This window comes from Papio anubis, chromosome 7 (assembly GCF_008728515.1).
Source record: "Papio anubis isolate 15944 chromosome 7, Panubis1.0, whole genome shotgun sequence".
Classification (NCBI taxonomy): domain Eukaryota; kingdom Metazoa; phylum Chordata; class Mammalia; order Primates; family Cercopithecidae; genus Papio; species Papio anubis.
In genome coordinates, this window is record NC_044982.1 from 5,058,306 (window position 1) to 5,129,945 (window position 71,640).

General features: G+C 46.6%; 1 protein-coding gene and 1 long non-coding RNA gene across 3 annotated transcripts; both read left to right on the top strand.

Annotated features, from left to right (window-relative positions):
- The first annotated feature begins 13,858 nt into the window (after positions 1-13,858).
- Positions 13,859-23,319, top strand: LOC108586993. 2 transcript variants are annotated; one of them, XR_002523552.2, is made up of 3 exons: positions 13,859-16,027; positions 16,374-21,900; positions 22,182-23,319. XR_002523552.2 is itself a non-coding variant. In XM_031667839.1 (2 exons), the coding sequence occupies exon 2, from the start codon at positions 19,203-19,205 to the stop codon at positions 20,322-20,324; it is 1,122 nt and encodes a 373-aa protein (XP_031523699.1). In that variant the 5' UTR covers positions 13,859-16,027; positions 16,374-19,202; the 3' UTR covers positions 20,325-23,319. The 2 variants fall into 2 exon arrangements, 1 of the variants encoding a protein (XP_031523699.1); XM_031667839.1 differs by having other exon boundaries at positions 16,374-23,319.
- Positions 23,320-26,882: 3,563 nt separating this feature from the next.
- LOC103886507 lies at positions 26,883-34,900 on the top strand. The gene is made up of 3 exons (XR_002523551.2): positions 26,883-29,044; positions 30,178-30,304; positions 33,530-34,900. It is a non-coding gene; the product is annotated as an uncharacterized LOC103886507 (long non-coding RNA).
- Positions 34,901-71,640: the final 36,740 nt, after the last annotated feature.

Consider the following 71,640-nt stretch of genomic DNA (forward strand, 5'->3'; position numbering starts at 1 on the left):
CATAATTACTTTAAAAACCAAACTGGTGGAAAATATTTATCTTTGCTGCTTTACAAACAGTGGCCTCTGGCCAGATGAAGTGGGGCCAGGTACACAGTGACTTTGGCCCATGGAGCTCAGAGGGTAAAAGAGAAAGGCGGTTCCTTCTGCAAAACCACTTTGGAGGGTCATGGACCAGGACCTGTCTTTTGGTTTGTTTTTGTTGTTGTCGGTTTGTTTGCCTTTTACCTTTTTCTTTAACACACACACACACAATTGTGGTAAAATATACATAACAGTTACTATTTTAATCTTTTTTATTTTTGAGACAGGGATTCACTGTGTTAACCAGGCTGGAGTGCAGTGGTGTGATCACGGCTCACTGCAGCCTCAGCCTCCTGAGCTCAATTGATCCTTTGACCTCAGCTTCCCAAATAGCTGAGACTACAGGTGTGTACCACCATGCCCAGCTAAATTTTTAAATTTTTTGTAGAGATGGGGTTTCACCGTGTTGCCCAGGACAGTCTTAAACTGGGCTCAAGCAACTCTCCTGCCTTGGCCTCTCAAAGTGCTAGAATTACAAGCATGAGTCGCTGCGCCCAGCCCCATTGTAACATTTTAAGTGTGGCATTGAGTACCCTCACATTGTTGTACAATCATCATCACCACCACCTGATTCCAGAACTTTTTTTCTTTTTTTTTTTTTAGAGACAGAGTCTCCCTCTGTTGACCAGGCTGGAGTGCAGTGGCGCGATCTCAGCTCACTGCAAGCTCCGCCTCCCGGGTTCACGCCATTCTCCTGCCTCAGCCTCCCAAGTAGCTGGGACTATAGGCTCCCGCCACCATGCCCGGCTAATTTTTGTGTTTTTTTAGTAGAGACAGGTTTTCACCATGTTCGCCAGGATGGTCTCGATCTCCTGACCTCGTGATACACCTGCCTCGGCCTCTCAAAGTGCTGGGATTACAGGCGTGAGCCACCGCGCCCGACCTGACTCCAGAACTTTTTATCTTACCAAACGGAAGCTCCACCCATCAAACAACAATTCCCATTTCCTGTTCCCCACCTGGCTCCATGAATTTGACCCCTCCAGGTACCTCGTGTAAGTGGGATCTACAGGATTTGTCTATTTGTGTCTGGCTTATTTCACTCAGCACAAAGTCCTCAGGGTTCATCCATGTTGTAGCAAGTGTCAGAATTCCCTTGTTTTTAAAGGTTGAGTAGTATTCCGGGAGGCCTACGGTTTTATTCTGTGGGGTGATTGCAGTGGGGAATTCAGAGAGCAAGGGGTTGGCTCTGACCCAGCGCCCCTCCCCGCAGCCTGCCCTGCTGGGAGCGTGATGGAGTGACTGCGATCAGCTCTGTGGGAGGAGTGAGGAGCACGTCTAATTTCAGCAGCTGGAAACAGAATTCCTCAGGGCCAGAACGAGGGTGAAGAGGGTGAGGCACTTGCCTTGGGTCCAAAACTAAACCCAGTGATCTAGAAAAATCATAGGTTACTGCAATATCTAAGAACTGAAATCCAGAATGACCAAAATATCACAATTTTAAATAAAGACAGAATCAGCCTCAGTGGTTTCGCCCCTTGGTCTCAGGCTCCAATATGGCTTGGCGTGGCACTGATCTTGTCTTTATCTAAAATTTCAATTTTTTTCATCATGGGTGTTTTGCATTACTTTTGTATTAAAGTGGTAAGACGTACACAACCTAAAATTCAGTTTTGACGATTTTTAGGTGTGCATTAAGAATGCTTGCAATGTGTGCAATCATCCCCACTATCCATTTCCAGAACTTTTTCCATCTTCCCAAACTGAAACTCGACCAACTGCCCACTACCACCTCCCCTACCAGCCCCTGGTAACCTCTGCTTTACTTTCTATCTCTATGAATTTCACTATTCTAGGTGCCTCATGTAAATGGAATTGTACAGCATTTGTCGTTTTTGGAGTGGCTTATTTCATGGAACATAATTTCCTCAAGTTTTATCCGTGTGGCAGTGCATGTCATTATTCCATTTCCTTTTAGGGCTGAATAATGCTCCACTGTGTGAAGAAACCACATTTTGTTGATTGGGTTTGTTTCCACGTTTTGAGTCTTATGAATAACGCTGCTGTGATGAACATGAGTGTGCAAGTATTCCTTTGAGTCACTGATGTTTTCTTTTGGGTATTGGGATTTGCTGTATTACAAGGTAATTCTAGGTTTGCTTTTTTTTTGGAGTCTCGTTCGGTTGCCCAGGCTGGAGTGCAGTGGTGCGATCTTGGCTCATTGCAACCTCTACCTCCAAGGTTCAAGTAATTTTCCTGCCTCAGCCTCCCAAGTAGCTGGGATTACAGGCATGTGCCACCATGCCTGGCTAATTTTTGTATTTTTAGTAGAGACAGCGTTTCACCATGCAACTTTTTGATGAACCACCACACTGATATCCACAGTGCTTGCACCATTTTGCTTTCTTATCTGTAATGGACAAGGGGTCCCGTGTCTCCACATCCTGGCCAGCCCTCATTCTCTGTGTGGATTCACTAATTTATGACAGCCATCAGGAATGAGTATGAGGTGGTATCTCGGTTTGGTTTTGATTTGCATTTCCCTAAAGACTAATGATATTGAAGATCTTTTCATGGGCTTATTGGCCATGTGTATAACATTTTTGGAGAAGTGTCTGTTCAGGTCCTTCACCCATTTTTGAATCAAGTTGCTAATTTTTTGTTGTTGAGTTACATTTGTGTCACTGAAATAAAATGTTTAAATTTGTGTTTGTTTTAGAGCAGTTTTAGGTTCATAGCGAAATTGAGAGGAAGGGACAGATTTCCCACAGACGCCCACCCCCACACCTGAACAGTCTCCCCCATACCAACACCCCAGCAGGAGTGATGCGTTTGTTGCGCTCAGTGAGCCAGCACTGACACAGCGTGATCACCTGGAGCCTAGAGTTCACCGCAGGGCCCACTCTTGCTGTTGTACCTTCCATGGGTTTGGACAAATGTGTCCTGGCAGGTATCCACCATTTTCATATGACTTTTGATTTTTAAAAATATTGGTTAAAATGTGACATCTTCATCACTGAGACTTTTTTTTCAGCACCATCTTAAATGTTGTGTTTCCCCGCCCTGCTCTTCCTGGGGAGGAACATGTTGGGGTAACCGCTCCAGACGGGAAGGTGAACCCCTCAGCATGGGGTCCTGGAGGGGCAGGGTGGGGGCTGGGAAGGTCAGGGCTGCGGGGTCCTCAGGGCTGCGATGCGGAGCCCTTCCTGCAGTCTTCAGCGCGGACTATGCTGCAGCGTGGGCCTTCTGAGGGGCTTCTCAAGGAAAGGAAGGAAAGGGTTTGAGTTCCACATTGGGGCCAAAGCCTGGGAGATGCAGAGGAACCACTGCAAATGGGGCACTGAGGCTGCTGAGGATGCACAGGGGACCTTGGGAGCTTCTCAGGGAGGCTGGGGTGTGGGCCGAGATCCTCCCAGGAGGGAGGGGCGGCAGCGAGGGGGCCCCGCCCCTGCCTTCCAGCCCTGGGTGGCTGCAGCATCCTGGGCCAGTGGGTCTTCGTGAGAGTCCTTAGCCTCAAGCTCCGACGGCTCCTCCTTCCCTTCCTGTTCAGGGCAGCAGGTGGCTCACCCACCGTGTGGCAATGTCTGGAGGAGGTGGGTGCTGTCCTACTCTCCATGGAGCTGGGAATCACAGGCCCCTGCAGGAATCCAGTGCCATTAACACAGAGCTCTCACCAGCCGCTGGCGAGGCCCAGTTTGCTCAGGCCCTCAGCATTTTAAGAGGTGGGGTTGTTGGGTCATTCATAATACATCAGTTGCCCTTATGCTCAAAGAAAGAAGTGCCTTTTCCCAGTGGCCCAGCTGCGACGCACACGGCTTCCTAAGGCACACGAGGGCATGTGTTAACTGTTAAGCCCGTTTATTAGAGCTGCGGAAACAGGCATTTACATTGGTTGCCAGCTGTCCGTCCAACATCTGTGATGATGGTGCATCTCCAGGGAGAAAAGCAAGGCGAGATCGCACACGGTGTGCCTAAGTTGGGAGATTTCCCTCACTCCTCATCCTGTGACTAGATTGTGTCTGTGTCACCTAATGGGAGTAAGCCTGCTGTAAGGCTTTTTCTCTCTCCTGGAAGGACCTCAGCTCCACCTCCACTGGAAGGCCCTAATCATTGCATGATTGGATTAAAGTGTTGATTGGCACATTCTCCCCGAGCCGGTGGCAAAGCTCGCTCTCAAGTGTCTGTGTAGATCTGTCAGGGTGCTCAGCTGCAGGGGATAGGAGACTCCACACAACTTCGGGCAAGCAACACTAACATTAGAGAACAATGTGTTGAGCCAGGCATGGTGGCTCATGCCTGTAATCCCAGCACTTTGGGAGGCTGAGGTGGGAGGATCGCTTGAACTCAGGGGTGCGGGACCAGCCTGGGCAACATAGCGAGACTTCCACCTCTACAAAAAAAAAAAAAAAAGAAGAAGAAGAAAAAAAAAGAAAGGAAAAAAAGAGCAATATGTTGACCACAAACACTGACCAACTGACCATCACATTTCAGACCTGATAGATCCACAACTCCCTGTCCCCTTCTGTAAGATTCTCACTCCTTTTTGCTGCTCAGATCTTCCTTCTGGAGTCACTTTCTTTCTTCCTGAAATGCATCCATTTCAAAAGTCCTTTTGTGAGAGTTGTTGGTGGGACAGTCTCTCCTTTTGTGTTTATCTAAAAATATCTTTATGTTTCTCCTTGAAATATAGTTTCACCAGGTATATGTCTAGATTGACTATTGTTTTCTTAGGCACCTTGAGGATGTCCTCCCACAGTTGTCCGGTTGAACTCAGTGTAGTCTGTTCACTTTTCTCCCTGCAAATCCCCGCCCCCAAACCAGTCTCCTTTCTTCTCCAAACCCCACTCTCCCCAGTCTTCATGCTTAGCAGTAACCTTGCTTCTGGCTTCCCTGACAGAATAGAATTATTCAGAAGGGATCTTCTGCAGATGCCACCTCCCTGAATCCTGCACCAGGTGCTGCAAGTGACAAACCCCTTTCCTAAGGCAGGCCCTCACCTTGTGGGCTGGATCCAGGCCCCTCCCACCTGCCCGGTGGCGTTCTGCAGCCCATCTTCCTCTGGTTCCCACACTTTCCCTCAATTTCCCACATTCCCGTCAGCCTTCAGACCTGCTGTTGGGTTAAGTTTGGGTTCCCCAGAAACAGATTCTGAGACAGGATTCCAATGGAAGTGGTCTATTTGGGGGTGCAGGGAAGGGAAGTATCTTGGGTGGGGTTCAACTTGGAGTTGTGTGTACTTGCTGGGGAGAGACAGCAGCAGGACTGAGCAGCGGGAGGAGTTCAACAGCGGTGCAGCTGCAACCAGAACCTTAGTGGAGCCCACAGAGATCCCTGGACCTGGGGTGGCCGTGCCAAGGTGTCCTGAACTGAGGCCAGGGGGCAGGCGTTTGCATCCACCTGGATCAGTCATTGGATATTCCCACTTTCCATGCTAGATACCGTCCCAATTTTTCTCCTCTTTGTAGAGAACAACTTCATTAAGGAGTTGTCTGTAGTTTCTGTCTCCCATTCCTTTTCCCCCTTTTTCTTCACCCCGAAGTCAGGTTCTTGGGACCACCATACTGTCAGACCCAGCGGTTGTCTACCATGCCCTGTTCTTCTTGACCTACAATGCTGCTGCACTGTATCCTCCTTTCTCACACGCACTGTTCACTCTGCTTCAGGACTCAAAGCCCTCCTGGTCCTCGGCCCTTGACTGCTCCTTTTGTCTCCTTTGAGGAGCCCTCTTCCATGCCCCAGCCTCTCAGTGTTAGATTTGGTTCTTTCTCTTTATCCTACACTCACCCCAAATTTGTGTCTCCAACCTACACTCACCCCAAATTTGAGTCTCCGACCCTAAACTCTGCACAAACTCAGGACTCGTATATTTAAAGTCCCAGCTTGACATTTCCACGTGTGTGTGCCTCGTAGACATTTAAGCTCATGTCTCCAAACAATTTCCCAATAACCCCAGATGTGTTCCATCCACAGACTGCGGCATCTCAACGGCTGGCAATAAGATTCTTCTAGTTGCTCAGACCCAAACTTTGTATCATATTGACTTTTTTCTTATTTTCTTTTCTTTTCTGTTTTTTTCTTTTTCTTTTTCTTTTTTTTTTTTTTGAGATGGAGTCTTGCTCTGTTGCCCAGGCTGGAGTGCAGTGGTGCGATCTCAGCTCAATGCAAGCTCTGCCTCCCGGGTTCACGTCATTCTCTTGCTTCAGCCTCCTGAGTAGCTGGGACTACAGGTGCCCACCACCACGCCTGGCTAATTTTTTGTGTTTTTACTAGAGACGGGGTTTCACCATGTTAGCCAGGATGGTCTCAATCTCCTGACCTCGTGATTCACCTGCCTCAGCTTCCCAAAGTGTCCTGTTTCCTTACATCCAGTCTATCAGGGATTTCTGTAAGCTCTACATTCAAAATTTATCCAGGATTCAACCATTCATTTTCTGGATGGCTGCGATGCGATAAGCCCTTAGGAAGTCTCCGTGCTTCCGCCCTTGTACTCCCACTGTCTGTTCTCAGTTCAGAAGCCAGAGTGTTGCTTTTCAATTGTCAGTCAGATCATGTCACTCCACTGCTCAAAACCCTGTGTCGGGACAGACGTCTGCTCCCAACCATGATGAATGAGCAACAGGGGCTGCATGACCTTCCTCTTTACATTGGGCAAGAGAGACAAGCAACTGCATTCCCAGGAGATGAGTGGGAAATAGGAGGCAGCTCTGTCTTTGCCTGGCTTTCTGTTTGGAGGTTTCCACACTGCTGTGTGGGGGTCAGGGTGGGGGTGGGAAGCTAAGCAGAGCACTGAGGCTTCTCCAGGGGGTCACCAAAAACCAGGGGTCATACTTACAAAAAGGAAAGATCTATGCAAAAAAGAGCTGCAGAGTAGGAGCGAAGGGGTCCTCTTGAATCTTTGCTGATACCATAATGATAATAATAATAACAAATAAATACATAAAAAATAAAGCCTGAGTCAGGTGAAACTCACCAGGTCACACAAAGAGTAATTCACTGGAGCTGGATTGAACTGTTCGTTCATAAAGTCCACCTGAAGACAGGATCGTTCAAGTTCTCAGTTGCAGTTGCAGTTCAGAATTCCTTCTTGCTCATCACCGGGCGTTCGGTAGACACCTTAGAAGAGCCACACTTTAGTAGTGGGCCTAAGCTATCTCTAGAGCACAGGATACTCTAGACCTGTCCTATAAAGCTAAAAACACGCCTAGAAAGTGTGTAAGTGAACTGGAAGTAACTAAACTACCAAGCAGGACAAACCCCAAAGCTCCTTAAAAGAGGATGGCAAAATCCAGACATTCAACAATGAAACATTCATGACATTCAGCATCTGATCAAATCTACATGCCACAAAGCCAGAAAATGTGAACTGTAGCCAGGGCATAAGACTGTCAATAGAAACAGACCAAAGGATGATAGAAATAATGGAAATGCCAGGCAACAATGTTAAACAATTATTATAACTATGTTCAAATACTTAAATGAAGAGATAACCATAGTGAGAAAAGAAATGGAAGGTATAAAAAGAAACTACATGGAAGTGGTAGAGCTACGTCTGAAATGCAAATTTCACTGGATTAGCTTGACAGGTGATTCAAAGACTAGTGAACTTGAAGACATAATTCTAGAAGTGATCTAAGACAAAGCACACGGAGAAAAAAGGCTGGAAAACAATAAACAGATTCTCAGTGACTGTGGGGCAATAGTAAGTCATCTAAGGGATGGAAAATTGAAGTCTTCCAAAGTGAGGAGAGGACACAAAATGTTTTAAGATATAATGGATGAAAATTTTCCAAATTTGAAGAAAACCATAAATCTATAAATCCAAGAAGTGCAATGAAGACCAAGCAGGATAAATACAAAGAAAACCACAGCAAGCCACATCATAATCAGTTTTCTGAAACCAGTGTTAAGGAGAAAATCCTAGAAGCAGCCAGAGAAAAATGAGACATGTAACATACACAGGAACATGGGGAAAATGATAGCAGTGTTTTTTTTGGAAACAATGTAAGCCAGAAGTCAATGGGGTAACATTTCAAAAGAAGCACAAGAAAGAAGCTATTAATCTAGAATTCTGTATCCTACAAAAATATCTTCTAAAAATGAAGGCAAAATAAACATTTTAAGGCATCATCAGACTTGTACTACAAGAAATGTTAAAGAAAGCTCTTCAAGCATAAAGAAAACAATACCAGGTAGAAACCTGGCTCTATGAAAAGGAATGAAGACTGTGAGAATGGCAATTATGTAGATAAACGTAAAAAAGTTTTTTAAACAAGTAAAGGCCCACTTAAAGAATGGTTATTTGTAGGCAGTGTGGTGGCTCACACCTGTTATCCTAATGCTTTGGGAGGCTGAGCTGGGCAGATTGCTTGAGCCCGGGAGTTCCAGACCAGCCTGGGCAACAAGGCAAAACCCCATCTCTACAAAAATACAAAAAATAAAATAAAATAAAATAAAAAATACCAGAGCATGGTGGCGTTCGTGCCTGTAGTTTCAGCCACTTAGGAGGTTGAGGTGGGAGTATTATCTGAGCCTGGGAAGGTCAAGGCTGCAACGAGCCGTGATCATGCCACTGCACTCCAGCCTGGGCGACAGAGTGAGATCCTGTCTCCAAAAACAAAACAAAACAAAACAAAACAAAACAAAAACAAAAAAGAAAAAAAAGATTGGTTATTGGTATTAATAATGATATTTGTGGTAGTGGCATTCTGGTGGTTCATAAACATTCTAAAAACTTGATTAAATATTTTAAAATTACAGATGTGATGCATGTTCATTTTATTCTAAACCCTTCCAATCTATTACCTGAAGGAAACGATGTTTTACATATATATATACATATATATGGAATATAAAATATATGGAATATAAATTGGTGTTTTACATTAACTATTTACATTATTCTGCTACATGCATTTAAAAACATCTATTAAAAGACTTTTTTCTCACTTTTTAATGTCTTTAAAAGACAATTGACTGTTTTAAACAAAATGTCAACTATGTACTTTGTTTTGGGCTTACAACATATTAAAAAGTAATATCTATGACAACAATAACATGAAGGATGGAAGGGGTAAGGTTGAAGTATACTGTAGCAGGAATCTGACATCATACATGAAGTGATAATATAATATCAATTGAAGGTAGATTGTGATAAATTAAATATGTATATTTTAAATAATGGGGCAAACACTAAATATTAGAACAAAGAGATAGTTTTCTATATACTAGTGAGGAAATAAAATCCTAAAATCATACTCAACCCTAAAGAAGCAAGGAAAAAAGAGAAAAAGGAACAGAGAGCAGATAGGATAAACAAAAAACAAATAGCTAGATGATAAACTTAAATCCAATGATACTGATTAATTGTATTAAGTGTAAAAGTCAAAACTCTCCAATAAAAGGCAGAGATTGTGACACTGGATAAAAAAACAAGGTTCACTTTTGTGTTGTCTATAAGAAACTCATTTTAAATACGCATAAATAAATTGTATGTCTATATGCTAGCAAAGAACAGTTGGTGATTGAAATAAAAAATAACACCATATGATAAACAAACCATATACTCAAAAACCAAAGAGATCATGGGTACTGAAAGGACACAGGAACCAATTTGAAAGAGCTCCCAGTGGGCAAAGCCACAACTTGAGCAACAAAATAAATAATAATAATATTGGATTATAACCAAAATAATAAAATATTTTCCTCAGGTTATTTTACATACACACACACATATATACATAATAAATACATACTTTTAATATTTTACATTATATAAAATAATGTGCAATATATAATATTAAATTATAAATATCAACATTAAATAAATAGTATGTTACTTATAGCAGCTCACACCGATCTGAATAAATAATAGAAGAAGTAAATAAATGGGAGAAAAGGAACAAAACCTCGTTAAAGAAGAATTCTTACTAACAAATGTAGAAGAAATGAGGTAAATAGAAAAATCATCATTGAAATTCCACAGCAATAATTGCTGGAGGCAAGTTACACCAATGGATGCTAAAATTAGTGGGCAAAAGTTTAAGAAACAGGACATTTGCACAGTCTCAAAGTATCTTCCCCAAGAGTTACTAATTACAAAAAGAATAGTAGTAACTGCACAGTGAAGGAATAGGACAGATACTATCTTTACCAAGTTACCAAGGCTCACATCACTAGTAATAAACAAAGTAACTGTCTAATCTGATGCACTTAGAAGGGCACAAAACTCCAGTAGTATTCTTGATAATGCGACCAGGAATAGTTGTGAGAAACGCGGTGGCTCAAGCCTGTAATCCCAGCACTTTGGGAGGCTGAGACAGGCGGATCACGAGGTCAGGAGATCGAGACCATCCTGGCTAACCCAGTGAAACCCCGTCTCTACTAAAAAATACAAAAAAAAAAAAACTAGCCGGGCGAGGTGGTGGGCGCCTGTAGTCCCAGCTACTCGGGAGGCTGAGGCAGGAGAATGGCGTGAACCCGGGAGGCGGAGCTTGCAGTGAGCTGAGATCCAGCCACTGCACTCCAGCCTGGGCGACAGAGCGAGACTCTGTCTCAAAAAAAAAAAAAAGAAAATATCAAATCAAACCCAATTGAGAAACGCTCTACAAAATATCTGACAGAGCATCAAGCCATGAAAACATCTTCAAGTCATGAAAGAGAGGAATACTGAAGAACTGTCACAGATGTAGAAGACGACGGAGACACGCCAACTAAATAAAATGTAGGATCCTGGATGGGATCCTGGAAGTGAAAAATAACATGAGTGGAAAACTGGTAGAATCCAGATAAAGTCTGTAGTTGAGTTAATAGTATTGTACCAATGTTAATTTCTTAGTTTTTGTGATTAGATTGTGATTATGTAGAATGTTAGCATGAAGGCAAGCTGGGTGAAGAATACACAGGGAGTCTCTGTACTATTGATGTGAGTCTTCCGATATTTTAACATTACCTCCAAATAGAAAGATCTTTAAAAACGATACTCCTTACAATAGCATAAAAGGTATGAAATGTCTAGAGATAAATCTCACAAATATGTGCAAGACATGTACACTAAAAACTACAAAATATTGCTGAGGGAAACGAAAGAAGGTATAAATAAGTGAAGAGATACACCAAGTTCATGAATCTGAAGTCTCAATATTGTTAAATGTCTAGTCAGCCCTCAGTGATCTATAGATTCAACTTAATCTCAACTAAAGTTACATCTGTCTTTTTTGTAGAAATGGACAAGTTGATCGTAAAATTTATATAGAAATATAGTGAGCATAGAACAGTCAAAGCAATTAAAAAAAAGTGAGGGGGACTTACAGTATTCAATTTCAAAACCCATTATAAAACTATAATAATTAAGGTAGTATGGTAGTGTAAGAACAGCTCAATGGAACAGAATAAAGAGTCTGGAAAAATACATATAGTATAATAAGTCTTTATATGATGTATGTATTTTCAATTGACTTTTGAAAGAAGGGCCAAGCTAAATTATTGGGAAAAGGGAAGACTTTAAAACAAATGGTGCTGGAATAATTAGCTATTCATCCATAGAGATATAAACTTCAACCCTACCTTAGACAATACAGAAAAATTAACTTAAGATGGACCACAGGCCTAAACAAAGTCAAAACCGTAAAACTTCTAGACACTTTGTTACCTTGAGGAAGACAAAGGTTTCTTAACAGAGAACAACAATCCCACCAGCATAAAAGTTAAAACAGGCAAAAATGGACATGATCAAAATAAACAATGTCTGCATTTGAAAAGACCTGTTAAGAAAATGAAAAGACAAGTCACAGACAGGGAGAAAATATTTGCAATACATACATCTGATAAAGAGTGATATCCAGAATATATTTAAAATTCTTACAACCCAATAATATAATGCATGCAACAATTAAAGAGTTGGACAAAAGGTTTGGACAGACACTTCGTAAATGAAGGTACACAAATGGCCGGGATGCCCTGGCTGCTTCTCTTCCTGAGAGACACTCTCCCATGTCTTGGTCTCATCAACTCCTTCCTCTCCTTCAATTCCCCTCGCAAATTTTACCTTCTCAATGAAGCCTCTCTTGAAATTGCTTTCAGGTGTAATATTAAAAGTTGATATGTAGTAGCTGTGCATACTTTGGGAGTACCTGTGATATTTGGATACCTGTATACAATGTGTAATGATCAAATCAGAGTAATTGGAACATCCTTCACCTCAAATATTGATCTTTTCTTTGTGTTGGGAACATTCCAGTTCTTCTTTTCTAGCTATCTTGAAATGTACAATAACTTGTTAGCTATAGTCTCCACACTAGACTATTGAATACTAGAACTTACCCCATCCATCTAACTGTATTTTGTAGCCATTGGCCAACTTCTCTCCCTCCCTCCTGCCCTTCCCAGCTCTAGTAACCACCATTCCACTCTCCGTGAAATCCACTTTTTTTAGCTCTCACATGTGAGTGAGCACATGTGATGTCATATAGCCTAAGTTCTGTTGAGTAACGAAGGCGCCCTCTTACTGGCTAAACCCAACGGAGGCTTTATTTCTTGCTTTTACGGCTCCTGCAAAGTTTGCTGGGGACCTGAGTAACTCTCCAGGGAAATGCCTCCACTGGAGCAGCGTGGGTCCAGGTTACCGTTTTCAGGCTCGGCCTCCACACGTGCCACAGGAGAGAGATGGCACTGCCGAGTCTGGTGGTGTCAATGGCTGTAGTCTAGGAGCGAGTCACATCTCTTCCTCTCAGAGCCCTTTGGCCAGAGCTGGTCCCAAGCCCAGCCTAATTGCTGGGGTCAGAGACTGTGTTCCTCTGTCGCCTGGAGGAAGAAGAGCATTTAATATGGGTAAGCAGTAAAAGTCTCCACTTGCAGCAGGTGGATTTTCTCAAGTTGCCCCTTCCCTGGCGTTAGAACCTCTGAGGTTCTGGTTTGGTGCAAGGATGGCAATTCTGCCGTCCCACCTTCTTTCTGCCCCTGGATGGCCACTGAACGCTACTGGGACTGCTTGACGCCTGAGGTGGCTTCATGCCAGCAATGACTTAACACTCTCACTCTTGGCTTTCCCCTGCCTTTGGCCTCTGGGGAACTCCTTTCCTTTCTTGTAAGCTCGGTTGCATGTGGCAAGTGATGTTTAGTGTGTTTTATACAGCACCCTGGGCACTTAGTTTTGGGAGGTATTTGTATTCACACTTTATAGAGGAGGAAAGAAAGCAGAAAGTTTCAGTGCCTTGCCCGAACCACACATCAGGGATGTCCTGGAGCCGTGCTTCTCAGCAAAGCTCTCCTCTTGGGAGCCATGGTAGTCTCCTTCCTACAGAGAGGGGAAGGATGGGGTCTGGCATGGAACTTTGGGGCAGGCTTCCCAGAGGAGGTAGCCTTTGACCTGGGCCAGAAGGACAGACAGTGGGTCAATGGGAGGACATGGCGGAGGATGGAGCCTGGGCAAGGGCCTGGGGGTGTGAAAAGGCGGAGACACATGTTAGATGCTCAATCAATGTTTGCTGAATAAACGAATAAATACATAGCCAGGGAGAGGAACGGGAGGATGAATAACGCTGTTGGTAAAGCATGAGTCAGTTTCTTGCAATGGCTTGTGTTTGACCTGCCGTTTTTCTACCTGCTCTTGCCTAATTTCCTAAGCTAAACAAACTGGGAAGAATTTGTGGGAATGCCAGAGAATGAGTCTCTCTTCCAGTCTTAGCAATTGCAGTTACCTAAAATTACAAGCCTGTCTGATCTCATTAGCAAAATAAGACTCAGCAAGGACCCAAGGTGGAAGTTCAGTCCTGACAAGGAGACGCTGAGGTCTTTTCAGGGCTCCAGCTCCCCGTTCCCCACTCCCGGAGCCCCCCGCCCCAGCGCCCTGACTAACATCTCAAATCTCTGGCAGCTGGAGGCCTGTCGAGTTAGCTCCCGCAGGTCTGGTCCATCAGCACGCCTGGGGAGGAAGAGAAAGCAAACAGGGAAATTCCGAGTTCAGCCTGGACTTCAGTCAAACCCCCTTTCCTTCATAAACACCCTCCCCTGTGCTTATTACAATGAGGGAACTGGAGCCAGTGGCCCGGAGCAGGGATTAGATGATCCAGAAAGGGCCACCGAGGCATCTGTCGATGGGAAAGCCAGCGGAGTATGTCTCAGCCAGTAAGTGATGGCTCTACACAGCACTTAGAGGAACGTTTAGGGGCCTCAGACACTATTTAAGGACTTAGAGTTTCAGGTAATGAGAGAACCACAGACATTTAAGCTCGCAGAATAAAATCAAGAGGTCGTATTTGTAGAGTAAAGCGGAGGCTCTCTTGGGATCGTTTTAGAAGACAGAAACATGTTGCCTGCTCTGATGGCTAGGGTATTTCGCAAGAGTAGTGCTGCTTTATTGATCGCCTCCTGGGGGCCAGGCTGGAATTAATGCTTTTACACCCATTAGCTTAAGCAATCCTCATAAAAGCCCTGCAGAGCAGGTGTCATTATCCCTGTTTTGCAGATGAGGGATTGAAGATGAGGTGGTTAAGTAACTTGCCGCAGGTCACTTAACTGGTAAGTGTGGCCTGGACCAGCCTGTCCATTAAGCTCTGGGGGCCCAGGGCAAGGATGTCTGTCTCGACCTGATATCTTTAGGGGTCCAAGAACATCTCTCTAACTTTGCTTAAACCAGAAAAAAAATGTGGAAGCATTTGAAGGTTTATTAAATTGTTTTTATTTTTAAATTTTATTTATTTTTTTTCATACTTAGGGACATTCACTACCATCTCTCCCCCAGCTTTTATTTTAGGTTCAAAGGTACATGTGCAGGTTTGTTACATGGGTAAATTGCATGTTGCTGGGGTTTGGTGTACAGACAATTTTGTCACCCAGGTCATCCGAATAATACCTGAGAGGTAGTTTTTCCATCCTCAGCTTCTCCCCTCCTCCACCCTCAAGTAGGTCCCAGGGTCCCCTGTTCCCTCCTTTGTGTCCATGTGTGCTCAATGTTTAGGTCACACTTATAAGTGAGAACATGCAGTATTTGATTTTCTGTTCCTGCATTAATTCGCATAGGATAACGGCCTCCACCTCCATCCGTGTTGCTGCCAAGGACGTGATGTCGTTCTGTTTCATGGCTGCGTCGTATTGCATGGTGTATAGGTACCACATTTTCTTTATCCAGTCCACCACTGATGCGCATCAATGTTGATTCCATGTCTTTGCTATTGTTGCATAGTGCTGCAAGGACATGTGCCTGTCTTTATGGTAGAAGGATTTGTATTCCTTAAATATGTTTTTAAATACAGGTATTTTTATGGTGGGAGAGGCCCATGAAAATCGCAGTGCCCTCTGGGGAAATCTCATAGAGCCACTGGTTACTTCCCAAGCTCAGGCGCTCGGAAGGCCCAGGAAAGCTCCTCAAAGGCATGGCGACGACGAAGTAAATAACCACAGGGGTGCGGGTGCTTCTGGCTCCTCTGACGTCCTGCACAGTCATCGCAAGCACCATCAGATGAGGTGCCCTGGACAGCGTTTCCTCTTCACAGCCCTGGGGGATGGAAGTCATGCCTGTGTCTGTACCCAGACCTGGGGGATGGAAGTTACGCCTGTGCTGTACTCAGCCCGCCCCACGTCAGCACTGCTGCCCAGTACAAGCCCCCGTCAGGGTTTGCAGACCAGGTTCAGTGTGTTCCTTCATTCCAGCCTGTCTGAGGGAGGCTGTGGCCTGTGGCCAGGACAGGAGGGACCGAGGTGTCCCTGTGAAGAGCAGGTTGTCCAGAGGTCCAGTTAGTGGCCTTGGAGAACACTGACAGCAGCACAGCCCCAGCCTCACTCCCTGGTATGCAACGTGGTGGCTTCTCTAAGGAGGACGGGGGAGTTTTCTTAGGCCAAACATCCAGGGTGCCGTCCTGCAGGTGCCCACTTTGACACCTCACCTTCACTTTGTGGCTCAAGACAAATGGCCTGGGGAAAGATGGTGTTGAAGTGGAGGCAGCAACCACAGGCAGCTGGTCCATGGGACTCGTCTGTACAGGGAACCGAGACGGGGCTGCAACTGGAGGTGAGCAGTGGGGTGTGGGGCCAGGCGGGTTTCTGAAGACCGGGAATACTCATTCCAGCAATGGGGACACTCTGCCTTCTCTTTTGCCCACTCAGTCCCATTTGTTGTTTTGTTTTGTTTTTACAAACTTTTTATTTTGGAACAATTTTAGATTTATAGAAAAGTTACAAAGATAGTACAGAGAGTTCCCGTTCGCCCCCCACCCGGTCTTCCCTTTGTGAACTGCGCACATTACTGTGGTACATTTGCCAGCACTCAGAAGCTGACATTGGGCCATTGTTAACTCAACTCTAGACTTTATTTGGATTTCGCTAGTTTTCCCATTAATGTCCTCTCTCTGTTCCAGGACCCATGCCAGGGGACCTCATTGCATTTAGTTGTCACGTCTGCCCTGGCTCCTCTGGTCTGTGTCACGTTGTTTTTGATACCTGCTTGGGGCCAATACTAGGACCAGAGAGGTGAGTGAAGAGAGCTCTGGTGGCTCCGGGCCAGGGGTTGGGCAGACACGGCGCCCTTCCGTGGTGCTGGAGAGCTGGCAGGACAAATGGCCTGGGTTCGCAGGGATGGCCGGCAAAGGCAGGCGCAGGGGGCTTTGGAATTGCTTTAAAAGGGGGAAGCGGTTCTGATTGAAAAGCCAGCATGAATAATAACATCCAGCACTGTATTTTGATGGGATAATTGTTTTATATTTATAAAGATTCTTAATTATCTCCAGCAAATGCATTTAGCTCACTTGGTAATTGAATTAAGGAAAATGTCTTTTCAAGCATTGTAAGTCATTGCTGTAATAAAAAAAGAAGGAAGAATGACTTTAAAGTACCTCCCTACATGACCTAGACAAACTTGTTATTACTGAAAGCTGAGTAATCCCATTAAGGCCTCAGTTCGTTCTAACAGAACAGGCGCTCTGGAGACGCCACACGAAAATTGCAAGAGATGGGGGAAGCTTCCTTTCTTTGGGAAGCCTCTGCCAACCCCACTTCGAGCGGATCCTGCCCTCCTGGTGCCCTGGACATACTTTTATTTTTGTGCTTATCACACTGACCTGTGAGAGCCTCCTGGTCAGCTTCAACTCCCCTTTATCCCCCACATGTCCTGAGAGCTCAGATGGACGGCATTTGCCCACTTCAGTATCTCCCAGCACAGCCAATAAAGGAGCACGTGAGATGCTTCCCAACCTGTGTGATTACCCCTCCTGCCACAGCAGGGAACAGTCCTTCATAAATCCTGTGTCTTTGGAGGAACGTTTTCTGGTACACTGCAGCAGCTGTGGCTTGCAATGTCTAAGTTACCAGGATGTCGGTGAGGAGGGCCCTGACCAGGGCGGAGTAGGGGGGACCTGCGGCATTCAGGAGCATGAAGCCTTGGTGCTGGAGTCTCCAGGCTCGCCAGGCAGCTCTGGGGCTGGGGGTGGGGCTGGGAGGAGCCCAGACAGATAGGCCCTGAGCTTTGAAGAAAAATCAATATTCACCAGGGAGTTGATGGTATCATAAAAGTCTCGAGTTGCACTGCCATTTCCTGGCCCCTGAGTGGCCCAAGGTGAGCTCTGCTGAGGAGGGAGCTGCCCTGCCTGCCCCTCCCCTGCACTGCCTGTCTGAGGTCCCAGAAGGAGCAGGAGAAACCCAGCAGGCATCTTAGGTGGTAGAGCCACTCGAGTGAGCCACAGCAGCGAGGCGAGGACGGTGGCTCCCTCTTTCTTTCGGAGGTGCATACATTCAAAAAAATAACTACTCAATGCCTGCTATACCCAGGCCTGGGGCCACGCTCTGGTGACGCGGCCAGGAGCCCAGCAGACAGCATGCTGCCTCCATGGAGTCTACGGTCCTGCGTGGAGATCAGTGTTGAACGGGGAAATCAGACAGGAAACTGGCTAAGTAGAGGCTGATAAGTGTCATCCAGCAAAGCAATGAACAGGCAGGTGGAGGCTCAGGAGGGCTGGTAGGGCTGCTGTTGGGTGGGGCTGTGGGCACTCAGCGGAGCAGGAGCCTGGGCAGTAGGGGGGGCCGGCTCCTGACACAGCCACTCCCCGACCACTCTTGGCTTCTCTGCTTCCTTCCTTCTCTCTCTGCCTCCTTCCCACACCCATGCCCAGGTGCTCCTGTAGCTCTGGCATGCATAGGGACACTGAGGTGCCCTATTGCCAAGTGGCCCATCGCCTTCATTTCATAGTCCAGATGCTCTGACAGTGATCCCAGGTGACCACCCATGCATCGCCTGTCCTGGTGGGGGCCGCCCTGTGCCATGCAGCATGCACGACACGGCACAGCATGGCTCATGGCTGCCCAGCACCAGGGGCCGAGGGGGTGATGAGCATAGCAGTGAGCATTCCATGTGGCCATCATGCCTGGGATTGAGTCCTGCTCGCCTCTATCAGGGGATGTCTTTAGGCAAGTCTCTTAACATGCGTGTGCCTCAGTTTTGTCACCTGTAGCCCAATGCCTCAGGGTGCCAAGGGGATCACACGCATGAAGCCCCTGGCAGGGTGTGCCAGGCACGTGTGCACATGCCCCCTGGAGGGGATGCATCAGCGCGGGCGGAACTCTGCCGTTCCAGCCTCCTGAGGGTGTTGTGGGTCCTGAGGGTCCTGACGCCTCACCAGGCTGGGAGGCAAAGGGGTTTGTAACTTACATAACCGCAGAGAGAGGCAAGGTTGCTGCCCACAATGGTGCTTTCACAGGGCAGCTCTGGGACAGCATCCTCACCCGACTATATGGAATTCCACATCCTTTCCGAATCTTGGTGTTACACAATAGTCACTGAGATATCATGTACCCCATTAATGTTGAGACTTTTATGTATTTACAATTCAGCTTAAATTTTTACCCAGAGAAGTTTTCAAAATGTAACATGTGTTAGTCACTGCGTGAATTGCGAAACCAAGGAAATATCTCCAAAGTGCTGGCCTTGACAATGTAATCTGGCAAGGCTTGGGGAGGAATAAAAATAACACTTCTCAGCATCGCCGTCTCCGAGGGCAGGAGTGATCTGGAGCCCTCCCCAAGCCCACAGGTGGTTGGGCAGCACGTGTGGGGCTGGGTGGCCGCCCTGGGGTCTTCTCCCCACTTCTCTGGCCCCTCCCTGAGGCCAGGACAAGTCCTGCCTGCCCTCAAGCGGGGCGGTTGAGCCCAGGTTGGGGTGGTGGTGAGACAGGGAGACTGCGGAACTGGGCACCCTGATGGGGGTTCTGGGTCTGACGCTTACCAGCCTGGAGGTCTGGGGCATTTCCCTAACCTCAATGTTCACGGAAAGGTTCAGGGGCCATGCCCCGGGTGGCCACAGCAACGGGAAGCTTCCTGGCTGCCTCAAAGGGCTGTTCTGTGGGGGAACCTGGTCCAGGATGATGGAGGGGAGGCAGCAACTGGACTTTTCCCCTTGCAGCTGTAAGGATAGCTTGATTTTTCTAAACACAACAACCCTGTGTCTCCCCACTGAGTTACAAGCCTGCAGGTGGCTTGATGAACATGTGGTTTCTGGATGTGACATGAAAGTTAGCATTTGCACGCTCTTTGTCTGGTTTCCCTGGGTTTGTTTTTCTTGCTCTTACAGTCCTGAACTATTCCCAATCGTGTTTATGTTGAGGCAGAAGACATGGCTGTGGAGTGTCAGTGCACCAGGGTCTGCCGGGCCCCCGCCTCCCCATCCTTCCAAGAGGCACCAGCTGCAAGGCACGTGCACGTGCCCTCCCGACACCCCAGTCCCCGAAGAGCCTGCTCCTATCACTCCAGGAAGGCACTTTTGCTGGGATTCCAAGGCAGCTGAGCATAGAGCCCACTGTAGAGGCATCGGCCCCTCCCAGGCCTCTAGGAAACCTGCTCTTCTCCTCCCTCCACAGGCATGTGCTCACAGCGCCAGCGGTGCCTCGTGCTCCACCTGGAGCGCTACTGTCTGTCGGGGACATGGGCTCCCAGGAGGCTGCATGTCAATGATTTCCGACCTTCAGAACAACCAGGAAGTAGGGACTGGGATTGTTCCCATTCTGCAGATGAGAAGACTGAGGCTTGGGATAACATGCTTGCCCAAGGTCACATGGGCAGTACAAGACAAAGCTAGGGTTGCAAATGGTCACACTTCCTACGCTTCCTATTTTAATGTTCCTTTTCTGCCAGCTCCTCCTCTGAGTGCTGGCTTTGCCTGCTTACCAAGCCCCCAGCTCCTCACTGCGGTGCCAGAGCACCCAAAAGCCTCCTCTGGCAGTGCCCATGGCCCACAGCACACTCCCTTCAGCTCTATCAGGCCTCCCTTTTGGCGTAAGTGCCACCCACTCACTCCTCTCCTGCTTTCTGGCATCGTTATTTAATTGTCCAACCCTGGTCTGCCCAGTTAGATTGTAAACTCCGAGAGGACGAGGAGTCCGCGCCGGCTGCCCCCGGGCCTGGCCTGGGGCTGCCACGTGGCTGAATCTCAGCCACACTTGCTGTAGAATGATTTGTTGTTATTCTCTGAGGCTGGGTTTCCACGTGTCTGGGCACAGGAGGACAGAGTCCCCCTCCCCGTCCAGGTCCTTGGCTGGCCAGCATTTCAAATGATATTGTTTCATATTAAATTATTTTAAATTCCACGGACCCTGGTTTCACAATCAAATAATTCGATCTTGTTTACAAATGGAATTTTTACTTTTTGACGGTTTCTTGCTTTGCTGGGCTGGATGGTCAGTGAATGCGTGTCCTCCCATGCCCTCCAGTCCATCTCTGTTGCCTTCCCTGGGATGCCGTGGAGGCCGGGAACCATCCCCAGCAGTGGGGACGTGGTCAGGCAGGCAGCTCACTGTGCTCAGGGCCTGGAGACCGGGGCGTTCTCTGCTTCCTCTCTTCCAGCTCCGGCCGTGAGAAAACCCACAAATAACAGAATTGGAAGGGACCTTTGACACCCGTGATTCCAACATCCCTTTTTACAGGTTAGGAAACTGAGGCACAAGGTCCTGGTTCCTGGGGTCGGGCCTTGGACCCAGCACTGGGTCTTTGCACAGCCTCCTCAGGGCTGATCCACACTTTGTTCTCTTCTCCCCCAACCCCACCACATCCAGTCAGGTGCCACTCACTGCTTTCACTTACTGAGACAGAGAGAGGGAAAAGTGTGACCTCTGACCTCTAGGAGCTAGGAACTCGGGTTGGGAGGGGCTGCGGATGAGGAGACAGAGGAGGCACAATGAGGTGAACCCTACGGGATTGGGAGGAGCTTGGAAGGCAGCTTAGAAAGACCACGCAGGAGACGGGGCGGGGCGGCGGGATGGCAGGCCAGGTGCATCCAGCAGCATTTGCAAAGCTGCAGACGTGGCCAAGTTCAGTAGCTGTGGCCGGACCCCATTTGTGGCGGTTGATGAGAATCTTGTGACTATTTTAACCAATGTGTTAAACTTCACTCTCTCCCTGTGCGTCTCCTTGTCACCTTGGAGAGTGTTATTAGTCAAGGTTCTCCAGAGAAACAGAACCACAGAATGTACACACACACACATGCGCGCGCGTGCACACACACATATGCACACACATCACACACACACAAAGAGGGATTTATTGTAAAGAACTGGCTTGTGGAATAACTGAATTGATAAGTCCCAAGATTTTCAGTCAGCAAGCTGGAGACCCGGAAGAGGCTGCTGGGGACTAGATATGTCCCCCCAAAATTCATATGGTAAACCCTAACTTCCAATGTGCTGGTCTTAGGAGGTGGGGTGTTTTGAAGGTAATTAGGTCAGGAGGGTGGAGCTCTGATTAATGAAATTAGTGCCCTTATAAGAAGAGACAGGACAGCTCTCTTTCTCTGATCTCTGTCACCTTAGGATATAGAGACAGGAAGGCCAGCAGGAAGTAGGCCCTCACCAAAACCAAACTGGCAGCACCGTGATGCTGGACTTCCAGCCTCCTGAACGATGGGCAGTAAGTATTTGATGCTTAAGCCACACCAATAAATATTTGATAGCAGCCCGAGCTTAGACAGAGCTGACGTTTCAGTTCAAATCCAAAGGCAGGAAAAAGCTAGATATTCAGCTCAAAGGCTGGCAGGCAAGAGGAATTCTGTCTTACTCAGGGTACAGGATCCCCTTGGTCCTATACAGGCTGTCCACTGATTGGATGAGGTCCACCCATATTAGGGAGGGGAAACTGCTTTACCTGGTCCACTGATTCCAATGTGAGTCTCGTCCCCAAACCCCTCACAGAAACACCCGGAGTGATGTCTGGTCAAATATCTGGATGCTGTGGCCCCACCAAGTTGATGCTGAAATTAACCCTCGCAGAGGCTGCCTCTTTATCATGGGACATATGCTTGGAGCCACTCTTCTGGAACTTTCTCTAAGCGAGTGATGGTATGGGGCAGATGAGTGTCATTGCTCTGTGGTCACTTGATGGGTGACCTGGGTTGGTCCCATCAACCTCCTCACTGGGCTTGGCTCAGAATGGCATCAGGCTGTTTTCACAAGTCGACCAGCTCTCCAGGGTCAGGACCAAACCTGCTGAGGAGATCACAGATGGCCCTGACTCCACGCGCCGCCCCAAAGGACCCTAGGGCAGGCGTCTGAGCCAGTCCCAGGCTGCAGAGGTTGACTCAGGAAAGCACCAGGAAAAGTTGGTTGTTAACATCCCAGTCCAATTTTTTTGATTGGGCCTAAAGGCAGGGACTTCCTTCTATAAAATCTGGGAGCTGAGTGCAGGGCAGGCCTGACAAGGTTTGAGGAGCTGGCTGTGGACTTCAGCTCTCCCTGGGTGTCCAGGAGCTGCCCTGGGCCCTAGTGGCTCCTCCTCATCCCCACCTCTCTGCTGCACCACTATGGCCTCAAGGCCTGCACTGCCTCACAAAGCTGTCCCCAGGCCAGGCTCCTACGAGCACGCCGGGCATCAGAACTCTGGCTGGTGGACCCACAGAGGCCCGGGGTAATAGCAATGAGAAGAACAGGCCACCACCACCCAGCCTGCGGGATGGCCAGGGACACTCATCCAGGGCCATGGGAGTGTGAATCAGTCGAGTACAATATGCATAAGCAGTGTGGCCAGAACCAGAGCTTCGAGGTATCTGACTCCCGGTGTCCTGCTACCATCCCAGCACTGTTGGTTAATGGCGAAAGATGGGGCACTGGGGGTGGGAGGTCTGTGTCTATGCTTGGTGGCACCTAAGAAAGAGCAGCGTTTGTCTGTAAGGATTGAGATGGACAGGTCTCTAAAATAAACACAGGAAAGAACGCAAGAGGCTGAACCCAAAGTATGATTCATTTGGGGGTTAAAAAAATAGATGGTATAGGCTGCGTGGTAGCTCACGCCTGTAATCTCAGCACTTTGGGAGGCTGAGGTTTGTCAGATCACCTGAGGTTGGGAGTTCCAGACCAGCCTGACCAATATGATGAAACCCTGTCTTTACTAAAAATACAAAAATTAGCCGGGCATGGTGGCGCGTGCCTGTAATCCCAGCGACTCAGGAGGCCGAGGCGGAAGAATCGCTTGAACCCAGGAGGCGGAGGTTCATGCCATGATCTGCAGTGAGCCGAGATCATGCCACTGCACTCCAGCCTGGGTGACAGAGGGAGACCCTGTCTAAAAAAAAAATAATAATAATAGATGGTGTAGATGCTTTTGGAAGAATATGCAGTCACTGCTCACCACAGCATGGAACACGTAGACGGGGGTTACCGCCTGGTAAGTCTCTTCCAGGTCCCTGAATGCAGCTAACTAAGCGAGTCCTGAGTTCCCCAGGAGGCAGGCATTCCCATCCTACTCGCTTGGCAGATGAAGACACTGAGGTACTGGGAGAACCTGCCCAGGCGATACAGGTGGTATGTGGTGGTTGGGGGATGTGAACTTGAGCTGCTGACCAACTCTGCTGCATGTGCTGATGACTCGGGCTCCTCTGGGAGAGGGGCAGGGGCCGCGGTGGGGTGATTTAGGTTTTGTTTTTGGCCTTTCTGAGTCCTCTGTGCTTTCTTCACAGGTGCATGGATGACTTACTTTCAGAAAATGTCGACAGGGTGCTCTGCAGAGAGGCATGGGCTTTTGTGCCTTTATCATGCTTTTCTGAATTAAAAGAAAAACACAGTCATGTGATTTTAGAAACTGAACCCATGGAAGAGAAAATACTGGGTCTGTGGAAAGTCAGCTGAGGAAACAGCCAGAATGCTGGCAAAGAGGGAAAGATGCCCGGGCTTGGTGGTGGCACCTTGGAGCCTGCTTACGGAGCCAGCTCTAGCTCCCGTGATGCTGAAAGCGGAATGCTGGGCATGGAAGAACCGTGAGCCGTGTCCAGTCCACTTCCTCGTTACACAGGTGGGGAGACTGAGGCTGGGGGAGGGGCTCTCCCCTGCACAGGTGTCACCCAGGGTCCCGCCAGTACCCGAGCCATACCTCTGTGCCCTCCACCCAGGCCCCACTCAGCCGCCCCGAACTGTAATCTGGAAAAGATGAGAGTGGACCAATTATTTCTGTACCATGGTTGCATGATTATCAGATCAAAAACGCCCGAGGAACTATATTTAGTACAGGACAGAATTCAAAGACTACCTGGTAACAGGAACGTCTGCCTGCAAGGCCAGGCACCCACACGACCCCTCGCTTTGTCTCTTTCTGTCTTGGAACCCAGGCCGTACTTGAGCTCCCATCTGCTACCCCACACCCCACTGGCTGTTGCAAGAGTGATGTTGCCATTGGTGACCGCAGGTCTCCCAGCAGCCTGGTGCCGAGAGGCCACTTCAGGCTCTAACGGGGGCCCGGGTTTCCACGGGAGACGGCAGAGCCACGGTGCGGCAGGCGTCCAGCTCTCCCCCTGATCAATTCTGTGACTTGTCAGAAGACCCCCTACCCGTGGGCCTCGGTTTCCTCATCTGTGAAACAACGGGAGTGACCTGGAGGGCCTCCGCCAGTCTCAGTCTAAGCCCTTAAGACAGAGGCAGACACTGTCGGCCTGTGAGCCCCTGGCTTTGCTCTTGCTTCAGGTCAGACGAAGAAAGGACTGGTGGTCTCTGGGCATCCTGAGCCTGTCTCCATGGAAACCAGCTCGCCCACCCCCTCTCTGGCAAGTGTCCTAATGGGTGCCATGGGAAACTGTGGACTCCAGTTGGCGGCCTTGCATTTGAGATCCCTGGCCCAGAGTAATGGAGGGGACCTCATCTTATAGAATATACAGCGAGGGTGTGGAGAGGCTGTGGGGGAAGCACAGCCTGGTCAGCAGGCACTGGGTATCCTGGCTTGAGCTCAGGGCACCTTTGTCCCAGGGCAGGACCCTCACGTCTTGGGCTGCTCCATCCCCGTTGGGGTCTCCCTTCATTCTTGATGAATGTCCACTCACAGAGGGGGCCCCATGCCTCTCCAAAGACCCCCACCCTCCAGTCCTTGTGTCCCTGAGGTTGGCCTCCTGGTGGCCACCTCATGGGGAAGGCCCTGGACACAGGGGCCCGGCCTAATGCAGCATGGCTCCATCTTAACTAGTTATGTCTGCAAAGACCCTGTCTCCAAACAAGGTCATATTTTGGGCTTCTGAGTGGAAGTCGATTTGGGGGACACTCATCAACCCAGCACAACGCTCCCTCTCACCATGCTCTTTCAAGAGAAGGCTCTTGGACACCTGGAGGCCACCAGTCCATTCTGGATCCCCAGAGGCCACTAGTCCTTTCTCCCTCTGACCTGAAACAAGAGCTAGCAGGGGCTAGCAGGCCGACTGCATCTGCTGCCTTTTTAGATACTGGCCCCAGCCGCAATGCCCAGGACTGAGTCATGGAGATTCCCTCAGAAATGGTGCAGCCCAGTCTGTCCACAGAGCGAGGATGGGACAAGCCTGGTGGCCCCGGCTTCAGTGCAGGCCATCCTTTCCACCTGTTGTCTCCTCTTGGTCTCACAGGGGACCCAGTTCCTATCCTCTGCCCTGAAGCATGGCTACGACTCTCATGGGCCACAAGCTTGACACCCTCAGGAGGCCAGGCTGTGCCCCAGATCCGGGGCTGGTAGCAGCATGGGTGTGGTCAACTGGCACGCAGTTGTTACCCGGACACCCTCCCATCAGCACTTTTTTGGGGGGTGAGTGACAGAAACTCAACTTGGGCTTACAGGTGAATTTACTGGTTCCTGTGATCACAGAGTTCAAGGTTTAGCTGGACCCGGTGCCTCCAAGGACGTCACCAAGTCTGTCTGTCCGTCTGAGTTCAGCGTCCTCCAGGTCTTCGCTCTCCAGCAGGCCTTCTCCTCAAAGTGGCCAGGTGACTGTCAGCTCTGTGGTTCATTCTACCAGTTTTATCAATCTCCACTCCTCATTTTGCTCAAATTCAGCTGTGAGTAAACTCCCAAGCCGATCGCAGTGTCCAAAGGGAGGGCCCTGGTCCCATGTGCAGCCGGCAACTCTATGGGTTCAACTCTACCCAAACTATGTAGACCACAGCAGGGAAGGAAAGCCAGGGATGCCAGGATGGCCAACACCACCGCAGAAGCCTACGGATCCTGTGCAAAAGAGCTCCAGTAAAAGGAGGGCTTTGGGGCCCAGTGTGTTGGCCCACGCCTGTAATCCTAGCACTTTGGGAGGCCAAGGCGGGTGGATCACCTGAGGTCAAAAGTTCTCGACCAGCCTGACCAACATGGGGAAACCCCGTCTCTATTAAAAACAAAAAAATTAGCCAGGAGTGGTGGTGCATGCCTGTTATCTGAGCTACTTGGGAGGCTGAGACAGGAGGATCGCTTGTACCCAGGAGGCAGAGGTTGCAGTGAGCTGAGATTACACCATTGCACTCCAGCCTGGGCAATAAGAGCAAAACTCTGTCTCAAAAAAAAAAAAAAAAAAAAAAGGGAGCTTTGGTCTACAGAAAGTCAGACACCATCACAGCATCACAGGGACAAGCACACAGGCTGCAGGTTCCCGTTACATCCAGGACTCCATCCTTCCCTCCACTCGTCACTCCAGGGACAGTGTGTCCACCCCTGGCCTAGCTCGTCAGAAACCTTTGTCTTCATGTCATCGTGTCCACTCATGATGTCCAAGGTCCTTCTGTCTTTAGAGAGCATGGGGAGGAGGGGCATTGTGCCGAGTTGATGCGTGTCCCCCAAATCCACTTCACTCAGAAGCTCAAAATATGACCTTATTTGGAGACAGGGTCTTTGCAGATGTAATTAGTTAAGGTGAAGTCATGCTGCATTAAGGTGGGCCCAGGGACTGGCGATCTTATAACAAGAGGAGCAGACACAGAGACAGATGCAGAGGGAGGGCGGCCATGGAAAGACAAAAGCAGAGAGCAGATGATGCAGCCACAAGCCATCGGCTATCCAGGGCCACTGGGAGCTGAGGAGGTGAGGAAGGACGCCCCCAGGAGCCCACAGAGGGAGCACGACCGTGTCTGACAACTTCAGACTTCTGGCGTCCAGATCATCACGGCAGTACATTTCTGCTGTTTTAAGCCACTCATTTTGTGGGCCTCTGCTGCAGGAGCTCAAGTAAACTCATTCAGATATTCAGGATGGTTGCGCTGGGTCAGGAGACGGGCCACACACGGTCTCTGGGCTGAAGGAGTGGGCACCAGAAACGCGTCCTCAGTTGACCACATCTTGGCACTCAGCTTTGGTGACTCCCCCTGGTGTTGCTGATGTCCCACCCTGGCCTCTAGGGTATTCAGAGTCCTGCACCCCAACCCTGCTCCCTTCCTGCCCTGACCTCATCTCACCTCTGCAGTAGCAAGACTTTTCTGTGGCCTGAACCTAGATCCTCTGCCACCTCTTCATTCTTCTCCTTCAGTGTGGGCTCACCAAGAGCCATGAGAGTCCCCAGGGCTGCAAGGGCACACAGAAAACCCACAGCTTCATACACTGAGCTATCACTCCTCATCGACAGGACCTCAAGCCTCCAGTCCCAGCTCAGTCTAATTCAATCTCTGTATCTTTGCTCAAACTCTTGCAAGGAAATCTGACCGCCTTGGCCTGGCTGGGGCATCCAGCGCTATATCTGGGGTGTGGCCTGAAACCCTTCCTTCCTTGGTAGGACTCAACCAGGGTTCCTTCCTTGGTAGGACTCAACCAGGCCTGAAACCCTTCCTTCCTTGGTAGGACTCAACCAGGTTGGAGAAGCATGAGGAGGTAGTGCTTCTAAGGACACTCATGTATGTGAATGCCCAGTGCAGACGTATGGAAATGATGTCATCTACATTTAGCCCCATCCCTCTAGGGTGGGTGTCATCAGATTCCCATCCCAGTTTGCAGCTGGAGCCTCGGGGCTGGGATTAAGTGCTCACCAATGCTGGTAGAGAAGACTGTCGCTTCCCACCACTCTCAGCACTTGTCAACTTGCGAGGTCTCATGGCAAGTAAGTCCTGGCCACCCTGGTCGCCTCATAGAGGAAGTGGCTTGGGCCAGACGCCCTCCTCTGAGGTGAATCTTGAGCTGGAGCTTCGATGTGCACCTGGAGCACGTGGCTGGGGTGTTCAGCAAACCCTGGGCAGGGAGGACAGGCCGGCCAGGCCTCAGGCCCCGGCATCTGCCTCTGTAGCGCATTCATCCACTTTGGGGGTCTTTGTGTCCCTAAAAGAGTCTGAATATGAATCCACACTCAAGCAAAACCACGAAGGAGATCAAAGCAGCTGCAATGACACCGGAGGAGGCTCATTCTCGTGGGAAACCTCAGAGCAAGACACATCGGGGAGGCGCTGGCTACAGGGTCATGACGGAGGTGAGAGGTTGAGGGTAATGGACAGAAAAGCAGCATGCACCCAAGTCCAGGTGGCAGGGAAAACAGAGAGCAAGGAGGAAGCAAGACTGTGAGCAAAACAGGCCAAGAGAGGCCAGTCAGTCACAGATGCCAGGCTCCAGCCCAACCTGCCCAGACCCTGCGTCTCAGAGGGCACCTCCCCTCCTCCATGCACCCAACCTGCCCTGTCCCATCTGTGTAGGGCCCTGTCTGTCTCCCCTGCAAAGTCAGGTGCTCCTCACTGGAAGGTAGGAACTGGGCTTCACCATCTGGACTGCGCAAGACCTGCCTGGCCATGAGAGGAGAACAAAGAGTTTTCTAGAAGGCTGGCTTGCTCACACAAGTGAAGAACTGCCCAGCAGAAGTAATGCTTAGGCAAAGCAGGTGGGTACTGGTGGTGGTCACAGATGCTGGGGTGAGCCACAGGCCTGAGCCATCCATTGTGGGGGTCTGGAAGCCAGTGTGGCTCCCACACACAGAGGTAGACAGTTCCTGGAGAACACCAGAGTCTAGGCCCCAGGGGCTGGGCGAACCTCAGAGGGCGTCCCACGCCAGCTTAAAGGCAGCTTGGAATGTGGCAATTGATCAGTGGGTGCTGGGCAGCTCGCACCCCTGTGCAGACAGCCTTCTCCATGGGCCAACAAGTGTGTCACGTGCATGCAGATGCGTGTGCATAGGGCCATGGGGGCCCGGGAGCTTTCCTACTGCAGAGTTCAAAGATGTGGGCTGAAGAACGTTTGGAGAGCATCCCCTGCCTGTGCTTCTGTTTTAACTCCGGGCCCCAAGCCTCCGCTGGGTGGGGGGTGGGCGCAGCTCCCAGCCTCCCATGCAAGGGGCCCCAGAGGGAGGAAAATGGCAGGCTGGGACAGAGGCACCACGTGAGAGCAGCTTTGTGATAAAGCTGCCAGATACACAAAGCAACAAATAAAAAGGAAAAAGGGAACGGGACTCAGCACAATTCACGAGTCACAAGGGGATTGGCTCCAAGGAGCAGGTCTGTGGCTCAGCGGGTCCACTGGGGCTCTCTGGGCAGAGGGGCCTGGCATTTCAGGTCCCCTCCAGAACCTTCACCCTGAGTGGCAATGACATTCCGTAGCCTTGAGGGGCAGGGACTCAGAGCTCGGCCCCCTGGGGCTCTGGGGTGGAGGATGAGGATGATCCAGAATGGGGAGGCAGAAATAGCCCCCCATTCCTTTCTACTAGTTCTCATGCCTCCAGCCCCTTGCTGCAGCCACACTGGCCTCAGTTACACTGGTTCGTTCCTGCTCCTCACCTGTACAGGGCCAGTTCCTGAACTGGGGCGGGGGGAGGCCTTTGTACATACAGGCACCAGAACATTCCTCCAGAGCTTCACTGGAGCCCTCCTCTTCAGCATGACGGTCCCCGGCCACCTGATCCAGAGCTGGCGGCTCCCAGGCATAGCCCATCCCTGCTGCGGCCCTGCACTACCCCAGTCCTCACCTGCATGCAGGGGACTGTTCACATGCTGACCGTCTGTCCATCTCCTCTCCTGTAAGGACGTCGGCTCCTTCCATGTCTGCTGGGCTGAGGATCCCTCACAGCCTCCCTGACCTCAGAGCCATGAAAGACTTGCAAGGCTTGAAGCAAACTCTGAACGGACCCTTCACAGATAAATTCTACCAGGTACATGTTTCAAAAAATTTTATTATCTAACCCAAGAGTAAGTTAGCAATCGATTTCCTAATCTTTATTGACTGGCGGCGCGCAGGCTAGTGTGATTAAAGGTGTGAGAAAGACTTGCCAAATAAAATGCATAAACAGCTTTCATGAGCTTAGCTTCAATGTGCAGAGTGATAGGGTCAGGGAAGTGTGTGTATGTGTGCATGAGTGTGTGAGATCAGGGTAGTGTGTGTGTGTGTGTGTGTGTGAGACATCAGGGCAGTGTGTGTATGTGAGAGATCAGGGCAGTGTGTGTGTGTGCATGAGTGTGTGAGATCAGGGTAGTGCGTGTATGTGTGTGTGTGACATCAGGGCAGTGTTTGTGTGTTTGTGTGACATCAGGGCAGTGTGTGTGTGACATCAGGGCAGTGTGTGTTTGTGTGAGATCAGGACAGTGTGTGTGTGCATGAGTGTGTGAGATCAGGGAAGTGTGTGTGTCAGGTCACCACAGTGTACGTGGGGGTGTGCGCGTGCACAGGGAGCACAGGGGCAGCCATTCCAAGTACACTCTCTACTTGGGTAAATCTGGGAGTAATAATCGCTCCAGCAGTGAGAGCTCGTGAGGGTGGTGCAGGAAGACTGGGGCCTGCCCCGCGAGGGAAGCATTAAAAAAACAGTCAAAGGAAAATGAACTCAGTTCTCTCGGGGTGGAGGAGGTGGAGGTGGAGGTGGGCGGCCAGGGAACAAATCTGGTTGCTGCGAGGCTGTCGGAAAGGGCCCTAGTGCCCTGCCAGGAGGAAAGACTCTGGGCCATGAGCATGATGGTCTTTGAAGGCCAGGAGAGCCAGTCTGCCCCTGCTGTGCCACTAACTGTGCGACTCGCGGTCACATGATGATACCTCCTGGGCCCCACATACTTTATCTGCAAATGGGGAGAAGCACAGCCTCCATGTCCACAGTGCTGTTGAGGTTGGATCGGGGCTGACTGGCAATCAGGCACGTGTCTATAAACGCCGGCGAGCCAGGCAGAGCCCAGGCCTGAGAGTCCACCAGGGTGGCCGGTCTTAATCCGTACTGCACGGATCTGTGAGTCCCAAAATCTGCAGTGGGGATTGAGGAGGAGCTGGCCCAAGGAGAAGACTGGAGTGGAATTGGAAGGGGGAGGAGGATTTTACTGGAGGGCTATTGGGGGGGTGGGGGAGCAGACATCCTGGGCCTCAGGGAGGCACAGGAGCAAAAGTGACAGGTGATTGTCAGGTGCTAGCCTGGGCAGACACATTGGGTCAAGACCTGATCTGGTACATGATCTCACTGAATCCTCTGTAAGACCCTAGCAGGGAGTTGTCCTCCTCGTTCTAAGAGGAAGAAGCAGAGGCTCCGGCTCAGGAGGGGAGGTGGCCTCTCAATGTCACAGTAGGAAGTGGTGGCCAGAATTCCAGCAGGAGGTTCTGACTCCAGGGCTGGAAGTGGGGGCAGGAGATGCAGCAGGAAGGAACTGCGGGTCTCCCTCCACCCGGGCTTACCCCACACAAGCTCAGCTCTACAGGGTGGTCTGCAAACTCCACGCTGCAGGCAGCCCTTTAGGATCATGGGATCGTTTCGGGGGTGGCAGCCATTATTTGGAAAAAAGAAATAGGATGAACAGATATCAGCATTCATGATGTCTAGTAAGATAACCGTTCTTTCGCAAAAATTGTGTTTCGGTTATCTAGGTATAGTTAATTACTTATTTTATACATAGTTGTCCTGCTTGCTGTGGGCTGAGATGCACAATGTATTTCTTACCCCAGCCACGGTCAGCAAGCTTTGAAAGCCACTGCTTTCAGCCTTTCTTGGTTCTGCAGGGGCCTCCGGGCCTTTGTTCTCTGAACAAGAACGCCAGTGCTGGGCACAGGACAGGAGCCAGGACCTGCTGGAGGATTTCCGCAACATGTCCCTTCCCACACATCAACGCAGCTGGCTAGGCAAGGCACCATCTCATGGGGTCCTAGAACTTGGGGTGTCAATGTTTGGCTGCAGCATGGGGGGTGCTAAACAGGGAGTTCCAAGGCCCTAATGCTGGGCTCACACGGGCCAAGCTTTCCTTTCCTTATACATTGCATAGGGTTCCTCATCTGCAAGCTGGGGTACTCCTGAGGCCTCCAGAGCCAGGCCCCAAAGCAGCTCCACCAGGCTGGCCTGCTCTGACAAGCCCTGAACGCAGTGTGTTCATGGGCAATGGGCAGAGAGGGAGCCTCTCCCACTGCTGGGCCAGTGTCGGCGACAGGGGCGAGTGTCTTGGGAGTAAGGGATATCAGGGTGGCAGGAGGGCACGGGCCAGGAAATTCTAGAGGTAGGGCTGGGAGGCCACTGGGGAAGGAGGCCGATCTGCCTCCTGCATGCAGCAGGTGGATGCAGGAATCAGGTTTGTGTTTCAATCAGGTAACTCTGGAGGGGGTGTGGCCAGGTTTCTGTGTGTCTGGCATTCTTCAAAGAGAGCTGCTCCAACCAGAGATATTCTGGTGTGGGTGAGAACCGCAGCAGGTGCGTTTCCAGGTGTGGCCTTCTTACCTGCCCCAGGTGATCTGCTTCTCCTTCTCCCCTGGGCATTTGTTTCTAGTGTTTATCTCGTATCACAAATTCATCCTTCCTGGGAATGGGCTTTTACTCTGGGCAACACTAGACAATACAAAACCTTCAGTTGTAATAAACAAGCACAAAGCAAACTGGCATTCCAATGTGAAGCCATGTCTCCTCCTGACCTGGCTGGCTTTCCTGTTTGCCGTACTGGCCAGCCCAGGTACCCCCAAAGGGACCTTTGTTTTCCCAGAAAAACAACAGAACAGAAACAGCAACAACCTCCCCCCCCACCACACACACACAAACCCAACACCCACCCGTAATCAGGACTGAGGTTGAATGTCCTATTGCCGGGCTCTGTAAGAGGTCAGCAAATCTATCTTCTCCAGGTGGTGACTCGATGTGACAGGTGAGCTCAGGGACATCTCAGATCCCAAGTTTTGGTCCACACTGTGGTCTTTTGTTTTGTTTTTATGAAAAATGACTGGAGGACCCCCAACAATGCTGCTGAGTAGGCCACTGGGGAGATTTTAAAGGAGAGAAAACATAAAATGTACCTTTCATGTCATCAAGATGGGACTACAACATGGACACAGAGGGTATCAGGATGGGAACTGCCCAGGCTCTGGCATGCCCCAGCGTCTCCTTTGCTCCCACTGCACAGTGGACCCACCTGCCTTCCTCTTACAGCATGATTATACACATCGAAATCCTCAGGGGTCAGCACTAAGTGTCTGCATAGACGTACCCAAACACCCGGGGCCTGGCATTCCAATAAACCCTCTGGACAGAGCGGCATCTCCTCTTCACACAGTGAAACTAACTGCACCTCTTCTCCTCCTGGATGTGCAAGCGTCCACAAACAGGTATTTTCCCCATTTCCTGTTCGGTTCAAAGATTATTCCTAAAAAGCAGTCATTGACCTGTTTTTGATTTTTTGACTGAGAAATGTATTGACTATGAACGCACAAAATATTTGCTGCACTGTATACTCCTCTCTTACTGACACAAGATCACTGGAAAAGCCATCTCAGAAAAAAATGGAAGATTTCAGGAGGAGCTGGAGTGAAACAAACCCAAGGTCGTTCAGCTCGTTACATGTTAGTTAAATGTTACAGTTTCATATATTAAAAAAAAAAACCCAGATATTCCCTTAAAAAAATTAGTCTTTTCCTGTGTGTATTTTATCTCAAATAAAAAAGGATTCTAATTTTATCTGTGTTCATAAGTCGATAAAAAAATGGTTAGGCTGGGGTTGTTTACTTTTTCATAAGATTCTCTGAGCAGCAGAAGGAAAGAAAACCAACCCAAGTCCAGCATTTTCTGAGCACACTGAAACAGCCAGGTCCCTTCAACCCATCTGGAAAGAAATTAATTAGTTCTCTGTGTTAGTTTAATATGAAATTATTTTATTTTCACTGTTTTTTTTTTCTTTCTTTCTTTCTTTTTCTTTTTCTTTCTGGCTATGAGGAAGGGGAGAAAAAAAACGGTGTGAAGGACCGGCTATGGTTCCTTACCGCCCATTTTCTCTCCAGGCTTTTCTTGGTTCCCAGCTTTTGCTTTTAAAATTTTTCCCTGTCTTTTTGGTTGAAAATGTACAAAATGTGTATTTTAAATATCAAAAATTATACATTTTGAACATGACAAAATCTTAGATCCACAATACGTTTTTACAAAAATATTATTTTAAAAATACCGTCTGCTTTCCCTCTACTTGAATTAAAATGTCATGTTCATTTCTTATCTTCTGATCTGCTCAATCTGACATTTGTTAGATGTGAAAAAGTTCTGCAGACTATTTCAGAGAATATTTGAAAAATGTGAACAACCGACATGTAAAATGTCCGCGGGAGCATGCTTGCGGAGTTCACATTCATTTTTCAGACGCTGGGGTGCTGGGAGCGGCGAGCGTCCTTCCTGGGCACCGCGGGGCGGCCGTCCCGGGCCGGGTCCCCTTCCTCCTCGGGGCGCCGACGGCCTCTCCTGGCCCGGCTGAGGCCGGCTCGGCCCCGCGCGGCCTTCCGGTTTGCTAGCATTTTCCTTCTGGGACGCGCACGGAGGCTGTGGAGAGACCCGGCCGGGGCCCGAGGGCGTGGGCGGCCCTAGCGCAGGTCGGGCCGCGGGTCCCACCTGCCACCGCCGGCCCCGCGTGCCCCGGAGACGCTGCCGCCACCCGAGCGCGCGGCCCGGGCCACCTGATGGAACGTGCAGAGCTCACTCCTCCACCTGGCGCCCGTTTGGCTTTTTATTATCTGCCTCCCCCATCCTAACTGGTTCCAGATTTGCAACCTCAGAGGCGCAGACACCCGGCTGGGCCACGCTATCGATCCCCCAGAGACCCCGAAGCAATTACAGCCACTGCATCGCAGCAGCCCGGCGCCCTTGGGGGCTGCTTCAGACGGCGGGCCCCCGCGGAGTTCATTCCAGGGGCTCAGGCCCTCCCGGGTGAGAGCACCGTCGCAGGCGGGGAGTCGGGCGCCGGCGCTGGCCCTTCAGAGCTGGGACCCGCTGCCCCCTGCACCCGGCCCGGCCTTTGCCGAGCGGAGCGGACAGCCTCCACCAGGTCAGGCCGGCTTGGAGAAGGTCCCCGGGGCCCTAGGGCGCAGGGCACGAGCCCGCGGGCGACCTCGGAAGCTGGCGCGGCGGGCAGCGCAGCGCAGACACTCGCTCTCAGGCCCCGCGCCCCGGGCGGCCAAGACTCGGAGCCCTCCCGGGCGGGCTGGACCACCCACGCCGTCGCAGACGTGGGAACCGGGCAGTCGCTGAGGTCGCGGGGGGCGCCGCGGGTCGCAGGCTCTGCGTAGCCGCAGCACAGCACCGGGGTCCAACAGTCCTGAGTCACTGTCTGTGGAAGTGGGACCCCAAACGCGACCTGCTTCGGGCCCTCCAGACCCCCAACGCCTGGCACCCCCGGCTTGCCCCCGTGGCTGGGCCCCGCCAGCGCCGGGCACCGGAGGGGGAGGGCCCCGAGGGCCCAGGGCGCAGTTCCAAAGGCCAGAAAATGGAAACTGTGCGAAAAGAATCCCCAAATCCGGCCGGGCCCAAAGCCCACCGGCTTACATAAAGCCCCGGGAGCCCGCCGGCCCGCCAGCCTGGGGGTGAACAATCGGCGGGCACCTGGCCAGGCCGTCCGGGGCTGGCACCGTCGCCGACCCCCGACCACAGGCCTGGCGTGACCCCGGGGAGGGGGCAGGGGTCTCGGCCTCTTCCCACTCCCTGCTCGGAGAAACGTTTAACTGGCCTTTAATCACATTAGCAGCCGGCCCCAATTAGGGCCGCGGGAGGGGGAGGCCGGAGAAAAGCGCCGGCCTGGCAGTGTCACTGGAGGATAAAGATCCTTTCATGCCCTCGGCCTGGTCATGGGCAATGCGGTGGGCCGCCACCCCCGGCCTTTGATGGCCTCGCCGACGCCGCCCTGGCTTCGCCCTCTCCACCCCTCGGCGGGCATCGCGGGGCCACCTCCCAGCCCGCCCGCGGGACAGAGGCCTGGAGGCCTGGCCCGGACAGGCGCGTATGCACCTGGGGCTCCCGCAGCGCTCGAGGGGCGGCTGGGGGCTCGCGGAGGGCAACGCCTAGCCTCCGGCTCGGACCTGGTAAGGCCGCTGCCCACGGACGGAGTGGCTCAGAGGGAGGGTGACCCGCCGCCAAGGTGCCCGCGCAGGTACCCTGGGCCCTCCTGAGCCCCCCCGAGCTGGGAGAGACGGCCCTGAGCTGGGCTCCATCCTCCTGAGCCCGGGGTGAGGCCCAACCTGTGCCCGGGCCAGGCCCGTGCTTCCCTCCCGGGCTCTGGGCCCGTCGGGGACACCGGGCCAGGGCATCGGGGCCTCCCCGTCGGTCGTCGGTCCGCGCGGCGGAGAACCGGCCCGTGCGCCCTGTCGAGGGGTCGCCTGGCGCCCAGGCTCCCGGTCACAGCTCCCCGCGCCACGCTTACCTTGCTGGCCCGCGGGGGCTGCGCTCGCCTCGCCCCGAGGGTTGGTGCCGGGGCGCGCTCTGGACGGGCTGGGGTCGCGCGAGGACAGCGGCCGACCGCGCCGCCGGAATGCTGATGCCGCAGGCGGCCGCGACGCCCGGTGGCCGCCCGGGACCCCCCGCCCCACGGCGGCAGCTGCAGCCCGGAGCCGCGTGACCCCGGGCCCGACCTCCCCGCGCTCGGCTGTTTGTGCGCACACAAAAGAGAACACTCATATTTTTCTTTTCCCGGCACAGACTTCACACCCGCCCGGTCTCCCCTCCCCCGTAACCCCCCGCCTCACACACGCTCCGCTGAGAACCTCTTTTTCTCTGCGCACCCACTGTGCCTCGCCTTTCTCTCCTCTTTAATTCCATAGTTGTATTCGAGGATGTCAGCATAGCTTAGAAAGTTTCATAGAAAGTCAGAAAGCAATTAGAGAGGCTCTTTTATTGGAGTCTCGTTGGTGCCATGGAATCTTTTAAAGGAGAGCCTGAAGGACCGAACACAATCCCATTAAGCCGCCAAAACTCCCACAGTCTTCAATAGGGGTGCTCAATACTTCGACAGACTTTCGCTGGCTCATTGGGAACCACGGGGTTTCAGTTCCTAGTTCCGCAGCGGACTCACAACGGCGCGGCCTTGAACCCCTCGTTTCTTCCTTTCTCATCGGAATTTCCATTGGTGAAATGGCTTCCAGGGCCGGAGCGAACATTAATTAATGTCTGCAGAGCGTTCCGAGGTCTCTGTTTGACCAGCGCTATGAAAACTTGAAGCGCTTTAATACAGTAACACCACGTCCTGACTGTTTATTTGAAATTAAAAAAAAAAAAAAAAATTTCCAGTCAGTTTCTAGAAATGCGAGCTCGATTTTTAAACAAACTTTTACCTCTCTGTGCTTTAAAATCGATCGACTAGCATTTGGAAAATGGGTCAAAGAAATTATGCTTTGCTGGGAAAAAGATCACGTATGACCAACGTTTCAGCTTAATTGAGTTTTAGTGCCAAATTATAACTCACTGAATAACTGGACTTGGGCGAAGGGGGGTGGCGAAGGCAGAGAGGGCAGGACAGCCAATTCTAATGGAAATACAGCTATCCTGGGCTGGGGTGGTGTGGCTACCATCAGAACAAGGGCTGCAGCCGCCACCAACAGCCTAATTCCAAAGAGGTGAGGTTATCAGACTGTCGGCTCTTTGTGGGAAAATTGGGGATTGGCCCCTGTTGGATTTGTGGATTTTGATTCATATTCTGGTTTATTATTTAATGTAGCAAGTAACTTTTCTATAGAGCATAGTTCTTCCTTTGCTATTTTAGAGAATAACTTCTGTTCCTGCCAATAAAATTTAATCTCTTCCTTTAAAAGTCAGTACGTAAAGAAAGCAGGTGTTTAAAAGAAATAAAGTATTAAAAAAAAATAGGTATTTGGTTGTCAAAGCAAAGTGCCAGGTTTAGAACGATTAGGATTTTGCTCCTGGTGTGTGATCACAGATGTTCATTTTATTAAATGGAAGTTTGTGTTTGACAGTTTCTGGATTAATTTTTGGAAAGGACAGTAGGTGATAGTCTTATAATTAAGGAATTATAATTTAGATGCTAATGAAACGACTACCGGTTATGGGGAAAATAGATTGTTTTCTAACTGTAAGGAGATCATTAAAGATGGGTGTGCAAAAATTGAATATTGGAGTTTAGACTGCTTTCTCTTAGTCATCAATTATTTTGAAATTTTTCTCAAATTTCATTGTCCCTCCTGGTCCTGCTGTCGCAGGGATCCGCTCCTTGGCCTCTGGTGTCTGGTTTTGTGTCCATGCTGCCGCCCTAGCCTGCTTGTTGACCCTGCGTCTTCTCAACTGGGATACATCAAGGCCTAGGTGGGAAAGGTCAAGACTCCCAACTCCACATCCACCCTCAGGCACTTCTCAGCCCTGCCTCCTCCTCCTCCGCCACACTGGGTTCTTCCCTGACTGCCTAACCAGCGTTTCTCCCACTGCCTCTGGACTCCCCTTCCTTCCTTTTCCCTACTTGAAATGCCTTCCACCCTTCTCTCCATCTGTCCGTATGGCACCTCTCAGACCCAGCTCCCCCATCACCACTCAGACCTACTTTGAGCTCCCCCGGAAACTGTGGACTCCCCTGGGATTGTCTCCACCTCTTGTTCCTCACAGAGGATCTCGCAGTATTGTCTGTGTTTCATTGCACCATGCTTATTTCTCACTGTGTAGCGTGACTCTGGGAATGTTTCTGGTTGAGCAGAAAACAAGGGGAACCCCTGGTGAGCAAGTATCATTTTACGCACTTCTGGGGGCTCTGTCAGCACCTAGCACACAGAAACCAGGTCATCCATCAGTCAGTGGGATGCTGAGTTATAAATCAGACTCATATTTCAGCAAGTCGGAAGGAGAAACACAGTTAAGAATGCGCCCGTTCAGCACTTTGGGAGGCAGAGATGGGCGGATCAGCTGAGGTCAGGAGTTCGAGACCTGCCTGGCCAAGATGGTGAAACCTCGTCCCTACTAAAAATAAAAAAATTAGCTGGGTGGTGGTGCATGCCTGTAATCCCAGCTACTCAGGAAGCTGAGGCTGGAGAATCACTTGAATCCGGGAGGCGGAGGTTGCAGTGAGCCGAGACAGTGCCACTGCATTCCAGCCTGGGTGCCAGAGCAAGACTTTGCCTTAAAAAAAAAAAAATAGAATGTACCTGCACCGATTCACCGAAGTCACAGGCCATCAGTGGACGTGCTTCTTCACTGAACTCACTGGGCCCGCCACTGGACTTTCTCAAACAACATAACACTATTTTAATAACATGGAATCTTAAGTTGTTTAAAAAATGAATGTGACTCAGTTGGACTGCAATAGAAAGTAGAGAAAACACAAACAAAAGCAAATCCAGAAATCCAAACAGTTCTGTCTGCTTTGGATATTCTTGACTTGCCTAAGAAAAGGAACAGACTCTGGAGAAACAAACAAGACATTCCAACAGTGCTGCCATGTCATGGCGAAGGCTCCTGGAAAGGATGCCTCTTCAGGTTATCTGTTCCTGGTCACACAAGACCCTGTCCTTTGAAGTTGCCTTGCACCAAGGCAGGTCCTGGGTATTTTGGGAAAAGTTCCTCTCCAGTGACGTCCTTGTGTTCCTGGGTGGGTTGGGTTAGTGCCCCTTCTCAGGGGAGCATGACTTATGCTGAATCATGCTGAAAAACTGGTGACAGGGCTTGCTTGGAAGAGGATGACAAATTCCGCTCTTGTCAATAAGCACGTGATTAAAGTAACAAGATAAAAATGACACGAACACAGCTACTTTTAAAGCTCTTCAGGGAACAAAGAGATGAGCAATGGCTGTGGTACAGGAAGAAATGAAAGTGATGAAAATAACTCAAGAATTTGAAGGAGGAAAATTTGGCATTTAGATTTTACTGCAAATGTGCGAACCATCCATCTACAAGCAAGGTATCATTTCATACCACTTAATCAAATTAACTAAATGAGAAGTATTAGCATATAAAGATGGATTTCTGTTCTCCCCTGAACTTCACAATTCCTGAAGGAGGCCACACCTGAGTCTTCATCTCCAGCTGAGAAATTGAACTTCCTCCTGGAGTATCAAATTATCGGCTCATCCTTGCAAGAAACAGTGAGATAATCACAAGAGAAAATAGGTATGTAAAATAGGAGCTGGGTTTGGAGTACGGCTGGGTAAAAATGCATAGGTGGTATGATTTCCCAGCTGTTTTAAAAACTTAAAAGCTTTCTCTCTTTCTTCTCGAGGTCAGGGTTTCAAAAATGGATGGGTGGTTTAAGCCCTTTCCATCCATGCAATGATCTGACCATCTTGTGTCTTTTCAACCTGGGGCCTAAACCGAATGAAATCCCAATTTCATTCCTGCCATTTTTGGAGAATATTTTGATGTTTTGATTTTGTTCCAATTCAGTAGTTTAAGAAAAATATGTAGGTTCAGGTGTCATTTGAAATTGGTTCACTAGGTGTCCTGATGGGGGAAAAAGGAGAAACAAAACAACAAAAATATCCGCTTTAGATTGATGGTTTAACACAGAATTGATGTTGGAGCTTCGGCTGATGATCGGTGAACAGGTGTGGTATGTTTGCGCGTCTGTTAAACACAGCTTTGGGTCAGAGCCAGGCTCTGAGTTTTAACCCTATAAGTCACCGTCCTTCTTCACTGTAGCTTGGGTACGTTCTCACTTAATGGCATGCCAGGCCCCTGTTTATGTCAGATTCTAACTGTACCTGTGTGGTTGGATGTTTTTCAGAATTGAGATTTTTTTTTTCTTTCAATGGAAAGGGAATATAGTGTCAAGACTGTAATGGGATATTCTAGAATTCTCCCGCCTGGGGTTCCTTTCTTCCCAAGTGCGTGGTCATGTGCATAGTGAACATAGGAATGGTCACTCTAAGTGGAGTGACAGGAAGACCCTAGATATCCACATGTCAGGGTGGGCTGCAAATTTTAAGTAACAACTTTTGGTTTTTAGAGCTTTTTGGAGTTTTGTACTTTCATGTAAGAGATTCTAGACTTGGATTTCAAAGCCTCTCCTCTTTCCCTCAAAAACAAACAAGCAAATAAACCCAAAAACAACAAAAAAGAAAAGGCACTTGTTCCAGGGGCCTTCCAGACCCTTTCCATTGGTCAGTGTTAATTGTCGCTCTGGTATTTAAGTGTTATTTGTTTAAAGAATGCTTGTATATGTTCAGGTAATTCATAAAACCTTATGGACTAAATGCCATGCTCTAGTATATTGAACATGCACTGTGCTAACATACAACATTTCGCAGGCCAGTTTCCATATGTCCTACTACTAGGTAAGGGGGTGAATGCAGGGGGCCTGTGGCCAGCAGGACATAGTGCCAGGGATGGTGGGTGACCTCTGATGACCATGTCTTGCCGCTCCCCCTGCCAGGAATATCTTCCAAGCTTAAAAAGGCTGCAAATGCCTTTATTAATATTTGCCTCTGACTTTTAGAACCAAAATAAACTGCACATGACAAGTAGAACGTAGGTACAAGAGGTCCTTCAGATGATGAAAGTGAACCAGCAGCATGTGGACGGGATTCCTGCGGGAGAGGGAGGATTCCGTAGTCCTAGCCAATTTTGACTCAGTGCATCTTGCATGACCCATGTTCACTTCTAGTAAGCATCAGCTCTTTCAAGAAATAGAAGCATTTTGGGTAAAAATAGTAAGCATTCTGATTTAAATGGGAGTATGATGTATATTTTAAATATTAGAGAGATTTTTATTTTATTATAAAAGACGGTGCGTTTGAATTTGGTTGAGCTTTTTATAGGATGCATACGGGCAAATGAAATGCACACGGGTTGTGTGCACTCTCGGGCAATGTCGGAATTCCTCATGAGATTTCATATTGTGTTGGATGCAAGTTCTCAGCCTCCACGAATGCACTTCTGAAATTAAAATGGAAGCCATGGGGAAGATGATTCACTATGCCAGGATTCAGTTTTGCACCTGACTGTTCCGGAATTCATCTGGTGCTCAAAGTAAAACAGTCCTGTTTTAGCAATGCACATTTTTAGGGGGTCCTGGAAATAACTTGGGGTTCTATAAGTGTGCAGCCAACAGCATTGGCCTCCCAGGGACAGCACCTTACGTTTATAAAAGGGGAAGAGGGTCGGAAGCCCAGCAGTCCCTGGGTTTGAAGGGTTGGAATGGGTAGGAGCAGAGGCAGCAGGCAACTCTTAGGAGGGCTGCGAGGGAGAAAACCCTCCAATAAGTGCCATTCTGATGCCAATCATGGAGCTGCCAAAAGTGGCAGGAAAGGTGGCTGAGGCTGTGGCCATCTCACCTCCTCTGTCTCCCCCAGGCCTGGCGTGGGGACTCGATGCCTGACCATGGGCAGGTTTAAATCCAGCAGGCAAGTTTCAGCCTCTGTTGGAGACAGCGCCCACACCAGCCTCAAAGCAGTATTTTAATCTTAAGTTGCTCTTCCTGTTTTTTATGCTTGCACTGTTTCCCCTGAAGACCTCAAGGTGTTGTACGCAGCTGTTCGCCTATGAAGCATCTATTTAATTTTGCATAATTAAAATCTGGGGAAGTGGCAAAGGCCCAGGCAGGGGGAAAGGGAGCAGGATGCAAGAGAGGGTGGGAGGCAGGAGCAACAGCAAATCCTGGCACTGCTCGAGGTCCTCACTCAGTAGCAGCGGAGATATTCAAAAAGGAAGTGATCAGGTCTGGTGTGGTGGCTCACACCTGTAATCTCAGCACTTTGGGAGGCTGAGGTGGGAGGATCCCCTGAGGTCAGGAGTTCAAGACCAGCCTGGCCAATTTAGAGGAACGCCGTCTCTACTACAAATAAAAAATTAGCCTGGTGTGGTGGCAGCACGCCTAGAGTCCCAGATACTTGGGAGGCTGAGGCAGGAGAATCACTTGAACCTGGGAGGTGGAGGTTGCAGTGAGCTGAGATTGTACCACTGCACACCAGCCTGGGTGACAGAGTGAGACTCTGTCTGAAAAAAAAAAAAAAAAAAAGGAAGACAGTGTCTCTGTCCAGTGAGGGTAACAGCATGGTATGCATTCACACCAGGTCAGGCCAGAGGGGTCAGGGAACGTGTCCTTGGAGAGGTGGTACCTGAGATGAGTCTGAAAGGGTGATTTAGCGTTGGCCAAGCAGAAGGCAAAGGCAGGGGTGACAGGTGGGAGGTAGTCATCCAGGAAAAAGGAACAAATGGGCTGAGAAGGGAGGCGTGAGAGCCCTGGGGTCCCACTCTCCATGTCGAGGCCTCGGATCCTCAGCCCTGCTTTGCATGGCAAGTAATCTCTTTCCACATGGCCTGTGTCCCTGGTACTGTGCTGTACTGCACTAGGTCAGTTCAGGTTCTGCGGAGCACCTTTTAGAGGAAGTAAAAAAGAGAGACCCTGATGGACAGCTTTCCCAAGGTCCTGTGCACACGGATGCTGGATGGCCTTCATTTTCAGACCGTTTTGGCTTTCTCTCAGGATGTCTATATCAGTATTGTCTTTAATTCATTTATTCAACAAACATTTATTGGCATCTAATAGGCCCAGAGTACTGGCCCAGGTATTAGGGCACAAAAGGAGGGCACAGTTTCTGCCATAACCTCATGGGGCTTACAATCTGCAGAGAAGGACATTTCACAGCAACAATTTGGCCCAGGTGACTATTTAATGCCTGTTGTTTTAGCAGCTCAGAAGGGAAAAAAAGACCTTCAGCAAGCATCCCTGGGAGCCCTGCTCTGTACCAGGAACTGTGTGAGGTGCTGGGGAGTGTGCAAGGTGGTCCTCCATGAGTTTGGAGCCAAACTGGGTGAGACAGGCAAGGCCATTTTAGTGTTACCAGTGGTAGATGTCTTGGGGGCACACAAGATGGGGGAATCAATGCTTGATGCATGGGGTAGACCAGGTGGAGAGAGGAGCACCAAAAGGCTGAGTATCTCTAGGAAACCGTCAACCCCAACGGGGGCTGGGGTGTGGGGCAGGTCGGGGCAGCAGCAAGGGTAGAGGGAACAGCAGGTGCCAGGTGGCTAGATTACGCCGGCTGCAGATGTCTGGCCGAAGGTGTTTTCTACTGAATTAAGTTCACATGAAGAGAATATTCTATGATGTTAGGTGCAACTTGGCATCTCTTTAAAAACATGTGATTTCTCAAGCATAACCTGGATAGCTGCTTCAGTGTCAGGCTAGCCTCCTGTTGAATAGAGACTGGGAATGTGGAATACATAGAAGTGGTAGGGACTCCATGCCCCAGACAATCACGACCCTAGCTTTGGGTTAGAAATGCAATGTGAAATTCACCAAGGATAAGTAAATGACATGAGTCACGTTGATGCACGTATTTCCTGGGCCATGGCAGGGGGCCCCTCACGCCCTGCGTGCTTGATCACATAGGTGGCTCTATCTGGCTTGCCTGAGCGGCCTCTTGGGATTCCATTTCTGGGATTGTGAGGGAGGAGCGAGGGGTGCGGACGGCAGGAAGCGTGCGAGCTGCTTCCACCTGTACAGGAGACAGCTGGTCTGCTCTGCTGCGGGGAATCAGGTGACGGCAATTTCTGAGCTTTGTTTTCTGCAAGTGTTATTCCCCGCTCTGGGTGTGGCTAAACCTCCACTTTGAAGATGTGGATACCAGCAGTGGCTGAAGCAGGTGGCTGCAGACCTCCTGGAAGCCTTCTGTTTCTCAGACCCAGAAAGTTGCCTGTCTAAATAATGAAATCGATTTTGAGGCTCTGTCAGATATCTTTTTTTTTTTTCCAAGAGAGCAACCAGTTAGTAATTAGTTGTTCAATTCAACTGTTTTTCCTGCTTTCTACAAAAAAAAAAATTTTTTTTTGAACGTGGTAGACTTTTTTTTTTTTTTTTCTGGGCAAATTCTTAGGATTTAATTGCACTTAAAAATTGTGGAGCCTGTCAGAATAAATTGCACATAGAATAGTCTTACCCAATAAAACTAGTCCTGTGATTGTCACCGTTGTCAGGCTTCTCAGATAAAGTTGTGGGAAGGACAATTTAAGTCTACGTGGTGAACCGCACTTCAAATCAGTATTCAGCATGAAGCTCGTCGCACTGAAAAACAAATACCCAAGTTTAGCAGTCGTGATGTGTGAGGCATCAGACTGATTTTAAAATAATTCCAAAATTTGCCCCTGAAAAGAGAAGGAGAAATGTCTACCCCATTGGTTTAAAGTTAAGGCAGTGGCATTAAATCTGTAAAAAAAAATATTTTTTTTGAAAAGACAAATAGTTTTTATAGCATATTAAAAATAGTAAAGCATAAACAGTATTACTAGCTTCATGCAAAATTGCATCTGCTATTTGGCTCAGTCAAATTGTTGTTTATTCCTGGTAGCAAAGGAGGATGGCTATATGTCAGGAGCAGACATGGCTAATTCTTTGGTTGTTAGAAAAAGGACTACGTTTAGGGTCTGAAAACCCCCAGTGCTCTTATTTTTTGCCCTAAGAAACACTTTCATTATTTGACCCTCTATGTTCGATACGCGATTAATCAACTTATTTTCATGGAAAGCAAGTGTTATACCACACACATATCTGTGTGATCAGTGTGAGTTCTTGGGGAGCAGAGGGTGCCCACTACTTTTTATTCTCCCTCCCAGAACTCAACCCTGGTGTTGGCCAATGATAAACCTCAGCTAAATGAGTACTGAATCTATGAAGGATGGAAAGAAGTTACTCTATTGTTTGATGCCATTTTTAACTATCAATTACCGACATACAACTTACATATATATTTTCATATAGTTCCCTAAATACCCTCATGGATAGGGAAAACACTTCACTTATAAGAAAGCATTGCCAGGTGTGGTGGCTCACACCTGTAATCCCAGCACTTTGGGAGGCTGAGGAGGGCAGATCATGAGGTCAAGAGATTGAGGCCATCCTGGCCAACATGGTGAAACCCTTTCTCTACTAAAAATACAAAAATTAGCTAGGTGTGGTGGTGCGTGCCTGTAGCCCCAGATACTCGGGAGGCTGAGGTAGGAGAATCGCTTGAACCCAGGAAGCAGAAGTTGCAGTGAGCCAAGATCGTGCCACTGCACTCCAGCCTGAGAAACAGAATGAGACTCTGTCTCAAAAAAAAAAAAAAAAAAAGAAAAGAAAAGAAAAAAGAAAGAAAGTGTCACTTCTACTTTTTGGCATTGCAGAGAAGGTGAGTTGGATTATAGACCGCTGAGTTGCTGAAACTTTTAAGAAGCGAGATGCTTAATGAGAATTCAAGCAGAGCTTAGCAGTTGGGAAATTGGCTTCCAGAATGGGACTTCCTCAGGTCCAGTGTTGGCTCCTCAGCTTTGTGCTGTGTTGTGCAAATTATCTGGTTTTTCTATCCCTCAGCTTCCTCATCTGCAGAAGATGTGGACATCTGTGTGTTCATCATGTAGCTATTGGAAGGATTACACAGATAATCCAAGTAACATACTTAGCACAGTGCATGCTGCTTAGCAATCAATTGTTAATTAGAAAACAGGATTTAACAAAAACAAAATTAGAAAAATTAAGCTGGTTGAATATATTTTTTCAAAGGGCATATTAAGAGTATGAGTATGTTTATGTATGCATAATAAGTAATGTGTTAATTGATTATATACATTCTCCTTACCTAAATCCTAAAGAAATTTGAAAATTTATTGCCCATGGAAGTTATTAGTTTATTAGTATGATGTGTAGATACATATACACATGTATTCAGATATGTGTGTGTATGCACACGCATGCAAGCACACACCTGCATCTGGCCAGTTTGTACATTTTGCAAGCTGTCAAATAACAGCAGAGGGCTGGTATCAGCCCTACACCGGCTCTGGAGCTGCAAGGATCCCTGTAGCCAACTTTAGCTTGGACTCTTTCACTTAGAAAAGAGGACCATAGACACTGCTGTTGAAATAGAAAATCCTGGTGTGTTAGTCTGAGTCAGAAGCGCAGGGTGCAGTGGAGGACAGGCTCACAGGTCGTTCCCTTCTGGCACCACAGACTCTGCTGGCCTCAGAGGCCAATGGGGATGTGGGCCTCTTCCTCTTGGTGGGAGTGGACCGCCCTAGCCCCAGGCCAGCCAAATCCTCAAGTTCCCCTGGCAGGTGCTGTTTTGGTGCCAGGTTGGTTGCTGCAGAGGGAGGCATGAGCAAGGTGGACGGGTAGGAATGTGGATCACAGATGGCTTCCAGGCAGACCTGGCTCTGTCTTTGGCCTTGGAACCTTCCAGAGCCTCCCAATCCTGTTGTGTGAAGATGAGCTTGTGTTGCCAGGATTAGCTGCAGGAACAGGCTATCCCTGTTTACAAGCAGGCGAGGCGATAGATGTGGTAACACCTGTCCCAGCCGACAAGAAGGCAGTTGCACTCGGCAGCAGTTTACTTTGATAAATGCTCGAAGCAGATAAAATGATAGAATGTCTGATATAAGTCAACGGTAATGTGAATCAACATATTTTGTCCAGTTCTGCCTTGTACAGATCTGTTTTGCTGAAGATGTCATTTTTCACAAAGTGACATTTTTCCACCTCTCAGTTATCTTTGTGTGAGAAAGGAGAGGAAGCCAACTCAAACTATGAGTTGTTTGTGTGCATAAAGGTCCGCCCAAACTCTCCTAGTAAATCAGGGCCTGAGAATTGTTTTAAAAATCCAGAAGATTCTCAGTTTATTCTGGATAACTGAGCTAGATAATATTGTAAATGTTGACAGTTGTTACTTATCAACACTTGAATTGGCCAAGTGTTAAAATATCCTACATATTTAATATTTTAAAAAGTGAGTAAAATATACTATTTTTAAGCTACAAAATTAGGTTCAGATACGTCTACTAAAAACCCATCTGATGACATATTTAAGGTTACTTGGTAAAAAAGTGTTTAGGATTGGGTCCACAAACAAAAGCAGTTACACGTAAAACATTGTTAATTATCAGTTGTTTGACTTAATCTGGGTAACATTTAAAACTGGCTTGTGTGTGTAGACAGAGTCTAAATGTGAATCTTGTTTATTAAAAGACAACATTTTTGATTAAAGTTATGAGTAAGGATTATGTAATACGTCATTATAAAATGGATTAAAACTGCTTAAATGTTTTCCCCAAAGAAAACCGCATGATAAACTCTTCTGCAATTCTGTAAGTGTCTCCGATTACTTTGTCTTGAAGCTAAAGGAATTTAATAAGAAGAGCTAGCATTAATTACATGCTGACTGTGTCCAGTGCTGGAGGGCCTGGCCTGTGCTTCCTCATTTATTCCAGGTACCAATTCAGCAAGATAGGTGCTGGTGTTATACCCATTTTACAGATGAGGAAACCGCCGCTCAGTCAGACTTCCTCATCCCGGGTCAAGGGAGAATTCAAAGCAGACGTCAAACTCAAAGAGCCTGTGTGCTTCACGACTGTGCAGTACCACTCCTGAGTATTCCAGAGGCTTGTGGGCATGATGGCAGCATCTTATTACATCCCAAACTATACAATAATAAATACAAATGGATGCAAATTAGTACCACTGGGCAGATGTCACAGTAGCAAGTGTTTGAATTTCCGCCTGACGTCTCCTTCTGTAATGGGCAGACAGCCTGTTACAGCTGTGGGATTTAAAAATGTTCCTGCAGTTTGAACAGAACCACTGCATGACAATTAGAGGATGTTTCCAAATGGAATTTGTCCTGTGGAATTTTAGGGCAGAACTAATGTTATATTATAAATACAGACTCGACATACAATGCAAACTGCTATCTAACAGCTAATAGGGGAGAGCTAAAAACAACTTTAATGTTAAAAAAAATCATTCAGTGTCTATTGAGCCTCTCCTGTGCGCCAGGCGCCGGGATACACAGGGTCCTCTTCCTGGAGCGCCAGCGTTCTCCGGCGGGAGACACAAGCACACCCAGAGAAAATGAAAATATTTCTAGATGGAGGTGAAGAGAGTTCTACGTGTGAAAGTGATATATAATGAAGGTTTAAAAAAGGAAACATTGGCCAGGCGTGGTGGCTCACGCCTGTAATCCCAGCACTTTGGGAGGCTGAGACGGGCAGATCACCTGAGGTCAGAAGTTTGAGACCAGCCTGGCCAATATGGTGAAACCCCATCTGTACTAAAAATACAAAAATTAGCTGGGCATGGTGGCGGGTGCCTATAATCCCAGCAACTCGGGAGGCTGAGGCAGAAGAATCACTTGAACCTGGGAGGTGGAGGTTGCAATGAGCCGAGATCGTGCCACTGCACCCTAGCCTGGGCAACAAGAGTAAAACTCTGTCTCAAAAAAAAAAAAAGGAAACATTTTCAAATAACAGTCTTCTGGCTCATAAGAATACCAGTCATTTCAAAAGGAGCAAGTTAAACTTGGGGAAATACTAGGAATGAATAGTAACACTTAATGAAATATTGATTGGGGGTTACATGCTATTGAACCGAAATAAGTCCCTGGGGCTTCATTGCCCAATCACAACCAGGACAGACCAACAGACTTTTGAGTGAGTAACAGCATACCACATTTCTGACACGTGTGTATTTCAACACATTGGATTTATTGGTTAAGTGAAGTCACCGATGATCAAATATCCTTGATGGGAATCCCCAGCCCTCCCCACTGCCATCTGCATTTAGAGAATCCCAGGAATCTATGTGGGTAGAAGGGGGCGGGCAAAGAATTAGAGACTTTTAGATCCAAGTTGGTCCATTAGGGAATTAGATGTGTTTGTGCTCATTTTAAGCAGAAGAAATACACAGCTAGAGGAAGAAGAGAATCCCAGCTCAAATCCTGCCCACTGGAGTCCATGGCACAACTTCCAGATGGTGATATTCAGATTCTTTTGATATTTCTCCAGCTAGGGATATGAAATACATAGAAGAAAAAAAAAATCTTATGCCCTGGAAGAAAAATAAGCACATCCTAACTATTGACATTCTTGTGTGTGTATTTAATGAAATGATTGCCTCCTATTTGAATGTCATGAGGTCAGTCATCGGGGCCAATAGAGTCTAAACTTCATACAGCAACATGAGGATATGTGGGCCCTTCTATCCCGTTCACCCAGCATTTCCGGTGCTTCACACAGGGTCTGGGATGTCACAGGTGCTCAGAACGATGTCATGGTCTAGTGACGTGATGATTGACAGAGATGAATGTAGAATGGGGCTATTCGAATGAGAAGTACCTTTTGGGCAGCAAGTTAAAACAATGGGTAGACCCTTGAGGAGTTCATGGTGTCATTTGATGATGCAGACTTCCTGACCCGTTCCCTAGGTGTTTTTTTTTTTTTTTTTTTTTGGAGAGGGAGTCTTGCTCTTGTTGCCCAGACTGGAATGCAATGGCGCAATCGCGGCTCACTGCAACCTCCACCTCCCAGATTTAAGCAATTCTCCTGCCTCAGCCTCCCAAGTAGCTGGGATTACAGGCGCCTGCCACCACACCCGGCTAATTTTGTATTTTAGTTTCTCCATGTTGGTCAGGCTGGTCTCAAACGCCCGACCTCAGGCGATCCGCCCGCCGCGGTCTCCCAAAGTGCTGGGATTACAGGCGTGGGCCGTCACGGCCGGCCTTGGAAAGAATAACGAAGACCCAGGAAGGGATTCCAAAGAACACATGGCTAATTCACAGATAAGGGAGAAATACAGTGTTTAAGAAATTTAGTAGCACCCAAGAGCCGACTGAAAACAAGTTGGGAAGTGGACTCTCTCACGGAGCTCAAACACTCAAGCAGCATTTGCATCTCAGAAGTAATTTTTGAGAATTCATTTGAAGAAGGAAGGATTTTCCTTTCCTTTCCTTTCCTTTTACAGGATGGTTCCCCCTAATGAACTGTTTTAAGCGGACGAAAGAATTCATTTGGCACGCTCTTGCTTAAAACCCACAGGAAAAAAAGCAAAGTTCTCTTAAGGATGTCAGCTCCAGACTAGAGCAGTCCGTTTGAAAAATCTTGGTTTTGAGAAAGTGGCAGAATTACATAATTATTCACAACTCATAAGAAATTAAAATACTTCTTCCAAATATGAATTTGTGAGATAACAAAAACCACAAATTCTAGACTTGCGGAGGGTGTGTGCATCTTTTACTCTCCCACACACAAACCCACATCAAAGAGTCTGGGTGGCGCTGGGCCGGAACTCGTGGCCGCGCTCGCCTTGGTGCGCCTGGGCCACAGGAGGAGGCTGCTGGGGCCGCTCTTCCGCCGCACCTCCCTGAAGGAGCTCTGGGGGCAGCGGGGATGCTGAGGACGCAGCGCCGGAGAGGCAGGTGGCGGCCCCTGCGAAGAGGTGGTCCCCGCAAAGCACACGGAGACCACGAAGTTCCTTCTCGCCCACTCACAGCAATGCTGCACGAGGTGAGGAACGACCTGGAAAAGTCCCAAAGTAAAGGCATCGGGTGATGAGAGGAATCTGGGGGTGGAGAAGTGGTCAGACGAAGCCCAGGGCTCTGTCATTCTGGAAGGGAGCCCCTGCCCCGGCGTCCTGTGTGGGCATAACTTTGAAAATCAGCGCACTTCATTTAACAAGACTCATTTTTAAAAGCTCATGTTGCCTGTTGAAAACCCAAGGGAGAGTGACCTTTGGCGGATGGATTAAGCGCCACTAAATCAGTCCCATTTTACGGAAGCACCTGCCTCAGCCCCGTATGAGGCTGTGGGGATTCCAAAGTCAAGTCAAGCAGATGGGGTTCCTGCCTGCAAGGAGCTTCCCACCTAGCAGGGCCGTCCGGTGGGCAAACCGTGGGCACTGGATGAGCAAATAGCGCATGGTGTTGATGACAGGAGATGCGGGTGGCGGGGGGGTGCCCAGGAACCCGAGAGGAGGGCTGTGGTGGAGGGCAGGAGAGGAGGAGTCGGGTGGAGGACAGGAGACAAGGGGTGGGGTGGAGGGTGGGAGAAGAGGCTGAGCCCTGGAGCGTGGAGTGGGCATGGGCCAGGGGTACTGAGAGAGCAGCCTGCACAGAGACGAGGGGGCAGCAGAAAGGCCTGTGTGTCTGAGGAGGGGAGCCTCAAATAGAGAAGGCTGAGGAGTGGGTGCAGGCAGGAAACTGCTGGGACTGGCCATGGGGAACCGCGGATGGGCGTCAGCTGTGGAAGACAGTCTAGCAGTACTGGAGAGGCAGGACTGTGGAGTCAGATGGGGGTGGAACTGGTCAGCTAGGAGACCCCCAGAGGCTCAGCAAGAGGTGCCAGGGCTTGAGCTGTTGAGACGGAGAGAAATGCCAAGGATGTGGCCTGGGCAGGGCTCAGAAGGACCCGGGTCTCCCCGCATAGGTGCCTGGCAGTGCCCTCTCTGTGGTGGTACCAACTCCTGGGCAGAGGCGAGGAGATGGCTGGTGAATACAGCCTGCTGGCAGGCAGCATATTTAGGATTAGGACCTGGGAGAAAAGTCCTGGGCTTGTAGGTGGGAGCTGAGGCCACCACAGAGTTGGGGTTCCTGGACAGTGGGTGTTTAGAGGGCAGGGGAGATCCCGGGAGGAGCCAGAGATGACCTAGCCTCTAGAGGTAGGCCCTAGAGGTGGGGGAGGAGCAGCTGAGAGGGTGGGAGAAGCCTCCATGGGGAGCAGCACCACCACAAGGCTGAGGCAGTGGTGGGAAGCCACTGAGACCTTTCAGAAAAAAGGGCTGAAAAGTCTGTGGAATCCTCTGGGTCAGAAGGTCCTGGGAACCATTGCCCAAGCAATTCCTGGAGACAGAAAGAAGCCTCACTGCATTGGGCTAAAATGAATGGAACTGGAGGAGGGAGGATCGTGGAGCACTGAGGCTGTTGCTGACTCATTTCAGGGTCCACTGTAGTGCTTGGCACACAGTGACTGCCCAATCCATACCTCCTAATTGGAAATATTTCCCTCTATTTCTGCAGACCTCCATTAGCAATGCCCTTTCAGCAGTGTTATCTTATTTAACGTTTATAAAGGCATGTACCCTCGAAACAGGAAACAGGCTCATGAACTTGACCGAGGAAGAGTAAGTGATCAACGGGCAGACCCATCCATTTGGTGTTTTTCCATTTTTCCCGTTGGTCTTCATAGAGTCTCCGCTGTTGAAGGCGTCTTATCTTTGCTTGCATGTTAACTGCCTAAGGCGCAGAGTTCAAAAAGCAATTGCCATCTTGTGCTTTGAATACCTGCCTCGTGCCAGAACCATGAGGGACATGGGGCTGCTACCCTTTGGGATCTCACAGTCTCGTGTCTTTGCTTAGCATGGTGGAAATTGGATAAAATCAAATTCTCTGAAAAAATGATACCCTAAGAGGAGGTATGGCCCAAGGAGCATCAACAGCACCCCGTTTGTATGTGGAACCCCTTGAAGGGGCCAGCTAATCAAGAGAACTGTGTGACAAGAAAACAATGGCTGCAAGAATAGGGGCGCTGTCCTTCATAAAGCTCACCTCTGGAGAATTAACTAACCTTATGCCAGAGTAGCTGTGACAGTGAAGGGGTTAAAATAACAAATAAATGACTTTATTTAGATTTCAGCATTTCTGGCATTTTTTTCTAGCTTTTTTTTTTTTTTTTTTTTTTTTTTTTTGCCGGAGTATTTGATGTGACAGGTTTTGTTTGCTCACACTTGTCTCTCTTTTAAAATTCTCATATCAGCAGTAAAAGCTATTTCTTTTTCCTGTAACATCTTGAGCTTTGTATCCAATGATGGGAGAAATTGCTCTTGCATTCCTTGAAATTATAATATTATGCCTAATTTTGGGGGAGAAAAATTAGGGTAATTTAGATCTGGATCCACTGAAGCCTGCAGGCAGGTCAGTTGCAACATTATTGCTGATCAGTTATCTTAAAAAGTGTTTTTGCCCCAGGGCATGCTCTGCCATTTCTGGCATTCTATAGAAAGGCTGATTTCAAGGCCTGTCTGGCCGAGGAAAGGATGGTCGTCACCCATTTTCGAGGTGGCAGTCTGGGCTCAGTGGGCTGTGGTTAGGGAGTGGAGAGCCTCAGACCATCCCCCGATTCACTGTTAGGGAGCAAGTGAACAAGTGGGAGCAGAGCAGGGATGCTCTCCTGGCTCTTTTTGTTAAGCTGCCTATCACTATCGAAAGCATCACTGTCACCCTTGGTACCACTGGAACTCTGAACGCACAAGTGCTCTTGCAAAGGATGCCTCTTTGAAGCAGGTGGTTGGCTTCTGGCTCCGAAGATCTGGAAATCACTGGTGCAAGCGGAAAGGTTACGGAGGGAAGTCTGTCTTTTCTTGACTCTGCGAGATCATGTATAGACTAGAAACAAACCAGAATGTGTTGCTCATCAGTTTAAAAGCAAGTCTGAAGTTTACTCATAGGAGTGACACTCTGCTGTCTTTTCCAGTTTCCTTCACTTTCCGCAGGCCTCTTTGGGTCACTTCTGGTCCCCGCAAGGGTGCTACCTCTTTGGCCACTGATTTCCAGGTGAGCGTACACATCCTCTGTGTGCGTGGCTGATGGGAACTCTTTGCTCCTTACATCTTTTGGTGGGGCTAGGTGAAATGCATTCTGCAGTTTTCAGAGTGGAGGGCCAACTAGTCTCAACTGGCTGGTATTTCCTCAACTTCTCTGTGTATATCGCTGAGAGCACTGCAATACCACTCTAAAGAGGAAACTGGAGAGCCAAATGCCAATGGAATTCTGTAATGTGGGCTGCAGTGTAAACTGTGGTAGGGTTGAACTAAGGACTGTTCTAGAAAAACCTGTAAGTAATTAAGTTCTCCCTCCAGCAAGGTAAAAGCTGAGTCTGAAGTATATTAGTACAAAAAAAGAGTGAAACCTTTGTTGGTGGTTGTATTATTTTTTTCTCGTTTTTAATGTAAATAAATAAAGAATTCTGGCAAGACAAAAAATCTCATATCTCCTTACTGACCTAAGGAGAGAAAAACAAAAGATGCAGCCATTGTTGGCTGCATGTTTTAAATGGCTGAGGTCAGGATGAAACTTACATTACCCTGTTTCAGCAATTCCCAAACCATGGTTCTGGGGAATATAAGAAAGTTCTTGGGGAGGGTGGGGGAAGGGAGAGGAAGATTTTTGTAGCCAACTGTATTTCAGAAACCTTGCGTATTGTATTTTCTCCTTTGGAGATTCTCAGTGCACTTTAGTGTATTTAAAAAAAAATGCAGTGTGCCTTTGATTAACCGAGCATTTTCTCATCCACTGTGACCACAGAATCCTTTTGCACAGGGCGCCTGCTCACATCTTATGGGAATGACTACTTACTTCGTCCACAATGGAAACACCATCACCAGCCATTGTTCTGCTTGCCAGCCTCTCTGTCTTTCTCTGAGCTGGCTTCATAACACTTTATTTGGATCTGTGTTGTTATGCAGTCCACAGTGATGTGTGTATCAAACTTCCCAGATAGACTGCCTTTGTGTATCTTTTTCTTGCATTGTTTCACTTGTTATAATAAGATCAAATTATTTTTTGAATTGGAGAATACAAATAAGTAAATATTTTTAAAAATTAAAAAATAAAGTGGTTGAAATAAGAAGAAATATTTTTTGGAAATTGCTTGGCCTGTGGAGGCGTTCATCAAAGATTCCTTTTTGTGTTGCAACCCATTTCGTGGCCCCCGTTTTGTGGCCTGGTGAAGCCTACAGACCCTTTCTCAGACTAATGCTTTTAAATGAATAAAGTACCAAGAGTCACAAAGGAAACTTGTTCTATTGAAATAAGGTTACAATACATCAAATGCCACATGTGTGATGTATATTCGTATGTGCTTCTTTACTAGTATCTTAAATAAGATCTAGTGGTGTAAATCTAACAACTACCATGATTTTGACGTAGTGATGAGTGTGAGTAATAGTTCGAGATACTTGCAACAACTTTAATGTGTTAAAACATTTGTGATTTCTATTGACAGCAAAGTCACAGGAACTGCAAATACCACTGAAGTTTCTTGCCTAACCTTTATAATTGAAGCAAGTGTTCTAAATGTCTGTTAGAGAGTATTGAAAATAAAGGTAGAATTTTTTTCCCATTCAAGTTTACAAATCACCTTGAGGCATATGGTAACTACCAACAGGTCAAAGTTAAGTTTGCTTCATTTGGGGAATGTGAGTTGATAATTTATAAAATCAAATCTTGGTGTGTAAGGGGACAGGGCAGGGCAGCTTGGGGAGTACTCAGGAGTTAGGCTGGCCAGCGGGGTAAGCCTAACTTGAGGTCGCCATCCAAAGTCAGCAGGATACAAGGTAGCTGGTACCTTGTGCCAACCCCACTGGAGCCCACCGAAACCCACCAGATCCCACTTGAGCCCACCAGATCCCTACAGCAGTGCATTCAGTGGTAACCAATGCACAGTGCCCCACGCTGTTTTTTACAGATTCTAAGTTTTAAACATTTTTCTGCTTTCATGCATGTATTCTCATTTTTGGGGGAATACATTTGTAGCCTCTCTTGGTAGTCGTTTCCTGGAGGGATTACTTTGAGCTAATCTTTGGTCATTCCTGGCTCCCCTGAAGTTGTCAATTCACAGGATTTTTTCAGGAGCCCAAGGATTCAGGTAAACACCCTCACAACAGCACCTTTGTATCCATTCCTCTTTCTCCCACGGCCCTTTTGAGGGATTCGACATTTGTGAAGGAGGATTGGGTCATTTGTCACAAAGTCTAACAAATTGGAAAGTCCAAAGACCCAGAGCTAAAGATCCAGGCCCTTCCAACTGTTTCTTGGATATTCTCATAACCAGCTCATCACTCAATTATTCATCAAATCACCTTGCTGGAAGCTGTAGGGCAGTGGCTCTCAAACTGCGCGTCAAAACACATTAGTAGGTTAATCGAAGTAATTTAGTGAGTTGGGACCAAAATTTAAACAATGAAATAGAAAACAATAAAAATCATTACTAGTAAAGGTAAATATTCTTTTTTTTTTTTTTAGATGGAGTCTCACTCTTGTCAGGCTGGAGTGCAGTGGCCACTGTTAACTCTGCCTCCCAGGTTCATGCGATTCTCCTGCCTCAGCCTCCCAAGTAGCTGGGATTACAGGCATGCACCACCACGCCCAGCTAATTTTTGCATTTTTAGTAGGGATGGGGTTTCACCATGTTGGCCAGGATGGTCTCGATCTCCTGACCTCATGATCTGCCCACCTCGGCCTCCCAAAGTGCTGGGATGACAGGCGTGAGCCTGTAAATAGTAGCTTTAGGCCTGACCCAAAGGTAAATATTCTATCATGAAATGTATGTCTCAGATGTGCTGGCACACACACAGAAGCATGTGTGTACTAGATTACGATGCTTCGTATATTCAGTTCTTATTCTGGGTCGTTATCAAAAAACTGGAAAATTCCTGCCGCAGGGACTATTCAGCAAACATTAAATTTTAGAGTCTGCTATGGTTAAAGTTGGGGTTGAGTGGAATAGCTGACACGTTAACTGAATATGTATGAGAAACTAATAGCACAGGGGCAGCTGTGTGGCTGTTTGACACCTGGTGGAGCACCTGTCGCAGGTGAGCACCTGTCTGCGCCGTGCCACACGGTGCAGAGGGAAAGCCAGGCTCACAGTTCCATGGGAATATTCATGTCTGGAGGTCAGAGCTGGGTTTTGTTGTATTCCCTGCTTGCAGGACAGAATGAAGTTTAGCATGGACACCTTTTAGAGGCTGGAATGTGATGGGGTCAATCTTTGAATTTCACAGGCCATGTGAAGGGGCCTCATGTTATCTTCAGCACAGGGGAGGCCACCCACAGGCACTAAACAGGGAAGTGACATGATGAAGTGTGTGCTTTCGGAAAATGTCCCCCGGATGCTCTGTGAAGCATGAACTGAAGAGCAGCCAGACTAGGGGCAGGAGTGCCCTGGGAGAAGTTTTGCAGAAATCCAGGTGGCAGTTGATCCGGGTGGGCTGGGTGCCAGGAGTGAAGCTGGAGACAGGTAAATATGGGTCTAGAAGAGACTTAGAAAGTAGAAACTAGAGTACAGGTGGCAAACTTTTTCTGTAAGGGGCCAGATGGTAAATAGTTTGGACTTTGTGGGCTACACTGTCTCTGTTGTATACACTCAGCTCTGCCACTGTGGTGTGGAAGGGACCACAGACAAAACAGAAATGAATGGACATGGTCGTGTTCTAATAAAACTTTATTTGCAAAAGCAAGCAGTGAGCCGGATTTCCACGGTTGTAGTTTTCAGACCCTGGATCTCAACCAGTGGTGATTCTGCTCCCCGCAGGACATTTGGCAATGTCTGGAGATGTTTTTGATTGTCACCACTCAAGGAGCGGTTGCTACTTGCGTGTAGTGGGTAGAAGCTGGGAATGCTGATAAACACCTTGCAGGGCACAGGACAGCTCCTGATGCCAACAGTGGCACAGAATCATCTATGGATGTGGTGAGTGAGTGTTAGTCAATCGTGAAATGAGGTTCAGGGTTTTGCTGGCACTGATGTTACCTTTCCTTTGCAGATAGAATATATATGGTATAAAAATAATAAAATTTAAACTTACTTTAATAACTAACAACATAAGCAGGATTGGCTCACCTTGGTAACTTTAAAAACATTTCTTTTTAGTATCTCTAGATAGATACATGTTTATAGGCAGTTACTTAGGTTTTTTCCAGCTGTGGATGTTTTGTTAAGAGCATATGTGCCCCACACATTCGGAAAACATAAAATGCAATTGTGCCATTCCGAGAGTGCTTCTGTGGTTTCCTTAAGCCTTCTCCAGAGACCCCAGATTTCCAGCCACACAGGACTGTTGCAGTGGTCAGGCTCTTCAGGGTGAAGAGACCAGGGCTCCCCCAAATGCTGGAGTCTCTGTAGTCTTATTCCAACTCTGGTCTGGTCAGTTTCATGCTAGTGCTGGCCATCTCTGCTGGAATGGTGGTATGTGATTGCCCGAGTTGACTAGTTCTCTGGGGCTGTTTATTCAGCATCATCCTGGCTCCCCACTGTCTCTGAGGAAGCCTTAAGAAAGGGATCATCAGGCCGGGCTGGTGGCTCATGCCTATAATCCCAGCACTTTGGGAGGACGAGGAGGGAGGATCACGAGGTCAAGAGATCGAGACCATCCTGGTCAACATGGTAAAACTCCGTCTCTACTAAAAACACAAAAATTAGATGGGCGTGGTGGCAGGCGCCTGTAGTCCCAGCTACTCCGGAGGGTGAAGCAGGATAATCACTTGAACCCGGGAGGCAGAGGTTGCAGTGAGCTGAGATAGCGCCACTGCACTCCAGCCTGGAGTCAGAGCGAGACTCCGTCTCAAAAAAAAAAAAAAAAAAAAAAGGAATCATCAGATGAATTGGATGAGCACTTCACCAGTACCCCATGCAGGTAGGGGCCCAGGCAGGTAGCAGCAACACTAGAGTTCTTATCCCTCCTCCAGTTTTCAAACACACGTTTGGGGAGCTGTAAGAATCACTTATATGTCCATCTCTCCCTGTCTAAATGGCCATGGGGAGCTAGGGTGGAGTGTGCAATCTCTTTTCTCAGGCCTTTTCTCAGGCCCTCTCTACCACTAGACTCAAATGACTTTTCTTTCATTTCCTAAATGTTTTTGGAATGAAAATGTCTGTTCCTTTTGCAATATTGTCAAGTTATTTGAAAGTTTCACCATAAGATTCAATATATGTCTTTACATTATAATATTGACTTTTAAAAAGAATTGTTACATAACACAATTAAATTGACTACTTAAATGAATTGATACCTAATGTCAATAATTTTAGAAGTATATATGCCTCTTTCTAATTCTCAAATTTTTATTTTTCCCCTTGTATTTCTTTTCAACATATCCCACAGATCTTTTAAAAATGAAACTTGCCACCGGGTGTGGTGGCTCACACCTGTAATCCCAGCACTTTGGGAGGCCAAGGAGGGTGGAACACGAGGTCAGGAATTCGAGACCAGTCCGGCCAACATGGTCAAACCCCGTCTTTACTAAAAATAAAAAAAAAATATATTAGCTGGGCGTGGTGGTGGATGCCTGTAATCCCAGCTACTTGGGAGGCTGAGGCAGGAGAATCACTTGAACCTGGGAGGCAGAGGTTGCAGTGAGCCAAGATCAAGATCGCACCACTGCATTCCAGCCTGGGTGACAGAGCAAGACTCCACTTAAAAAAAAAAAAAAAAGAATGAGTGAAAGAAACTTGCATTTTAGAATAGTTTTAGATTTACAGAAAATTTTCAAAGATAGCACAGAGTTCCCATCTACCCACTACCCAGTTTCACCTAAGATTAACATCTTACAATAGTATGGCACACTCATCACAATTAATGCACCAATTTGAGCACATTATTTAAACTAAAGTCCACACCTTATTCCTATGGTTTTAGTTTTCTCTCTTTAGGATCCAGGACACCATGTTATGTTTAGTCATCATGTCACTGTCAGCTTCTCTTGGCTTTGATGGTTTCTCTGACTTGCCTTATTTTTGAGGATCCTGACAGTTTTGAGGAGTCCTGGGCAGGTAGTTTGTGGAATGACCCACAGCTTGATTTTGTCTGATGTTTTTCTCGTGATTATACAGGCTTATGGGTTTTGGAAGGAAGACTACAGAGATAAAGTCCATTCTCATCACATCCCACCCAAGGGTGCCCACCATCAACATGGCTTGTCACCGTTAATGTTGACCTTCGTCACCAGGTGGACGTAGTGTTTGTCAGCCTTCTTCTCCGGACAGTCACTCATTCCCCCTTACCCATACCATCATCTTTGGATGGAAGTCTGTAGGCCCAGCTCCCACGTGAGCAGGGAGCTAGGCTCTATCTCCTAGCTGGCAGAGAATCTACGTAAAGTATTTGGAGTTGTTCTGTGTGGGAGATTCAGCTCTTCTGTCCTCCTTTAGTTATTTACTCAGTCATCTATTTCTATTAGGATAGACTCATGGATATGTATCTTATGCTTTGGGCTATAAACCAATACTGTGTTATTTGTTTTGTTGCTCGAATTGTTCTAGCTCTGACCATTGGGAACGTGTTTAGTTGAATGGAGACACTACATATCAGAATTTGTAGGATGCTGCTAGAGGAACACTTAGGGGAATTTTGTTGCAAGAAATGCCTATATTAAGAAAAAAGAAAGATCTCGGTTTCCACATTGAGAAATATAAAAGTGAAGGGCAAAATAAACTCAAAGTAAGTAGAAGAAAGGAAATAAAAAAAGACCAGAGTGGCAGTCAATGAAAAAATAAAAACAGTTAGACAATAGAGAAAACAAAGGAACCCAAAAGCTGGTTCTTTAAATAAAACTCTCTACAGACTGATCAGGAAAAAAGAGAGAAGAAACAAATTACAGTATCAAAAATGAGAACGGGCTGGCAGCAGTGGCTCAAGCCTATATCCCAGCACTTTTGGAGGCTTTGGTGGGAGGATCACTTGAGCCCAGGAGTCCAAGACCAGCCTGAGCAACATAGTCTCTACAAAATTCGGTCTCTACAAAAAAATTAAAAATAAAGAATTAGCCAGGCATGGTGGCCTGTGCCTATAGTCTCAGCTACTCAGGGGGCTAAAGCAGGAGGACTTCTTGAGACACTGGGAGGTTGAGCCTGCCGTGAGCTGTGATTGCACTCCAGCACTCCAGCTTGGGTGACAGAGTGAGACCCTGTTTCCAAAAAAAAAAAAAAAAAAAAAGTGAGAAAGGTGGTATCACTATAGATTGTACAGTTATTTATAACACAATAAGGGAATAATATGAAAAATTTTAGGCCAATAAATTTACAACTTAGAGGAAATGGACAAATACCTTGAAAGATACAAATTATCAATGCTCACCAGTTAAAAGTTAAATAACCTGAATAACACTATATCTACTGTAGAAATGGAATTTGTTGTTAAAGACTTTCCCACAGTGAAATGTCAAGCCGGATAGCTATACAGGTGAATTCTACCAAACATCTAAAGAAGAAATAATACTCGCTCTCTAGAAACATTTTTTTAAAATTGAAGAGGAAGGAACCCTTCCTGGCTCACTCTATGAGGCTAGTGCTATCCTAATACCAAAATAAGACAAAGACATGATAAGAAAAGGGAAACATAGAGACAAAAATGCTAAGTGAAACTTTAGCAAATTGAATGAAACAATATGCAAAGATGACAGCACATTATGACCACGTGTGGTTTGTTAGGAATGCGATGTCGACTTCACGTCAGAAAATCAGTCTACGTTATGTAGTGTATTACCTTATACACTATATGAACAAGCTGAGAAAGAAAAGCCAAGCAGTCATTTCAATAGACACCCTCCTTCTCTTCACCCAAAAACACATTTAGTAAAATCCAATATCCATTTCTAAAAAAAACTCTCAGCAAACTAGGAATCGCAGGGTTTTCCTCAGTGTGATATTGGGCATCTACAGAAATTCTTTAGCTTATGTCAAAGACTGAATATTTTTACTCTAAGATCAAGAGCAAGACATAGATATGTTCTCTCCCTATTTCTATTCATTATCGTACCGGAGACCCTAGCCAAGACAATCGGGCAAGAAAAAGAAACAAACGACAACTTGATAGGAAAAGAAGAAGTAAAACTGACCTTACGAACAAATGATGTGATTGTCTTGAAAAATTCTATGAATCTGCAATAAAAACTTAAATAGCTTAGCAAGGTTGCATTACACAAAGTCAAAACACAGCTATCAATTGCATTTCTATATATTAAGAATAAAAAAATCATAAATTGAAATTCAGGAATATCATTTATAACAGCATCCAAAATATAAAATATGTAAGGATAAATTTGGCAGAAGATGTGCAAGTTGTATGCACTGAAACATACAAAACATTGAGGAGATAAATCAAAGAAGACGTCAAGTGGAGAAGACATACAGTATGTCTATGGATCTGAAGGGTTCTTACTATTCACATGTCAATTCTCCCAAAGCTGCTATATGGATTTAACACAATCCTCATCAAAATCCAAGTAAGTTTTTTTTTTTTGTAGCACTTGACAGACTGATTCTAAAATTCCTTTGGAACTATAAAGGACCTAAAATAGCCAAAACAACTTTGAAAATGATTAGCATTACTTGATTTCAACACCTATCATAGACTGATGGTAAGCAAGCCTGTGCAATATTGGATTAAAATATACAAATATATCAGTGGAACAGAATAAAGTTCAGAAACAAACCCACACTTATATGGACAACTCCCCAAGGCAATGGAGGAAGAATATTCTTTTCAACAGTTTGTGCTGGGACTTTTGATCTAAGCATATAAAAAAAATTAACTCAAAATGGACCCTAGTCCAAAATATAAAATCTAAAGCTGTAGAATATATAGAAGAAAAATAGAATAAAACCTTTATGATGTTGGGTTACACAAAGATTTCTTAGTTACAACAACAATAATATGATCCATAAAATAACAAATTGATAAATTGAACTTTATCAAAATTAAAAACTTCTGCTCTTCAAAAGATATTCTTAGGAAAATGACAAGGCTGCAGAAAATATTGATAAATTGTTTATCTGATAAAGACTTGTATCTAGAATGTGTAAAGAACTCTAAATCTCAATGATAAAAAAATTAATTAAAAATTAGGCAAATCATATGCAGAAAACTGAAACTGGACCCCTTCCTTACATCCTATACAAAAATTAACTCAAGATAGATTAAAGACTTAAATGTAAAACCCCAAACCATAAAAACCCTAGAGGAAAACCTAGGCAATACCATTCAGGACATAGGCGTGGGTAAAGACTTCGTGACGAAAATGCCAAAAGCAATTGCAAAAAATGTGAAAATTGGCAAATGGGATCTAATTAACCTAAAGAGCTTCTGCACAGCAAAAGAAACTAGCATCAGAGTGAACAGGCCACCTACAGAATGGAAGAAAATTTTTGCAATCTACCCATCTGACAAAGGTCTAATGTCTAGAATCTACAAGGGACTTAAACAAATTTACAAGAAAAAACAACCCCATCAAAAAATGGGAAAAGGTTATAAACAAACACTTCTCAAAAGAAGACATTTATGCAGCTAACAAACATATGAAAGAAAGCTCAACATCACTGATCATTAGGGAAATGCAAATCAAAACCACAATGAGATTCATCTCACTCCAGTCAGAATGGTTATTATTAAAAAGCCAAGAAACCACATATGCTGGTGAGGCTATGGAGAAATAGGAATGCTTTTACACTGTTGGTGGGAATGTAAATTAGTTCAGCCATCGTGGAAGACAGTGTGGCTATTCCTCAAGGATCTAGAACAAGAAATACCATTTGACCTAGCAATTCCATTGCTGGGTATAAACCCAAAGGAGTATAAATCATTCTAATATAAAAACACATGCACATTTATGTTTATTGCAGCACTATGTACAATAGCAAAGGCATGGAACCAACCCAGATGCCCAATGATAGACTAGATAAAGAAAATGTGGTACATATACACCATGGAATACTACGCAGCCGTAAAAAGGAATGAGATCATGTCCTCTGCAGGGACATGGATGAAGCTGGAAGCCATCATCCTCAGTAAACTAACGCAGGAACAGAAAACCAAACAGCATATTCTCACTCATAAGAGGGAGTTGAAGAGTGCGAACACATGGACACAGGGAGGGGAACATTACACACCAGGGTCTATTGGGGGGTGGAGAGTGAGGGGAGGGAACCTAGATGGTGGGTCAATAGGTGCAACAAATCACATGACATACGTATATCTATGTAACAAACCTGCATGTTCTGCACATGTATCCTGGAACTTAAAGTAAAAAAAAAAAAAAAAAAAAACATTAGGCAAACAATTTGAATAGACACTTCACCAGAGAAGATATATGACTGACAAATAAGGGTAGGAAAAGATGCTCAGTGTCATTAGTTATTAAGGAACTGTAAATTTAAAACATAGCGAGATAGCACTTAAACCGGTTGAAATGGATAAATTAAAGACTGAACATAGCAAGTGTTGACAAGGATGTGGCACATCTGAAACTCTGTAGGTGGGCTTGTGAGATGAGTAAGACACTTTGGAAAACAGTGTGACAGCCATTCCATTTCATCCAAGAGAAATGATTTGTGTATGAGTTATGTATGGACATACATCCATACAAAGACCTGGACACAAATACTCACTGTAACTTTATTTGTAATGGCCAATATCTGGAAACAACTCAAATGCCTATTCACAGATGAGTAGAATAACTGTGGTATATTCAGACAGTGGAATACTACCACTTGACAATAAAGAGAAATAGACTATTAACATGTGCTGCAACATAGATGAATCTCAAAATAATTACGCAGAAGGAAAGAAGCCAGACAAATAGAGTACATACAATATGGGTTCACTTAGATGACATTCTAGAAAATGCAAACTAATCTATAAGGACCGCAGATCAATGTTTGCCTGAGGATGATGGAAGAGGGGAGGGGCATGGCAGCATCACAAGTGGGTATGAGACCTTTGTGAGGGAGAGTGAAAAATATTTTTATTATCTTCAGTGTAGCCATGGTCTTGCATGTTTGTTGTGTGTGTGTGTAAAAACACTTAAACATCTAGTACACTTAAATATATGCAGTTTATCATGTATTTATTTTAGGTGAATACAGTTGAAAATTCAAAAAGCACCTCTCAAATAATGTGATCAGCAAATTCGTTTCCCCTTAGTTTTCCACGATGCCCCCCAGCCTTCATTGAGAACACTGGTTGAGAGTATTGAAAGAATCATCATTGAGGGTTTACTTATTTATCCTTTATCCTCATCATTTTGGCCAGGTCCCGAGAGACATGGTCCTGCCAAAACTCCATGCTGTGGTTTGAGCTTATTCCCCATCCCAGGGGCATTCAGGTAACTGTTAAGTCCTCAGGCAGTACCACTGGGGTTGCAATTGTTTTATCCCACAACTAAAGACAATACTGAAGGCTGGTCCTTGGTTTTACTGATGTCGTCTAAAGCCAACCCATCTTGAGGATCTTGGCTTTCTTGCCCATGAATTCCACTTTTCTAGGTCTGATTTACTGATGTCCTACATCTCAGTTCTGTTCTGCAGAGAACCATGACTGCTTTAAGGCAGGAGGAAGATTGTATTCTGTTGCTAATTTCTTAGCATCTAGCCTAACGAATGCTGTGTTGAACTGTTAGTGATTTTAGCATATAGCTCGATACTGTATTGTATTTTTTGCAATGACTTCGTGTATTTACTCTCTCTTCTTTTCCATATCCTTGCCCCTAGCATAGACTTAACACAGAGGAGGTGACTGATACTTATTGATTAAATAATTTTGAGGGGAGCATAGATAATTTATTAATGCTAATAAGTAGCCTTAGAACTTTCTTTCCTATGTTAGGACCCACTTATTAAATACGAATGCCTTAATAATATGCTTGACTGGACAGAACCATTCTCTCTTGTAAAAAACAAAAACAAAAAAGCTAATGTCTAGGCCTGTATACACCAGTTACTTCATTCCCCAAACATCTGTTGTTTTTATTGGCTGTGGTATGACGTGGTCCAAGTAATACTAATTAATTTACCTACAAAAGCAGGACACTAATAGGTATGACTACATATGTTGTTGATTTAGCCTTAAGCACTCCAGTTTTACATAGTATTGATTTTTATGGTAGAATCTGAATCACTAAGATTAGCGTGGATTTCAATTTATTTACCAACTTCAAAAATATTAGAACCAGAGAGGAGAATCTAAAATATTAAGGAGGCAGTTTTATAATATATAAAAAGAAGAGCAATTGTATGCAACTTGTTACTATTATGCAACTGTTATGTCCAAGAGATAATGCAACCTAAAAATGTGCAATTTCAGAGATTTAGGTGAACAGAGGAATGATCACTCCACAGCTGGCTAGTAGAAAACCTCAAGAATGTTCGGAGGTGGGGGTAACTTTCTGTTCTCTTGCTGACTGATTCATGGGAAAGCAGGGAAAGACTCAGTAATGGACTGGAGAGATCTTTGGCTTGATATATTGACTACAAATTAAATGCATTTTCCCAACTCTTGCATATACACAAAATTCATGATTATTGGAGTAAAGTGAGAAAATGCTGAAAAGTATAAAGAAATAGATGACTCATTTATGTCTGTGGTCTTTTTAATAAGTATACATTTATTTTTCTAATGTTATAAAAATTTTTAAATATACAGAAATATTGAAATAAATTTTCAGCAAATACTCATATACCCATACCTAGATTCTTCCACTGACATTTTATTACACATGCATCATTATATATTTATCTATCTATCCATCCCTTTATCCTTCCATCAATTCATCTTTTTTATTGATGCATTTCAGTGTACTTCTCCCTAAACAATTTGGCATGCATATGTAGAGTTCAATCTACCCTTTCCTTTTTATGTCAAATGCCCAAATCTGAAGTGTGCATTCTCTGAGTATGGTGGATATACCTAAGGTGACCCCTAATGATACTCACATTCTGGGTAATCCCCTATAACTTGCTCATAACCGGTAGCAGATGCATATGGCAGAGGTGGTGAGATGTCACTTCTATGGTTATGTTAACATTTTGTAAGACTCCCTTTTGCTGGTAGGCTGGAGCTAGAGACTCCTTGTGTCCTTCATGAAGTAAGTGACCATATTAGAAAAGCCCATGTAGCAAGGAACTGTGTCTTGCCCCCAGAACCTGAGGTTAGCCTCTAGTCAACAGCCAACAAAATGCTGGGGTCCTGGGTCATACAGCTGCAAGGAAATAATTTTCAAAACAACTGTAAGAGTAAGCTCAGGCTTAGATTCTCCCCCAGTGGAGCCTTCAGAGGAGAGTGAAGACTTGTGGAGTTCTGAGCAGGAAAGCAGCTAAGCTGTACCTGGACTCCTGACCTACGGAAGCTATGAGATCATAAATGTGTCTATAAGAATTTGTCACACAGCAATAGAAAACTAATACAAGTGTTGATACGTGGAAGTGCATTGTGGCCGTTAATAAATATCTAAAAATGTGGGGTGGTTCTGAAACTCAGCAGTGGGCAGGGGAGCAGAATAGAGAAAGCTTAAGTCTCCCTGAAAAGACTGATGGTAATAGAAGCCTGGACTTTAAGGACACTGCAGTCGAGGGCTCAGGAGGAAGTGAGGAATGCGTAATGGGAAACTGACAGAAGGGAGAACCTTTGTTAAACAGAGACAGAAAGCTTAGCAACATTGTTGTCTGCAGTTATGTGGAAAGTTGAACTTGTAGATGATGAACTTGGTTATGTAGCAAATGAGAGTTCCAAGAAAAGTGTTGAAGGCATCCCCAGTCTCTTCTGGCTGTTTACAGTAAAATGTGAAAGGAGAGAAAGATAAATCAAGAGAATTCTTAAACAGAAAGGAACTAGGACTGGATGATTTTGAAAATTTTAAGCCTCTCCAGATGGCAATAGATTCTTAAATTAAGATAGTGTGGTCTAGAGAAAAATTAGAGGGTGTGACTGTGCAACCCTTTGCTAAAACCTGAAAGATCGAAAGGTGAGCATATTTAGTCACAAAAGGGTATCTTTTAAGAGGGCATGCCTCCCAGATCCTCTCAATCAAACCAGAGGACCTCTAGAAGGTCTAAGGGCACTGTCCATCAGCACCTCCATCTTGCTAGCAGACAAGACCAGAGACTTTTGTGAGCTGGGTGAAAAAAGTGGCCTTCTGGGAGAAACCTGGATTGCAAAGGATGGAGGGCACTTTCTAGGAACTGTGGGCTCTAGGACCTAAGGATGGTCTCCAGATGATAGCCAGCTAAAAGCTAGTGCCTTCAGCCTAGTAACTGCAAGGAAATGAATTCTGACAACCACCTGAATGAACTTGGAAGGTTTTTCCCCAGTCAAACCTTCAAGTGAGAACACAGCCTGGCTATCACGTTGATTGCAGCCTTGCGAGATCCAGAGAAGAGGACCCAAGTAAGTTGTGCTTGAACTTCTGACTAACAAAAACTATGAGATAATAAATGTGTACTGTTTTAAGTCTCTACATTTGTGGTAATTTGTTATGCAACAGTAGTAAATGAATATACTGAATTTTGACAACTTCACACTCTGTAATCCAAAGCCTAGCCAGATGTAGAACATTACCATCACTCTAGAGAGCTTCCTCATGCTACTTCCCAAATTGTTCCCATCCTCAAATCCCCAGAGAAAACAATTCTTCTGACACTGCTAACCCTATGGCTTAGTTTTTGCTTGTTCTAGAATTTCATATAAATGGAACCATATGGTATATCCCCTTTTTTTTGGTCTTGCTTCTTTTACTCAGCATATTTTTGAGATCTATCCACCTTGTTCCATGTCTTAATAGTTGGTCTTTTTTGTTGCTAAATCTTCTTCTGTTATATGAATATATTAAACATGTACCCCAGAACTTAAAGTATAATAATAAAAAAAATTGTTCATCTGTTTTTCTGTTAAAGAACACAGGGATGATTTCAGTCCATTATGAATAAATCTGCTATTTTCTTTTGCATAGGCCTTTTTGTGAATGAATGTATGTTTTTATTTTCTTTAAGTAGAAATCTAGTTGTGAACTCGCTGGATCACAGGTGTGTGATTAGTTTTTTAGGAAACTGCAAGGTATTTTTCCAAAGTGGCTGTATCATTTTACATTCTCACCAACAATATCTGAGAGTTTCAGTTGCCCTGCACCCCACCAACACTTGGTGTTTTCATTATTTTTAATTTTAGCTATTTGAATAGATGGGTAGTGGTATGTCATTGTGGTTTTAATTTGCATATGCCTGATTAATTTGCATACGCCTGATTTCTAATGATGTTGAGAACTGTTTGTTGTGTATATTGAACATTTGCATATCTTCTTTCGGAAAATTTCCTTTTAGAACCTTTGCTCACTCCAGTTTTTTGAGGAGATGGGTTATTTATGCTTTTGTTGTTGGGTTGGAGGGGTTCATTATGTTTCCTGGGAACTGGTGCTGCTATGTCAGATGCTTGTTTTACAAATATTTTCTCTCAGACTGTGGCTTGCCTATTCATTTTCCTTAGAATGTCAATTGATGAGCAGAAGATTCTAATTTTGATGAAGTCTACCTTTACTTTTATGATTGTTTCCTGTGACTTGTGAAATAAACCTTTGCCTATTCTTAAGTCCTGAACATATTCTCCTGTGTCTATGTGATTCCACAGTGTCTGGACCACTGTAGAGTTGTAGTATGTTTTGAAGTCAGGTATGTACGTAAGTCCTCTAGTTTTTTGTTTCTTGAGTTTTTTTCAAAATTGCTTTGGCTATTTGAGGTCAGTGCCATCCAACAGAACTTTCTGCATTGATAAAAATGTTACACATCTACACCATTTAAGAAGAGTAATCACTAGTCACATGTGAGTATTTAGCCCTTGAAATGTGGTTAGTGTGGTGGAGAAACTTAATTTTTAATTTTATTTAATTTTCATTAACCTACATACAAATCTAAGTAGCCATATGCAGTTATTGACTACCATAATGTATGGTGCAGCTGCAGGTTCATTGCATTTCCATATAGATTTTTTAGAATAAGAGTGTTAATTCCCACAAAACAGGTGCTGACATTAAAATTGGGATCACATTGAATCTAAAGATCCATTTGGAAAGAATTGACATTTTAGTCTTCTGGCCCATTATTATGGTATATCTCTCTACTTATTTATACCTTCTTTAATTTCTCTTGAAATGTTTTGTAGTTTTCAGTGTACTAGTCTTGAACATATTTTGTTAAATTTGTCCCTACGTATCTTAAGTTTTTTGATAGTATTATAAGTGGAATTATTTTTAAAATTTATTTTTTTAATAAATTTGATTTTTTTTCATGTTTACCTTCTATTCTTTGATAGAAGGATAGATTTACAGAATTGCTAACTTCTTGAATTAGTTCCAGTAGTGGTTTGGTTGATTCTTTTGGATTTTTCTATGTAAACAATTATGTTATCTGAAAATAGATACAGTTTACTTCTTCCTTTTTACTCTGGATGACTTTGTTTATTTATTTATTTACTTATTTTTGTCATCTTATTGTACTGGCTAGAACCTCCAGTGCAATGTTGAAAGAGAATGGTGAGAGTGGACATCCTTGCCTTTTTCCATATCTTAATGGGAGAAGTTTAAGTCTTTCATCATTAAATATGATAGCTCTATGTATAATGTTATTTCTAATTTTTGACATAAATGAATGTTGAGTTTTGTTAAATGTTTATTCTGCATCTGTTGAAATGATCATATGGTTTGACTCTTTACGTCTGTTAATAATGTGAATTACATTGATTGATTTTTGAATGTGAATTTAACCTTACATTTCTGGGATATGTCCCCACTTCATCATGATATTAGTATATCCAATATAAAAAAGTATATCTTTTTTACATATTGTATTCTATTTACTAATATTTTGTTAAGAATTTTGCATCTATGTTCATGAATGATATTGGCCTATGATTTTCTTTTATTTTGTAACATCTTTGTTAGGCTTTGATTTTAGGGTTTCTGTGGCCTCATAAAACAAGTTAGGAGAGGTTTCCTCCTCTAGTTTTAGGAAGAATTTTATGTGGTTGGTGT

Bases quoted from the DNA above. Each gene is read 5' to 3' on its own strand.
- LOC108586993 (XM_031667839.1), top strand. From the start codon at position 19,203: ATGGGGGTTCTGGGTCTGACGCTTACCAGCCTGGAGGTCTGGGGCATT.